The sequence below is a fragment of the Silene latifolia genome, chromosome Y, assembly GCF_048544455.1.
Source record: "Silene latifolia isolate original U9 population chromosome Y, ASM4854445v1, whole genome shotgun sequence".
In the NCBI taxonomy this organism is placed as follows: domain Eukaryota; kingdom Viridiplantae; phylum Streptophyta; class Magnoliopsida; order Caryophyllales; family Caryophyllaceae; genus Silene; species Silene latifolia.
In genome coordinates, this window is record NC_133538.1 from 6,271,788 (window position 1) to 6,343,876 (window position 72,089).

The 72,089-nt window shown below is 39.3% G+C and overlaps 1 protein-coding gene across 4 annotated transcripts; it reads right to left on the bottom strand.

The window, feature by feature from the left end:
- Positions 1-20,885: 20,885 nt before the first annotated feature.
- On the bottom strand, positions 20,886-37,552 carry LOC141633115 (paired amphipathic helix protein Sin3-like 3). 4 transcript variants are annotated; one of them, XM_074445594.1, is made up of 23 exons: positions 37,243-37,534; positions 31,382-31,552; positions 31,100-31,286; positions 30,911-31,009; positions 30,630-30,797; positions 29,905-30,002; positions 29,723-29,811; positions 28,750-28,886; positions 28,487-28,562; positions 28,375-28,404; positions 27,850-28,133; positions 27,611-27,765; positions 26,711-26,838; positions 26,366-26,620; positions 25,380-26,012; positions 24,820-24,908; positions 23,990-24,556; positions 23,527-23,627; positions 23,247-23,385; positions 23,012-23,164; positions 22,508-22,671; positions 22,067-22,178; positions 20,886-21,985 (listed from the first exon to the last, which is right to left on the bottom strand). In XM_074445594.1, exons 2-23 carry the CDS (start codon positions 31,534-31,536, stop codon positions 21,854-21,856), a joined length of 3,951 nt encoding a protein of 1,316 aa, XP_074301695.1. In that variant the 5' UTR covers positions 31,537-31,552; positions 37,243-37,534; the 3' UTR covers positions 20,886-21,853. The 4 variants fall into 4 exon arrangements, with proteins under 4 accessions (XP_074301695.1, XP_074301696.1, XP_074301694.1 ...); XM_074445595.1 differs by having other exon boundaries at positions 20,886-21,969; positions 22,067-22,181; positions 37,243-37,529; XM_074445593.1 differs by having other exon boundaries at positions 21,279-21,985; positions 22,067-22,181; positions 37,243-37,552.
- Positions 37,553-72,089: the final 34,537 nt, after the last annotated feature.

Below are 72,089 nucleotides of genomic sequence, written 5' to 3' on the forward strand. Positions count from 1 at the left end.
TCTCGTAAGTATTCCGACCTCCGTTCTCCTTTTCTCTTCAGTTTGCATTTCTTTCCCTGTTTTTGTTACAATGAGGACATTGTACGGTTTGGTTTGCGGAGGTATGCATCCATATCTATGTCTGCATGTTGTTTATTGCATTTCAGTTTGCACGTTTATTTATTTTCGCATGCAATGCTGCTTTAATTCAAAAAAATTCCATAAAAATTCAAAAAATTCACGTTTATTTTTGCATTTAGGTTGAGTCGAAACGTTGAACTTTTATGCTACTTTGAGTCCTTTTTACCCTTACCTTGCATATCCTTAACATTCTGTTGGCGTAGTAATGAGCATAATCTAGAGTTTTTGTTTCGAACTTATCTGAACGAATAGACTTGATTCTTATATTGGCAAGCTACATTTACATTCTAAGGTTTAGAGCTTGATAAACTGGTGACTTTCATGACCAGTTTCATATAGGATGTGGGTAGTACTCTCTATAAGGCATGTAACATCAAATTGCATAAACATGAATTCAGTCTAATTATTACCTGTATGCATTCGGTCTGTGGTTGATGACACTTGTTAGGAGAGGCAATTCCCTTTATCTCATTCTACCCATGAGCCCCACATAGCAAAATTGCCCATTTTGTCCCATATAGCTACAATCTATAATTCTGCCTACCCTAGCCGAGCTAGTAATAGTAGCCGTTGGGAATGTTCCATAGCAATATGGTTATATCTGGTTTGAGAAGTCGGTGGAAATGTCAAAGAGAATGAAAAAAAAAGGAATGAAAAGAAAAAGTTGTGAAAAAATTGAAAAAAAGAATATGAAAAAGGAAAGAAAGATTATGAAAAATCATGAGCTGAAAATTCTATATTGTGATTTTCACTCCCATGCTATATTTGTATCTTCTGGGGAGTTAACGATATTATGGTGGTTGGTGAGTTTGTGTGCTACATATTGGCACTGTTTTGTATTGCTATATTGAGTATGAAGTCGGGAAGTTTCAAAATTTGGATCCGTTGTTGCTAGCCTGGCTATTAACTCCATATCTCCAAATTCATTTTAGCCCCTTCTTACCCATTACCTCACTTACCCAAATGTAAGTCCTCGACATGTGTCTTGGTCATCAGTTGGTTGGATTGCATATGTACAGTTGTAGAGACTTTATTCATGTTAGACTCATGCATGTTCTTATAGGTCGAGTTAGGTGAGTGTCTATACTTCTTTCTATCTCTTACTTATACACTCACCATGTGCTTAATTTGTGTGATGAGCGACCCGTGAGAGTCCGATATTTATGAGTCTTGCAAGGTCGACGGTTCAGTAGTTTAAAGCATTGATTTAACTCGTTTGAACTTGCTTATTGCCACTTTGTTATTTATTGCACTAAATTGGTTTGGGTGGATAATTTGTAGCTGATGAGTTGGTCCCGTTCTGTTAGTTGTATTTAGTTGCATTTATAGTTTGCTTGGGGACAAGCAAAGGTTTGGTTTGGGGAGATTTGATGCGTGTATTTTATATAAGGTTTTTACCTTACTTTCACACGCATTTCTTTGTTATTTACGTGGCATCTAGCTACAAATGCCCCCAAATAGTCTACTTTGGTTTGTCTTGTATAAATTGCAGGTTCGAACCAGAAAGGAGCGAAATCAAGGCTGAACTTGTCCTAATATCATGTATTTTGGAGAACGAGGAGTCGGAGCTCGGAATCTGTCACTTAGGGATGCGTGAAATGGCTTCGGAAGGTGTCAAGGAGTCCACCCGTGCTTAAATAGCTCGATCGATCCATTTTGCTACTTACAATGGTCGATCGAATGCTTTATCCTCCGGAAATCACTCGATCGAGATAGCCATCCTCTGAAGTCTTCGATCGAGCACCATGTTTATTCGATCGAACTGTTTTTCGAGTTTTCTTCTCGATCGAGTGGTTTCATTCTACTCGATCGAGAACCTAGGTTATGCGGATCTTGAGTTTATTTCGAGAGGACCCTTTTGTAACTAGGAAAAATAAGTATGACGGGAGTCATGAGTCCCTCTCTTCCTTTTCTTCGACTTATCTTCTCTCTTCTCCCTCTTAGAAATTTATGCATGGAACGCTAATTCTCGATTAATCCTATCTTTGTAATCGGTATTCTCTACTCTTAATTCTTAATTGACTACTTGGTTTATTGCTTTCGTTCCTTTAATCTCTATTGTTGTTGTTTTCTTCTTAGACTACTACCATGTTGATTTCTTCTAGTTTATGTGTTGTTACGGTTTATTCGATAATTATGCATAGCTAATCTCCTTCGCTAAGACATAGGGGAGCCATGATTTTAAGGGAATTATGAATAGGTGATTAGAATCTGATGCAAACTAGATCTATGTTGTTAATCGCTGCTGATACCCGTCGTTGTGAGTACCAAAAATAAATTTATAATTTCCTATTAAGACTAACCTAGGCTAGTGGTAACAGGGTCGAACCACAAGGAGGCAGATGTAAATTCTAATTGATTTATATTCAGTCTAAGGTAACAATTGTGGGGGTTGAGTTGAGATGGTCTATAGCTAAGAACAAATAAAGATAATAAACTAAAAAGACGGTTTAACAGATAAAGAAGGGGTACTAGGATGATCGGTTCATTATAGCTTCGAAGAAACTAAGTCGATCGAGTCAACACAAGTGAGGCGGGAAATAAAGAGGTCCCCTCGGTCCACTCTTAACAAATAGCATCTTTCGATCTCGCTATAGGTCCCTAATATCACTAATACTAACTTTCGTTCTGAAAAGTGACTAACGGTCTAAACTATACCTATCTTTCGATCTTAGCACAGTTTAGTCGATTCAATTGATGGTCTAACAACTTTCCCTATCTTTCGATCTATTGGGTCAGTCACGGGAGGGTATCTAACTGGTCGCATGCATTCGATTCGTTAAATACAACATTAAAATCAATTAAAGCGAAATAAAGCTCACGAGGTCAGTCGATCGACCGGGTAGGGTGGTCGATCGACCAACACGCGGGTTCAGGCCGTGTTCAATCTAATGCCGCCTATGCTAAAACTCGCCTACATCCTAGCACAAACTATTTAGCTACTCATGCTAAGGGTAATAACAATAACGAAACTAATAAAGTGAACAAAGGAATTCATGCTAAAAACAGTAGGACAAACAATTAACATAAACAATGATAACGGTTGCGGGAATCTACTTAGCAATTCTAAACTATTGATAAAATAAAGATGAACTAGAATTAGGGCAGAAGAATACCGAATTGCAGAGGAAAGATTAGTTATTAAGAACCAAAAATCCAATGCTCAACAATCCCAAACCCTAACTATCTATCAAGAACCGTATGCAGAAACTTAATGAAAATTACTGAATAAAACTTAGGTAAAAACTTGGATGAAAACTGAAGGTTTCTAGGTTACGTTATATAGCAATTAACGTAACTTCTTATTTCCTAAACCTAGCATCATGGGCTTGCGCTTCCTCAGTCTTCTAATTCTCGTCTGAAATAGCAGTTGGGTCGATCGACTGGTAGGATGGTCGATCGATCGTCCTCGAAAAAACAGTAGAGCTTCGGAACCCGATAGTTGGTCGATCGACTAAAGGAGGTGGTTGATCGACTGGATGAGCTGCTACTTGCCTCTTATAAACTCGTGGATTTATCTTTTGGGTCTTGGATTGCGCACCAAGCTCGTTCCTTAAGTGATTCCTTTACGTCATTTGCAATGCAGGATACTCGGGGACGGATTTAGCTTGATTTTCCCGTTGAATTCTTCACATTTCTGCAATAATGTACAAAATACGGAAGTAGACAGAAATAGGGAGAAATGCAGCATAAACTACAAGAATGAGCTCTGAAATGCGTGTAAAATGGGATGTAAAACATCATATAAAAGACACGCATCAGCTGCATTTAATTGTTCTTGTCTACTTGAGTCGACGCAATTAGATAATTAACCTCGGTACACCCTGACCTGGATCGGAAGATTGGAAAAGGTAAGACCTGCAGTGAACATTAGGGCATTCTAATGAGGGCGGAAGCTAAGTTAGAACTGTTTTAGGGCGAATAGAGGACCGGAAGGACCTTTTCACTACCCTGTAGATCGAATTTGCACTGACCTAAGACCCTAGACTACATTTCTTAAGAATCATGGTGACCGACTGTCTTAGCTGTTTCTCTCTGCTTGATTTTTGTCAACTCTCTTCTTTGCTTTTCTCTACTCTATTCTCTCTTTTGACCTCCATAGATTAGAACAAACCTTCAAAACCCCCAAGAAATAGTTACTCAGACGGACTTAGTTTAGCAGGCATTTTCCCATCTCCCTGTGGAGAGCGACCCTACTTCCACTAGCTTCTATTAGTTGTTTTAGGTATTTATTTTTGGTACTAAAACGACGGTATCACTACACATGCTTAGTCTAATCCGATTCCGTGCCTCTCGACTTATAGAACGAATTAACAAACTTAATCAATGAATAAGGCCTTTAAATAAAGATTAAATATGACGATACAAACATGTGATAGAAGTAATTAGAAAAAATTATATCATCTTAGTTTATCATGTTACAAATACTTTTTATACATGGCTCCCTTCATTCCCTAGACAAAAGAAACTACTCTAACATAATGTAAATGTAAACTAAACTGATGACAATTGACATGGAAAACATAATGAAAATAGGAATAGAATTACCTTGAAATGGAAATGGAAATGGAAGAACAATACTTGTAATATAAATAACTTGTAAATGTAAATTGTTTTATAACTTGAAATGTAAATAGGAAATGTAAATAACATAAAGTAAATCTAAACTAAACTAAAATAAGAGCTAACCTAAACTAACTACTAAATTTAGAGAGAATTTCTATGTAAAAGTGTGTAGAAAGATAATGTCCAATGCTTGTGTCGAGGTTCCTTTATATAGGACTTGAGTGTATAACGTAAACAATTGAGAAACCCCGATCGGGGACACCTAACCCCGATCGGGGTTACCATTGCCTGGGTATTTTCTCTTTAATGCTTGATTAAATGTTATGTGAAATCCAAAGGTGCTCCTTAATTATTCTTAACTCTCTGGTTAATTGCATACTTAACATCCTAAGAGCATCTTCATGAGCATCCCATGTAGAATCCTAAGTTGAGCATTTTGTGGACTTGTAATTGGGCTTGATATTTCTTGATTTGTGTTGTGCATTTCTCAAATTAATCCACCACATTTGCTCATGCAAGTCAATGCTTTACTTCATTTTGGTCCATTCCTCTCTTCAACTTAGCTTTGTATCCTAGTGCTTGTAAATATGTGGAATTAAGCTCCTTAAAGCTTAAGTACCTACAAAATATGATAGAACATGCAAGTGCAACTAGAAATACAATATTAGCTCAAAATCACTAAGGTTAGTGCATAATGTCATACAAAATGGAGCTAAAATAAGGGGTAAAAATGTATATAATTTGGACTTATCAATAACCAATACATGAACCACACCCAACATATCATAATCATCCTCTTAATGATGTGATTACCACTAAACATGTTATAATGCAAATGCCCTAATCATGTAAGACTAACTATAACATCAACATAAACAACATCATATTATTGAAACCGAGTAGGATTAACCTACCTTTTTACAATCTTCTCAAGCTACTCGAATCCGGACCGAAATCGTCTCAAGGAACCGTCTCATCTTATAAAAATCACATGATAACTATCACAATACATCCTATACTAATATACACTACAAAGCCCCTTGTTTTTACCCCTTAATTACCCCTATTACACATACTAATTACTAATTAACTACCCATAACGAATTCCCCCAAAAGTTAGGGTTTAAAAGACTAGAAAAGGGTAGATCTTTACTTACTAGGTGAAGGAGATGAAGAGGAAGGTGGGAAATCTTCTAATCCAAGCTTGAATCCAAAGTAGTAGGTGTTTGTGAGGGTTTAGAGAGAAGGGAAAGAGTTTGGAGAGATAAGGAGGAAGGTGGAAATGATTTTAGGGTTAGGGAAGAAGAGGGTTTAAATCCCGTATTCTGAAAACAGCGTCACTCGACCGAGTGCTGAGTCCACTTGGTCGAGTGGTCTCACTCGGCCGAGTAGAACTTTACTCGGTCGAGTGGACTCACTCGGTCAAGTATACTCTTCACTCGACCGAGTGGACCCACTCGATCCGCTGCAACACCAGTTGGTCAAGTGTAAGGTTATCCTTCCCTCCCGAGTGATCTCTTATCGGTCTAAAGGTCCTCTCACGCGTCCCAAGGTCTAAGTACGGGTCCCACAAAGGCCGGGTATTATAATATTCCCTCCTTAAAATGAACTTCGTCCTCGAAGTTCGCCTCACCCTCACTTTTCTTTAACACTTTCTTACGTCTCATTCGTGACATGCCTCACTCCCAATCTCTTTCTCAAGCATTCACTCGTCTCTCTTGCTAGTGCTCACGCATAGTTCTTTACCTTACGTGCTCTTTTATGTTCTCATGCCCTTTCTTATTCCTAAATGTTACATTCACTCCCCCTAAGAGAGAACTTTGTCCCAATGTTCGCCACTCGATCTCTCGCAAGAAGGATTTTCTCATTCACTCGATCAAGGCTCATGGGTCCGAGTACAAGTCAAGCTCAACATTCATCCCCATTATCGTGGCTAAGGTCCAGTTGTATCTTGCATAGATTGTGACTCTAGGTATATGTGTATAACTCATGACTCCATATATAAGAATCGTAACGCGGTCGAGTACCCCGTCTACTGTGATTCACTTTCTTCCATATTCCTTAATTCCGACTAAATCATGTTGTGCATAAACCACGTAATCACGCATCATATCGTTCCACTCTAGTCGCCACGAGACTTGATCATGTATAAGACTCATAGAGAGTTTGGAGATGAAGAGGAAGGTGGGAAATATTCTAATGCAAGCTTGAATCCCAAGTAGTAGGTGTTTGTGAGGGTTTAGAGAGAAGGGAGAGAGTTTGGAGAGATAAGGAGGAAGGTGGAAATGATTTTAGGGTTAGGGAAGAAGAGGGTTTAAATCCCGTATTCTGAAAACAGCGTCACTCAACCGAGTGACGAGTCCACTCGGTCGAGTCGACTCACTCGGTCGAGTATACTCTTCACTCGATCGAGTGGACCCACTCGATCCGCTGCAACACCACTTGGTCAAGTGTAAGGTTATCCTTCCCTCCCGAGTGGTCTCTTATCGGTCTAAAGGTCCTCTCACGCGTCCCAAGGTCTAAGTACGGGTCCCACAAAGGCCGGGTATTACAAGGAGTCGGAAAGCCACGCTCGGTGGCGTAGAAATGCTTTCGACCGGATCGCTTTAGATTGGTCGGTTTCGTCTCGGTGAAGGTCTCGAAACGATGTAGAGATGTTCGGAATCGCCACCAAGCAATTATGGGATGCCTGGAAACCGTTCGAATCCACTTTATACCTCGGTCAATCAAGGCAAAAAGCGGTGCTTGACATAGGTACTAAAGATAAGGAATTGTCCCTCTTTAGATCATATCGCTAGAATGACTCTCGTTTGCCCTGTATAAGGTCGTCCACTATCCAAAGTTTCTGAGTAAGAGGTGAGGGTACGTATTGGGAAGCTCTTTAATCGAACATCCAATCTCGCCTACAGTAGTAGCCTCTACTGATCGATCATGGTTGGTTAAGTGAAAAATTTGATAAAACAGTTTAAATGCATGAATGCCCATCCACAAGTTTAAACCTAACATGCGAAAGTTTTCTAAGTCGGTTGTTTCTCCAAATATCAAGTAATTGATGTCGAGTTGGATTTAATGTTGAATTGTATGCAAGACAGAAATTAAACATCCATTTACTAAGTTAGGTTTATGGTGCTTAACATGATCCATTTGTCTTTAAAAAGGTGCTTTGGAGTGTAAAATGCAAACTCATCAATCTGATCCGTCCTGTATTCGGGTTAACCAAAGTCGAGATCGTCCTGGACAAGTGCTGGAAATGGGACAGAAGCATTGCTAGGCAGCCTATTGGGGTGCGAGCCATAAGGCGATACAAGGGAGCCTGCCCTGGTTTGAAATGTAGAAAACAGAGAGCCTATTTAGGCGCGAGTTAGGTGACGACCCAAAGGGGTGTATCCTGCTTGTCGAAAGTGTTTGTGAAATCATTTGTAAAAGGGTGTTAAAACCCGCTTTTGTTGGAAAGGTCGTTAAGACCGCTTTTGTGCTAATATGAAGAACGGGACTCAGAATAATTATCATTGTCTTGATAATATTCGATGTCGGGTCGGTTTTACAAACTTGACATGGATAGTTTTGTAAGAAAAGGATGTAAAAATACTTGATATGAAATAATTATGTTAAGTCCATTACTTTGTAAAAAAGTGTGAAAAAGATGCTTGATATGAACTAATTATATTAAGTTCATTGCTTTGTAATTAGTCAAAGTTTATCATCGTACTTGGGTTAAACCGACATGTTATGTAGAACCAAGGATGATTATTTATACATGACTAATATGGTGTTTTTGCAAATGTAAACAAATGAATAAGAGGGCTTTAAAATAGCCTAAAAATGTTAATTAACCAAATATTATCACCGAATCACGGATTAAACCGTCATGGTATAAGGAACAAAGGGTGAATATATACTTTATGGCTAAGAAATGATTGTAGTAAAAATGATTTGAAATATTTGAAATGGTAAAAACCGATTGCAATTAAGAAATGAAAATAGAGGAAAGACGAACTCAAACACATTTGAGTTCTGACCTGGGGTGCCATAAGAGGCGCGAGGCACCTAGTTGTGACAAGGAGTTTCTGCCTCAAATCAAAACCCGATTTTGGCTCGATCAATCCGTATTTTGGATCATGTTATGCATGTTTTATCATGTTAAAGTCATAAAAACAGATAAAAAGAACATGAAAGAAGAGGATTAATTACACCCTCATACTTACATGCTAGGTTGCTTGACGAGAAATCGACAAAATGTAAAATCTCGTGAGTCGGAAAACTCGATTTAAAACCGTTTTTGTAAAGTATGGAGTGTTGCTTTGCTTTAGTGATGGTGTAGTTGGTCGAAGTGGTATGTCAAGTGATTTAATGCACGATGACGGTACCAAACAATGTGTAAGGCTCGTATTTTCAATCGGTAGGTCGAAAATACGGGTCGTTTGTTGATTCGGGAAGTCGAGGTCTAGAATTTTAAGGGAGAAAATAGGGGGAAGATTATCGCGTACTTTCAAATGGTGGCATTTGAGGGGTATTTATAGAGGATTGTGTGGTGGTGTCCGTTTTGGGCGACGTGGCCATATAGGCTGCTTGAAGAGGCGCGAGCATGTCCGCGGGTCTTCGACCTGTCTTGTCACTATCACGCATATGAATTTGTGGTTTGTTCTATTCTAGGTTTTGTAGGACATGATTGTTGTACTTGAGCATCAAGTATACCGTGTATACTCAGCATGGAATCATTGTGGGGTTTGCTTTTTGTGTTTGACTCGGTTTGACTCGTTGTTGGAGTCGGGATTTTAAGTTTGAGTCGGTTTTTGGTCCGGTGTCGGTTTTGACTCTAGTTAATGTCATTGCGACCCAGTCGTCGTGCATAAAACACTCCAGGTATTTTTGAAATGTTTTGTTTTTGAAATCGTTTTTTGAGTTTTCCGACGCGTAGTTTATATAAACTGTCGATCAAACGTAGCGATTCCTAAGCATGTTGTAGTCCGATAATCATCGGGTGTTTGTTGGGGATTCAACAGATATCGGGCATCTACACTCGGCCTAGTGGTAACTCGCACTCGATTGAGTGTTCCCTTATGGCTTGCAAGTTTCAACTAGAAACAAAGAGTATTGTCCCTGCAACAAAAGAGAATGTTCGGGAGGACACCAGCTATTGGTGACTCGTCCCGAGTTAGATCACACGCCATCATACTTATCTTCTCTGATACGCTATTGCTACACTAGTGGCTACTCTTACTAGTAAACACTACTTTTTGGTAGAATGTGAATATATATTAATATTAAAAAAACGTGCCCCCATTACATACAAAATTTGAGTATCATACTATATATGCAGCCTACAAAATTTTCTTATCAAAAATTATCAGAATGCCTTAAAATAACCAGGGAGACTTATATTTGGACGGCCATGTCCTGCTTTGAAACTGAGCTTGAACTGAAGCTTTCACCTCCTTCATCACCTGATTAGGGGAATGAACAACCATATCTAGCCTGCAGAGATTTCTGACCCGCCAAATGTTGTATAAGACAGCCACCACTGCAGCAAAAACCAGATGCTTCTTGAGCAACGATCTGCATCTCCACTGAACACACCATTGCAGAATATCCTATGTAGGAAGTGAGACACTCAGCCACTGCCTTAATATATCCCAACACCATATGCTGAACTCACACTGATAGAACAAATGATAGTGATTCTCAGTATGCAAGGCACAAAGATCACAGACCCCCATCAATTGGTAAACCAAAGGCCCTCAATCTATCTTTAGTCAGAAGCCTCTCCTTAGCAAACAGCCAAGCAATGAAGGAATGCTTGGGTACATTAAGCCTATTCCATACCACAGGAGCCCATTGAGCTTTAGTCTGAGGACCCTGCAACCACCTATAACCAGCAGCCACAGTATACTGCCCATCACACCATTGATTCTGATTATAGCCAGGTTTAAAGATGTCCTTAACAGCACAAATCTTTCTCCATGTCCAACTTGATTGCAATGAAGGAACATAATCCTGCCAATTCCTACCTTTCATATACACATGATCCACCCACTTGATCCATAAATGATCACTTTTACAAGCGAGCCACCATGTATGTATACTTACCAATTAGAGCTTGATTCCATAATCTACAATTCACTATACCAAGACCACCAAATTTTTTCTCAGTGCAAAGTGCATCCCATGCCACAGATGGAGCTTTCCCATACTGATCACTACTACTCCAGAGGTAATTCCTACAAATTGCAGTGACCCTATCAAGAACTATAACAGGGATCACAAAAATTCGAGCCCAATAAACATGAAGTTGAGATAAGACAGACTGGATCAGCACCAGTCTCCCAGAATAGCTGAGCTTCTTTGCCCCCCAGCCCCTGAGTTTACTAACCACTTTCTAAACAAGTCTAGTACAATCTCCAATTGCCATACGTTTATAAGAAATGGGGATTCCTAGATACCTAAAGGGGAAGCTCCCCTCCTTGAACCCAGATATACTGAGTATATAATCAATCTCACCTTGAGGAATGCCATTGAAATAAATTTCAGATTTGTCACAATTCATTTCAAGCCCAGAAACAGAGGAGAAAGTTGCAAAAGCTCTCAACAACACTTTAATAGAAACCATGTCCCCCCCTACAGAACATGAGAAGGTCATCTGCAAAGCACAAATGACTAAGCTTCAAGGTTCTGCAGAGGGAATGATAATTGAATTCCAATTGCTCAGTGACCACCCTTAGGATCCTACTCAAATACTCCATGCAGATGGTAAAAATCAAGGGTGACATTGGATCACCTTGTCTAATCCCACGTTTCCCTTGAAAATACCCAAATGTAGACCCATTTAGTGAGAGAGTAAACCATGGGGAGGACACACACTTCATAATCCACTGTACCATCTTAGCAGGAAACTTTAAGGCCAATAACATCTTCTCAATGAACTGCCACTCTATGGAATCATACGCTTTTTTGAGGTCTATCTTCATAATGCACCTTGGAGAGCAAGATTTCCTATTGTAAAGCCGTACTAGATCTTGACAAATTAAGATATTATCAACTATCTCTCTGCCTTTGATAAAGGCACTCTGATTAGCACTAATGATCTCAGGGAGGATATTAGCCATTCTGTTACAAATAACTTTGGAAATAATCTTGTAGAGGACGTTACAACAGGCAATAGGCCTGAAGTCAGCCACACTCAGAGGTCTCTCTTTTTTGGGGATCAAAGTCAAGGTAGTAGAGTTCACTTGTTTTAGAAGCTCACCAGTAATAAAAAAACTCCTTGACAGCCTTAATGATATCTTTACCAACTGATGCGTGTCTTTTATATGATGTTTTACATCCCATTTTACTCGCATTTCAGAGCTCATTCTTGTAGTTTATGCTGCATTTCTCCCTATTTCCGTCTACTTCCGTATTTTGTACATTATTGCAGAAATGTGAAGAATCCAGCGGAAATCGAGCTAAATCCGTCCCCAAGTATCCTACATTGCATTTGACGTGAAGTATTCACCCGAGGAACGAGCTTGGTGCGCAATTCAAGGCCCAAAAGACAAGTCCACGAGTTTTAAGAAGTCAAGTAGCAGCTCAAGTGGTCGATCGACCATCACCCTCAGTCGATCGACCAATGTTCGGGTTCCAGAAGCTACTGTACACTGAGGACCAGTCGATCGACCACCTACCTCAGTCGATCGACCACAATGCTGTTCCAGACGTGAATTAAAAGACCGAGGAACTTGAAGCCCGTTAAGTTTAGGTTTTGGAATAATTGTTACGTACACTTTCTATATAACGTAACTGAGAATACCTAGTTTAGCATTCAGTCTTCATTCTGTTTTTTATCCAAGTTTCAACCTAAGTTTTATTCAGTAAATTTCATTAAGTTTCCGCATACGGTTCTTGATAGATAGTTAGGGTTTGGGATTGTTGAGCATTGGATTTTCGGTTCTTAATAACTAATCTTTCCTCTGCAATTCGGTATTCTTCTGCCCTAATTTTAGTTCATCTTTATTTTATCAATAGTTTAGAGTTGCTAGCTAGTTTCCCGCAACCAATTTCATTGTTTATGTTAATTGCTTTCTTTACCGTTTTAAGCATGAATTCAGTAGCTAATTTCATCGTCAATGTTATTATTTTCACCCTTAGCATGAGTAGCTAAATAATTTGTGCAAGGATGTAGGCGAATTGTAGCATAGGCGGCATTAGATTAGACACGGCCTGAACCCGCGTGTTGGTCGATCGACCACCTTGCCCGGTCGATCGACTGACCTCGTGAGGTACCTTTCGTTTTAATTGATTTTAATTGTTGTATTTAACGAATCGAATGCATGCGACCAGTTAGATACCCTTTTATGACTGACCCAATAGATCGAAAGATAGGGTAAGTTGTTAGACCATCAATTGAATCGACTAAACTGTGCTAAGATCGAAAGATAGGTATAGTTTAGACCGTTAGTCACTTTTCAGAACGGAAGTTAGTATTAGTGATATTAGGGACCTATAGCGAGATCGAAAGATGCTATTTGTTAAGAGTGGACCGAGAGGACCTCTTTATTTCCCGCCTCACCTGTGTTGACTCAGACCGACTTAGTTTTTGCCCGCCGAAGCTATAATGAACCGATCATCCTAGTACCCCTTTCTTTATCTGTTAAACCGTCTTTTTAGTTTATTATCTTTATTTGTTCTTAGCTATAGACCATCTCAACTCAACCCCCACAATTGTTACCTTAGACTAAATATAAATCAACTAGAATTTACATCTGCCTCCTTGTGGTTCGACCCTGTTACCACTAGCCTAGGTTAGTCTTAATAGGAATTATAAATATTATCTTTGGTACTCACAACGACGGGTATCACCAACAGTGGAATATGCATCCTTGTAAAACTGAGAAGTATAGCCATCAGGCCCTGGGGATTTGTTGGGAGGGATAGAACACAATGCCTCATAGATTTCAGCATCAGTCACATCCCTGGTTAACTCAGCAGCCTGTGCCTTAGTAACAGTCACCCCATGTCTCACAGTGGGAATATGAACATTACCAACCCACTTACTAGTCCCTAGGAGACTCTTGTAATAATCCTCAAAAGCCTTCTCAATACCAGCATTAGTATTCTGCAACACTCCATGTCCGTCCGCAGTACAAAAGACTCTATTCTGCAACCTCCTAGCTTTCAGAGTACTATGAAAATAGCTAGTATTCTCATCCCCCTCACTACACCAATGGGTCTTAGCTTTTTGGCTAAGGAAACTCACCCTAGCCTTATCCAACTCACGATAGGCTTCTGCAGCCACCTTCTCATTTTGTTGTAACAGAACATTGGAGGGATCTAGGTGTAACTGGGACTGAACATCATGTAGATGGATCGGGGCCACATTAGCGAGATCTCAATATTGGCAAAATGGCGATTCGAGCTTTCGGAGAGGTCGTTTTAACAACTTCAATTTCTTAACAACTTGGAACATGGTATGGCCTTCAATCTGAGAATCCCATACCTGTTTAACCACATCTCCAAAAGTAGGCTCACTCCCCCACATATTGAAGTACTTAAAGCTCCCTCTCTTCCTTATAACCTCGGGCCACGAGTGATAGTGCAAGGGCAATGGTCAAATAAACCCTCGGGATGGAACATAGTATGAGTCTCGGGAACCGATCGAGCCATTCATCATTCACCGAACTCTATCAATTCTACTTCAGACCTTATCCCCAACCTCATGCTTGTTATTCCAGGTGAAGAAAGCCCCATGGGCAGAATATCCATCAAACCACAGTCCGCAATACAATTACAGAAAATCCCCTCAACTCAGCATTAGTGACCTCAGACCCAATTCTCTCATTCATAGCAAGAACATTGTTAAAATCTCCCATGACTACCCAGGGACCATCAACAATAGCAGTCATATTAGACAGAGACTCCCAAAGGGGTATCCTCTCAGCAATTCTGTTAAACCCATAAACCATAGATAACCACCAATGCACCCCAGTAGGAAGGAAAGTCACTCTAGTATGAATGACTTGAGCTTCATTACTGATGACCTCTACCTTATAGTTCATAGCATCCCAAACAATCCAAATCCTACCACCTTCATGACTGCAAATATTAGTTACTAACGACCAATTAGCACTCAATCCATTATGGACCTTATTTATAGAGTTTATTCTTACCCTAGTTTCTAAGATACCAAATAGACCTACATTATTGAGATGCAGAAACCTTCTAACATCAGTCTGCTTATTACTACTATTAAACCCTCTAACATTCCAAAACCCAATGCTACCCATTCTCTAACAGAGGCAAGCCATCAACCACTTCACTTTCACTGACCTCTCTAACATGAATAGAACGTTCCAAGACTTCCAGGAAGGTCCTCCTGCCACTGCTCACACTTATCCCACCCTGCCGAGTTAGTTGAGTAATGATTCCTGAAGGAGAGAAGGAAGGATGAAATGAGAAAGGCATTGGAGTAACAAAGGCACCAACCCCTTCAACAGGACCCTCCCCACTCCTAGTCATCTTCACTCTAGACTGTTCTGGACCAGCACCAGCCCCTGCAGCAACTGGCACTATGGCTTGAACAGTAGCAACTGGCTGTGGAATAGGAGCAGTAGTCTTCTTTGGGACCCAGGTCTTCCTACCACGCACAGGCCCCTTAGTCTGTTTGTCCTTACTTCTGCAATCACGAGAGAAATGACCCAAACCTTTACACTCAGTACAGATGGTAGGTCTCCATTCATAGTGAACAATCTGCCTATGCTTAACATCCAATTCATCCATAAACTCAATAACTTCAGGCAAATCATCCCCCACTTTAACCTCAACCATGATACGAGCATATCCAAGGAAAGTCTTCAGCTGTGTATTACTATCACACCTGATACGAGTCCCAACCAGACTAGCAATTTTCCCCAGAATTTCAGAGGGAGCCCATAAAATCTAATCCAAATTGGAACCATATCAACTGCCTCCCTTATAAGTTTCGACTCCGGTAACCATTCCTTGACAACAACCGGCTTATTATCAAAGAAAACCGGTCCAGCTTGCAATACTCTCATTTTCATGGCTTCAGTTTTAAACCGCACCAGAAAAATACCATTAAAATGAAAAGCAATCTTCTATATTTCAGTATATCCCCAGATACGTTTAACAAAACCATCTAAGACCTTAAAAGGAGGATTCGCTCCAAGGACATAACAATATACAGCTGTTGACCAATACTCTAATTCGTCTTTAACATCAGAGTCTGTTAGCTGAAGCCCACTTACCCTAGATGATGAAGGCGACTCCGAGATTTGCCCACTACTGCGTCCAGGGACCTCCACCCAATCCTCATCAGATTCTTCTTCTAGTATCGATTCCATCACCTCACTTAGATTGTAAGGACGAAGAATCGATACTGGCTCCTCAGTATCTGCATCCGAAACTCCCAAATCAGGAGGATTCAAAGGCAAAACACGAAATTGAGATCCAGAATTTTGATTATTATTATTAGTAGTAGTATTCGATGAATTATTATTATTATTATTATTAAGTGAATTTTTTGTGTTTTTTGTATTATTAGATGATATTATCCTTACTAATCTACTAGATTTAGGGTAGTTTTTCTTTTGTTTAGCCATTGTTAATCGCAGAAATCGTAACCTAAATCGCTTCTCTCTCTATTCATTCTCTCTCTTCCGTCTACTAATCTTCCGTCTACTAGTAAACACTACTAGATTGCACTCTAACAATAACCACTAGCAATTCCAAACACATATACGATACTACTATGCCACGTAACGGAGCTAATGTCCTTCACACAAGGACACGTAAAACCACCCCCAAAGCACGTTATACACATCAATACTTACATCCAACTTTAACATGTTAACATACATCACATCATAAATGATCATACCATGCAAAAAACTTATCAACTTGCTATAACACGCATGTAATTAAATCACATTCCACATAGCGTTTCCCATACTTATAACCACCCCCTTAGTGTACTGGTTAAGACAATAGAATCTAGATTTGAAATGAGGGCACCTACTCATCCAAAGCCGACCTCCTATTGTACTCACACTGGGTTCATTTTATTAGACACTCCTAGGTTCATTTTGGTTCATTGGTTTAGGTTCCAAAATCGTCGCTCTGATACGACTTTGTAACACCCCCTTCTTACCCGGCCAAGGTAATCGGGATATTTCATCATCTCGGTTTCCTGGGCTATGAACGGGAACTACAATTAAGTAACATTTTACATATAAATGACATGCTTAATGAGTTACATACTAATAAATGAATAACAAGTGTCAACTATACATTATACAATTCAACTATCATCTATGTTGTCTAACATCTGCCTATGCAACTCGACTCAAAGTGTCCGTAGCTCGTCCCGTCTCCCGCAAGGTACCAAAATCAAACTTATACTCTAACTGCTCCCCATATGATCGGAAATATCATATGGATCAACATAGGCCACCCCGGAAATAGGTGACAATTTACACACAACCAACACACGTTAGTTCAATAATACAAGTACTTAAGACACGACATAAGGATGTAAATATGCAACATGTTAAAGAAATGCACAAGACACGACTCTACATCCACCACAACACCGCAACCACCACACCGGTACCAGGGACACACCCACGGTACCAACAACCCGGTGATGGCACCGCAGTAACGCCGACCAAACAGCCGGACTGCAGTCCGTAAAACAGGTACTTGGGACACCCCCGTGGTACGGGCGCTAACCGGGCCCCTGCCAGGCGTCGTGACACCACACGAGCCCCTCCATAACTTAAGTCATTAACGTGCACGTCCCTCATGGAGTGGGAAGCTCCAAGAGGTGATCCAAGCGTAAGACGGTCTCCCAACCGCCTTACGTCTCCTCAACAACCGTATATCACCACCAGAACTCCACCGACAACCTCCAACATCCACCACAAACATGTATATCACATTATGCACACAATTGTCAAGCATAAAGCCTTCACATGAATTACGATTACCAAACATGCTTCATGATGCAATTTCCCCATTAACATATTATAATGCAATCCCAATGACCACATTAGACCAACACCAATGACCCCTTTATCATGTCATGACGGAATCCACGCAATGATGACACCAACAACAATTATCCACTAATCATGTTATAATGCAATCTAATACCATGTATGACCAACAACAAGAAGAATGACATATATAAACACATGAACAACATTCATATTATCAAAATCGAGTGGGAAAAACCTACCTTTTAGCATACTCTGTAAGCTACTCAAACACAAGCAAGGATCTGTCTCCTAAAATCGTCTCATCCTACATAATTTACATAATAACCATCACAATACATTCTAACCTCTTTTATTATACAAAACCCCTTATTATTACTCTTTAATTAATCACATTACTAATAATAATTACTAATTAACAATTCCCATGAAATCCCCCAAATTCTAGAGTTTTGGTCAGCATAAAAATGAAAGGAAAAGGATAAGCAATTACTTACAAATGTAAATAAATGAGAAAGTGTGGAGCCTTGACACAAGGTCTTGAATGGATAAGGTGGTTGGAGGATTTTTAGAGGATTTGGGTGGTTTGGAAATCGTAGGAGGTGTTTTAGGATTTCACAAATGGAGAAGAAGCTGAAAATAGAGTATATAAAGTAAGGCCCAACACACGGAGCCCACACACAAGTTTTTGAGTCTGGAGACGTACACTCGATCGAGTGTACTAAGGCACTCGGTCGAGTGCACTAGCTACTCGGCCGAGTGACACCTAGACAGAACATGGGTTAAACCCAGAAGACACTCGGTCGAGTACTCTACTGTACTCGGCTGACTGCACAGCTTAGAAAATCAGGGGTATTACAGAAGCATTCTAGGGCGATTAGCGATCCGAAAGGACCTTATCATTACCCTTTAGACTGATAATTGAGACTGATTTATGACCTTACCTTTGACCAATAATTATCCATGCTGAACCGACAAACCAGTCCCTTCTCCCTATTCTTACACTCTTATTTACATCCTTGTTCTTTTATTTATTTGCATTAGTTTATAATTCAAATCAACAAACAGAAAATTGTTACCTAGACAGACTTTTAGTTAGCAAACAGGACACTTTAGTCTCCCCATAGATACGTTCCCGACTTCCCTAGGTATATTAGTTAGAGATTAGCTGGTTATCTTTGATAGGTGCACGATAGCCTATCAGTGGGTGCTACCTTGGTGCTATTTAGGAATCGAAGTGATAGGAGACAACTTCGAAAGTAGAATACTTGAAGTAGGCAATACTCTTGGAGACTAGGAGGATTCTAGTCATTCTACCCTAGATAGCTAATGTTAAGAAGTATTAAAACATCAACCATTTATGGGATTGTCGTTAGCGTATAGTCGTCCAGTTGCCATTGAGGTGTCCGTCCATGGCATGTTTTGTCTGGGTGAGTATGGGATGGGTATATGCACATATAAAAACATGAGCCTGGATCAACTTTTTTACCTTTCAGATATCTTAGGAGGCGGACATAACGTGTTTATGATCCTCTCAGCCGACCTTCCTTCGGAGTGTGTGGACATGTTGAAAAAATGATCAGTGTTCGTGCATTCCTCGTTGTTGTCGATCTAAGCATTGGGCTCTTTACAAAATGGATGTCCATAATGCTTTTTTTTACAGGGAGATCTCAAAGAAGACGTTTAGATAAAGATCCGACCCGAGTTCACGATTGACAAGCCAGGCCAGGGGATGTGTGTCGTTGTGCAAGTCATTGTGTGGACTTACAAGCCAGGAGATGTGTTTTCACCTTTGGTCATAGGTTTTCAACCTTGAATTATACCTCAAACTTTGTATTAGATGAGATAAGACGACGACTCCCCCTCATTCTAGGCATGGATTGAGAGAATGCTTATTATGTTTTTTTTTCGTTTTCATTTACTTTAGTAAAGTCAAGAATTTTAGTTTTCTTATATTTTAATCATGGAAGTAATATACGATGTATATGAAATAATGTTACTTTTGTTTTTTTGAAAAAATATGTCATCTCTTCAATAAACCTTTTCAGACAGTTTGGCTCACCGGCTCACACAGGCCAAGACCACATACAACTTTTTTTTTTTTTTTTTTGAAAAGGAAATTATATTAAATCAATTTCCGCCAATGCAATAATAGCATTTTGGATTGGAAATGGCGCTTACTGGAGGTTGGGGGCAGTTGGTGGTTGAAAGTGATGCCAAGGTGGTAATTGATGCAGCGGTCTCGGGGTCTTTAGCTAGAACCCCATTTGGTCTTTGTGTTAGGGATATATGTAGTCGCGCCCATTTGTTATCTAGGTGTAAGTTTTCTCATGTCAAGCGAGAAGGGAATACAGTAACTCACCATGTCGCTAGGTTACTTAGCCAAATTATTAAAGTAATTTCTTTACTTTTTCACTTGTTCAAAACCCGTAAACTCGGTAATTGTTTATGTAAAAAATCATCGCACGCTCATGTACCCATATTATAATGAGATCCAACTCATTTAGAACTTGGTTCAATCTCGACTACAGTCTGAGGTGCACAACTTTTCGTTGGCGAAGTCGCAAACAGAAATCCACTCTCTTTTTTTTAGTTTTAGTGGGACATTTCATTCAATTAAGTCTTAAACAGGAAAATGATATGGTTATTAAAAAGAAAATTTCAACGTGTCAAAGTTGATTATCCAACACCGACACTTCTACGCATTAGGTAAAACGTCTAACCCGAAATACAACTTTCAAATTAGAACATGAATAGCGGATGTTTGTCAAAGGGACGATTAAGTTTGAGTAATTAATCTCGTTGATGTAAAACATAGTAACGAAAATGGAGTGAAAAAATGAGTTAACTTTCTCTTTCCAGTGTGTGTGTGTGTGAAGTATTCGCTTTTGGGAAAGATTCACTTGTATCGCATGACCACGGTGGGCTGGTGTGGGGGGAGGAGATGAGGGTGGTCGGCGCTGGCCCATAGGGCTGTGCATCGGTCCAGACCAGACCAAAACCAGAATGGGAAAAAATGGAGGACCGGAGACTGGACCGGGATATAAAATTTTATTAGCACTCTCACAGTCTCACATACATTGATTGATAGGCCCTCAAAGCCACAGATGGAGCAATTTTAATAAGTTTCCTACTCAAATCTGTTGCCATTTCAAAACGACAACCAAATATCCGATTATTATAATAAAACGACAGACTTCCAGAGTAAAAGCTAGAGAATTTTCCCACTAAATTCTAAAATCCATTCAAATTTACAAGCGATGTCCTCTTGAAAATACTGAAACAAATAATACACATGATGCTTAAATACAAGCTATTTACCAAAACTGAGTAGGAAAGTAATTGGACGTAGACACGTGGTGGTCATCTGGCCCTAAGGAGCGGTGGTCGTCGCCAGTTGGTAGCGCCTGACTACGGTGGGCTGGTGTGGAGGGAGGGGAAGAGGGTGGTCGAGGCTGGCCCGTAGGGCTGTGAACCGGTCCGGTCCAGACCAGACCAGAACTGGAATGGGAAAATATGGTTGACCAGAGACTGGACCGGGAGTAAATTTCTATTACCTCTCACATATACATTGATACGCTCTCAAAGCCACGGATGGAGCAATTTTAACAAGTCTGTTACTCAAGTCTGTTGCCATTTCAAAACAACCAAATATCCGATTATAATAAAAAGGACAGACCTCCAGAGTAAAAGCTTGAGAATTTTCCCACTAAATTCTAAAATCCATTCAAAATTAGCGTTAACCAATAAAGGGATTGGAACACTATTGAGTGGATCAAAATTGGCAAGTGTAAATGAAATGAACTGATATTACAACTATTTACAAATATTGCTTCAACTGTTAGAAAGCTCACCTTATTTGGTCGGAAGGCAAGGAATTAAGCGATACCGGATATTTGAACAGCAGCCCAAGAACCTCTTCTTTTCCCAACTTGGTGTTCCTATACTGTTCACAAAGACTTGATTATTCCCTTTCATGCAACACTGAACTTGGCATCGCCATGGAGTCGATGGCAAGACCACTGCGTGATACGTCATTCAGCATGCCAAAAACGGGAATAATCATTTGAGCTGAAAAAGCAGCCTCCAATCCTCCGATTTGTTTGCTTCTAGAAGCCATATTAAAATAAAGTTATGGGAGTAATACTATGGATCTACGACCCTGCAAGCAACCTCTGTTATCGTTCTAATCTTTGAGAAGAGTCATTCAATGACTTGACCGGGTCATGACATGCATCAGTCACATGCAATCTTCTCGATTTTCTTCTCCTCCGGCACAAGAAATCTTCGGTATCTAATACATAAGACACCTACCACATGACAAATTACCATGTGCAATCAAAAAAGGACAACCTTCTCAAAATGTCTATCTCTTCCAATGATCAAAGTACCTTGGACGAAGTGCACGCTATCTTGCACTCTAGACCATTCACAATTTGGAGCCCCTGCATTGCCTCTGAGGCGCCTGAGATTTCCTCTCCACTTCCATACTTCCGTTTATTCCTGCTACAGTTATATCCCACTTCAGTTAAATCCCACTGGCTCAAAGCAAGTGCAGCAGCAACAATAACATAGCCCCAGCCTCGGCTCGGGATTGGATGTATAGAACCCTAGAGAGGTGGTTGTTATTGATGACCCATAATGAAAATTTCTCGAGAATTGATGGATAACGTACAATTCACAATAAACATAAGCGCACCAATTTATGAGCCACTCCACTACATTCCATCACAATACGTAATCAAAAAACAGTGAATCCTTAAGACTGCGAAGGAGATGGTTAACATTACAGACCAAATATTACATAGTTGTGTAGTGGAAACATTAGATACCTCCTCAAAAAAATGCCAGGCTTCTCTTTCTTGTCTGGGACAGCTGAGAGGAAGTCTTCATGTAGGTAAGCTGAAAAGTTTGGGTCCATCGCAACAGCTGTCGATTCTGGCTTATCTTGACATTTTTCCATTAATTGGATGGACAAGCGAGTAGGTGAAGATGACTGCAGATAAAACCAAAATAAGTGAACATATGGGGAGATTGCAGACTGCAACATATCTAATCATAAAACACAAAAACATCAATACCCCAACGACTCAAACGGCTCCGACAGATGGCAGGGTATTGGAGTTCTTACCCCACGGTTGTTGACACAGATAGGCCCACATGAACCATATTGAAAATTGTGTCGAGAATAGAATAAAATGATTGCTAATAAAAAGAAGTGTGGCAAGTTTAGTTAGCTTTTTGCTTTATTCCATCATGAAAGACTATTGAGTCTTTAGCTCCATGTGAAATGGAAACAACCAAAATTAACAAAGAAAGCATAGATGCTGACATACACATTCAACACGATAGATGTTCTCATCATGGACGATAACACGAGCATTTTCATGATAGACAATATCTAAGAATCTTTCAGGTTTCCTTAATCTCTCGTATGCGTATAGCTGAAGAAGTTTGTTGTCGACATCATCTGAGGCTAATATTTGAAGCTGAGGCAGATTAAAACATCAGAAATTAGTTGTATTAAATGAAGAATGTAACAGATTAAAAAGTGAGAGAACCAACACGGACCTGCTTCACAAGCTTATATATAAGCTTATCCAATGTAAAAAGAAGATATGATTGAGTACCAACAATAGCCCAGCATTCATCCTCAAATTTAGTGTTGTCAGACGAGCCATCAACCAAACTATATAGAGCATTCATGAACCTGTAAAGAATCAAAAGGAATTTTACTTAAGTTTTAAATAAAATTACGATCATTGAAGATCAGCTAATATAGTTATTCATCACTACGACCAGATAGAACTACGATCATCGGCTAAATAAAAAGTTCCAATATTGGACAGACCTTGAATACAGGTCAGATGGAGCAGTATCACTTGAGGATTTCCATTTCTTGTCCGCTGTTGATGAATTAATCTTTGCCGACTGTATTCTTTCATACAAAGTCTAGCCAAAAAAGGTAATGTGGGATGAAAATGGCTGTATAAGAATAGCTAGGTACTTCTTCTGTCTCGCAATAAGATTCACACTCATCTTGGAACAAAAGTTAAAAGGAATATTGACGAGGGGTATGCAGGTGGGCCCAGGATAGTAACAAGGACTGTTGAAGTGGGAACGAAATGAGTGACATTTATTGCAAAATTTATTGTAAAGTAACGATGAAGAGAACTCAGGTGGGCACAAGTGAGGATTTCTTGCTAAATTTATGTCTTCTAAGAACAACACTGCCCAGACAATACCTAAAGATGAATGAAGTGTGAACCTTATTGTGAGACGGACCAAATGACCAATGAAAAACCAATTCTTACTTGATGTTGTCTAAACAGAACATAGAAGGAGTCATTTCCATAGAAGATACGGGAACCTTTTGCTCTTTCATTCAACGGTGCAGGTGCGTGTTTTGCAAGGGGCTTTGAAGTTTGCAAAAAACGTTCTGAAAGTGGAAGCAATGATCCATCTCCCTCTTCTTCCACATTGGTCATTCCTTCAGCCTCTCCCTCGCTTTCAGCCTTATTGTCATCATGTTCAGGGGAGCCATCATCCCCATCACCAGACTCACTACCAGAAACATCCCCATTTTCTGAAGCATTCTCACTCTCTTCCGATGACCTATGAGCGCTCTCCTCACCTTCATCATCTGCATGATGTAAGGTGCCTCTCTGTCTTCTCAGATTTGGGCCATTTGTCGAACTGTCGTTCGTTTTATTGGCAAGCTCGGCAAAGTTATCTTCTTCGAAATCTCCATTTGGAGATAGCTCGCCCTCTTCTCTTTCAGCTCTGGCATGTCCATTAGAGTCTTGACAATATCTTATGTTTTTACTGGCTTCTGTGACACCCCCATTTGACATTGCAACTGCTCTTGTAGAATCAGCAGGCTACAGGATAAGAAAACAAGACTAAATGTTCAACTGAACGAAGACAAGAGCTCACTAGTCACATTGTTGAATCACCAAAGCAAAATAGTAGCCGTGTGCCTTTGACAAATAATATATGGAGGCAAGGTTGATAGAAACAGCATAACTTTCAACAACATCCTCTACTGTTTACACAAAGCCGCTCTAGGAAAGGCATCTAATATCACAAGTGGACCCCTATCATCTTTGTTTAAACATACTAGAAGTATTTGTTAACAACATACCTCCAATGAAGGCGCATTTCTACCATTTGATCTTTCACGGCCGCTACTATCAGCTGGATTCCCAGATCTAAATGGCATTGAACCAAGACCTGGACAAAAAGTAAGAAAATTCTCAGCCAGAACAATAGTAGATTAAGACAAAGCGAAACTAAGATCATAAAAGTTAAATAAAATTATCCATGTTCCTTTTACTTTTAAAACTTTCCTAGACTATTTAACTTGTTCTTGTTTAGATTTTACAGCACAGTATCCTTGGGCCCAATGGTAACCCACCTTGACTGCAAGTGTAGGACGCAACACGGCGTCGAGAGTCAGACACTACGAGATCTTGGAAATTTTCATGGTTTTGGCCTAAAATAAAGTGTCAAAGTGTCCGGACACACGACACACAGGCTAAGTGAAAAATTGAAGTAACATAGCGTGAGCACTAAAACGGATTCTTAGATATGCATTTCATTGTGCCAAAGCACGAAAGCAGAGTGGGTAGAATATTTTCTCAATCTGGTTGTCAATTAGCTGAAGTCATATTGTCGTTTATTGAGGGGAATTAAAAACCAGACCTGATGTGTTGTCATTGTTTCTTCCATGAAGTTGCTCAGCTCCAGAGGTAGGAGACACGTTAGAACTGATCAACTGTTCGTTAGAAGGGCTTGGTTTGATAAGACCAGATATTTGACCAACCATGGTGCCATTATTTTGAGACCTAATTTGAAGCAGGGCACTATTACTGGCATCAGGACATCCATCTTTAGCAAGATTAACGTAACTTGATTGTTCGGGGGGGCTAGATTCATCTCCGTTTCTTGAAGCATGGGAGTGCTTGTGAGTAGTAGCACGGCTACTAGGACTTCCATTGCTATCACCAGTAGCAAGACCATCAATTTTATCCATCTCATTCTTCACCCTCAAAACATCCTCGGAGTCCTCTATTCCCTGATCCCGAGTTGGCACACCAAGCATGTGTTCTAGGAATGTAGTCCATATTTTCATCACTTTATCCAGTTGATCTGCTGTGCAGACCTCTCCACAGGAATATTTCATCAGCTGATATAAATCTTCATGAATCTCTGTATCAAGATACTCAAATTCCATATGGGCATTAATTGGCTGTCTATTTCCTGCAGCAACAGCAAGGAGTGCATCATCTTCTTTGCACTTCTGCTCACTGAGTTCTTTAAGCTCGGCCAATAAAGCTGCAATAAGAGCAACCACAAAAATAAGTCTCTAAAAAAAGTAGGGTTTCAGGGGCATTGGGGAATTTGGTAGATTGCGTACATGAGCTTCGGGTAGAATTAGTAGATACTACTAAACAAGACATTGGTTAGCCACATGATGTTCATCACAGTAGCAAGATGCTCAAGTTGTGATATGTTAATATCAAATAGAACACAGCTCACTGTGAGAAATAAGTTGTCAGATCTCTGATTCTAAATGACATACTATGCATATGACCAAAACATCAGTATCACAGGACTGATAAGCAATAGACCCTTGTGCCAAAGGTACAGGATCATAGTTTTCCAAGTTATGCAATGACAATGATTACCTTTTGTGCTTAAGCTCTTAGTATCCTGCTGTTTAAAGTAGAAGCTACGGTGATCAAGTGATTTGTGATAATTTTTTGCATATATTTCAGCCCACACTTTATTGAAATCAGCACGGCATCTGGCCCACTCCTCTTGTTTCTGTTTCAAACGAGTTAGTATAACAGGCAAAGCAAGAGTTGCATTCTTCTTTAATACATCCATGACATCAAGACCATGGTCACCATACAACCGCTCAATGCACCTCATATTTATAGCTGTTGGCAGAAAAGAAGTATGTCAACATTATGTCACAATCAAAATATTATCATTCAGACAACTTTATGGAAATTCCAATCAAAATTTACCAGTAAAATGCTCGTCTATTCGGATTGGATTTTCAGCTTTAATTTTGTTATCGTTGATTTTTCCCAAGAGCTCTTCCACGCGTTTAATTGTAACATTGACGGACTCCAGCAACATGTCTAGTTCGAACCTGAGTGAAATCAATGGATAAGTAATAGCATGTCGATTGAGCACTAATACATAATGTTTGTTTAATTTTGCATAAGAGCTGCTGTTAATTATAATGCTCCAAGAAAAGATTTACGAGTTCCACAAGGAAGATCATTAGTTGGCCCTTTTTTGTGTAAGTGGGCTTCAGGGTTTTAGTTGTAATAGAGGCGAACTTCAACACAGGGACGTATACTAATCGATGATAAACCATAGCTATTTCAAGCAAGATGATACAGAGAGTACAACAATGGTCTGTTACACCGTATATTATTCAGTTACTTGACACTGCAAAAAATAAAAAACAAAGCCTTAATCCTAAAGTCGGCTAACATAGATCCCGTTTTCACTGTCAATACGAGGTCAAAACAAAGAGGGATAAACCAATAAGTTATGTAAGTAGAGTGTGAATGGAGTAAAACAGAGAGGCGTAAACATGTGGAGAACATTTTGAGAGAGGATTAAAGAAAGACTTGACCAGAAAAACAAAACAAAAAAAGTGCAAAGAAAAAAAGACAGAAAAATACTAAATGAGAGACAATGACGTTTAGATGCAGAACTAAATGAGAAAAAACTTGGAAAGAAAACAAAAGAAAAGGAAAAAAACTCAAATAATAACAGACACAATGAATTCAAACGCTCTCGTCCACATGGATTATCTCTCCACTCCGCTCCCATTGCCATATTTTCGCATGTGGCCACACAAAAACCATAAAGGCAGAAATGCAAAGCAACAAACAATGCGACATATCAACCTGTCATCTTCACAACGAAATAGGCTCTCCTCGTATTGATTTTTTCGCATGTGCTTAAAAGAGTAGTCTTCACTCCCAGAGGTTACAGAAACCCAGTGGTCGTTCAGTACTTCTATTCCCAGATCAGTCCTTTGACTCGCCACAGGAATCGGATACTGCACATATGCATACAATAAAACTACTGAAAAGGATAAATAACCATGGCACTTATGAGAGAAATATAAAAGAGAGATCCATACATTCATAGGAAGAAATCGATAACTAGGTGTGCAGCGCTCACAGTTGGAAAGGTCAAGCTCTTGAATAGGTTTTCCTATATACTTATCTTTGCTCGAGTTTGAAGATATTCTGAGATTTGCGACCTCTTTACTCACATAACCACTTCTATCTATCCGGTCCCTTTCCTTACAGTCATGATTTCTATCTCTGACTTCTCTTCCATGTTCTTTATCTCTCTCTTTATCCTCAGCCTTCACATATTTTGAAGGACCATCACTCCAGGAGATTTCCGGCCACAAAGATTCTGGAAGGAAGTGAAAAATTGATACTTTGATTATATTGGCAAAACTAAAGACTACTTCATATTAACTGCACCTCAGCCTACCAGATTCACAAGAGGTCAGAAAAATACTAAAAAATTAAATCAAGCAATGAACAGCAAGTAGTGTTGGCAACCACCAGCAGGTAACAGCAATAGACAGTACAGTTGAATAACCAATCGAACACAATAAGTAGATAGTAAACGGAAGAGGCAAAATGCATACTTTTGCTCATCACACTGCCAAGGAAGCCATCTGTAAAACACCACAACTGTCGTCAGACGCAAACCTTACAAGTGTAGAAAATTAGCTAGTAGGAGAAAGGTTCCAAATTTACCAGTTTTTTCACAATATGTCAGAAACACATCAAATGCTTCCATTAATTCAGGATATTTTCCAAGTATATCACGTACCTGAGACAAAGTAGAGAAACAATAGTACTACTAACGATGCAATACCCTAGTACTCAAGAACATCTAAGAAAATTTACAGAGGCCTTAAAAAACTTCAAGCTGTTTTTTTATACGGTTTTGCAGGACATGAAGAAGTGAAAATGGCTTGAGTACAATGACAGTTAAGTTCAGATTGTAAAATTCGTACCAGAGAATGTAGTTCTTGTTTAGTGATTATTTCTCTGCTATACATATGAAGGCATTTCAAAAATTCTTGATAATCATCAGGATTATGCAATCTGCCCTTGACTTTTTCGCAGAATGCAAACTCTTGGCTGTACATAGCTGCAATAAGATTCCCTATTTGAGGATCTCGAAAATAAATTTAAATGAAACATGGAAAATACTGGTAGTAATAAGTAATAACCTGTAGAAAAATAGAACAATGGTGATATACCGCTTCTCAAACTAACTAAACCCTATTATGAGTTCCTCTGTAATGCTATGCAGGTAGCTTACATAATGAAAATCAAAAACATAGTAAAGCAAAAGAGCACTTAGCATTAGGGATATCACTGGGGCGGGGCAAGGGTCAAGAACTAGAGCCATATCGGTTCCATATCCCCGCTATCTAATTAATAACTGTATCCACTATTTATTTACTAAATATCTAAATCATAACAAACTCATAGTAGTTTTGATTTTTCAAAAGGTAAAATTTACAATACAGCCATGATAATATTAACTATCTTGATAGATGGGTAAAGTGATATGAAGCAGCTACAACAGAAAGTCTACTCAGGCCCCACCAACCATGAAATGATGGGAGGTATAATGTTTAATCCCCGTACCCGTCCTACTTGCCAAAATAGTAAAATACTACTCATATCCGCTTCAACAGGGAAAACTAAGTGGGGTTACCCACTTTGACCCCGCAGAGGCATTCCTACTTAGCAACCCCGGACCATGGTTCTTTTTTTCCATGTGGAGGTCCGTTAGGAAAAAACTAATGCAAACAGAGCAGCTATAAGAAATTATTTTCACATGGTTAAATAGAAGAATTATGTGAGCAAACAGTCAGCCACACACGCACACACATTATGCAGCACTAGAAGTGAAGGACCACAAGATCAAACATTCACATGACTACACAAGCGTTCAAAGTAAAGTTAGGAGCATACTTTTCAGACCATTCTTATCATCAGAAGTACCAGACACTCCCCAAGGACCATATTTTTCAGCAGCATGGTCAGCAACAGAGCCTTCACCCCTGTAAGCAGATAACATCTATTAGAACATTGGTTGTCAGCTCAATCTCAATGACACTGTTTGTAATACAGTTTCCACCAATCTGTTCAATAACCTGTCTTTATCTTTATCTAGCCGCCTCCTCTGCTCCCTTTCAACTTTTAATTTATCGTTTTCAGCATCAGATCCATCAATGGTGAATTCCTGATCCTTCTGCAAAAGCCAAATTGAAAGAACATAATCAGGAGGATAAAAAAAAGCCTCAACTCTCCTATATACGGTCATACGGTAAGACGAGCCCAGTAAAGTGTGGCCCAAGAAAAGATAATACTTGTATTTATGGAGCCTTAAATTTTATTTCGACAACTTGATATTTTATCAGGACGGACCAGCCTACTTAAATGTGTCCGTTCCAATCATAAAATACCAGGTTATCAAAATAAATTTAAAACCTCAATTATTACTATTTTTTTAGTTTGGGCTTATTATAATTGGGCAAGTCTCATGGCAAGACGAACCTATATAACAATTTGTAAAAAACAAGCTGTAAAACGTAGATGAAATACCAGATCAATATGCATTGGTTTTGTTGTAGGCATGGTCGGGGAGCCTTATATTTTATTTTGACAGCATGAAATTTTATCATGACGGACCGGCCTACTTAAATGATTCAGTTCCAATCATAAAATACCAGGTTATCAAAACAAAATTTAAAACTCAATTATTACTATTTTTTTAGATTGGGCTTATTATAGATGGGCAAGTCTCATGGTAAGACTACCCTATGTAACAATTTGTAAAACAAACAAGTTGTAAAATGTAGAATCCACTATGAAATACCCGATCATTATGCATTGGTCTTGTTGTAGGCATGGCCGAGTTCCTGTCCCCGAACATAGCATTCCTAACTGATGGAGCATGCTGACTAGCAGCTGTCGCTGAGGTATCTGGAAGAAAATGGGTGAACTCTTCAAGGAGATCTTGATGGTCCTGAAAGAGTAAAGCTACCTGCACATAGTATAAAATATTTGTAGTTTCTGCTAAACCAACAAGACCACAATACCCTTCCATTCCCTTCTTTCTATAAGTTAAATGAGTAGTAGGAAGCCAATTTAACATACCTCCTGGTAGACCTCACTGATGGTCTTGTTTTCTTTCCTATACATATTCAAAATATCAAGAAATGACTTGTAAACGCGGTCATCACCATGAAATCGCAACTGCAGCAGGAGGTGTATGATCAGTTAAGTTAAACATCTATAAAACAATAACATGATACAAAGTATTGAATTCGAAGATCAAAAGGATACCTTAATTTTATTAACAAAATTAATTGCTTCTTCAAACTCAACTGGCTTCTTCGTTAGAGGTTGCTCATCCTCAGGTGGAAGGGTAATTTCGAACCCCTTGGGCAAAAAGGTATTGAATCCCAGTATCAAGTTCCGGTGCCCTTTGAACAATTCTTTAACCCTTGCTATGACACCAGTCGTGTCAATTCTATTCAACAAAAAACGTGATTGATAAGTTACACATGCTGCATGATAGGATAACAAGTGTTTTGACACATTACAGAGGTTCAACAATGATCAAACCTTTGAGCTTTAAAATCCTTCATAACTTCAAGAAATTCGTCATATTTCTCCTTCTTGTCGGAGAACATTTCCTTCACTGCCTTCAGATACGCTAAGGCATCATTAGTAGTTAACCTCTGCATGCTGCCCTGAGTGCTAACCCCACCACCTACCATCTGTGATTATCTAGGTCTTTGTCCCGGAAATTAAGCAAGTTCCATCAGTGGAGAACATTCACATTTCGATGAACCGCATTACATTTTATACACAGATATCCAAGTTGATTAACATCTTATCTATGTAACTTAGCAGATAAGGAAACTAATTTTTCCCAATCCACAGCCTACAGAAAAGGGAAAGATAACATAAAAATAACATTTTTCCTAAAAGATACTGCGAACTACCGATTGCAACGAAATGAATAATACAAATCCCCTAGCAGCACTTAACCAAGAACAGCAACTGAGCATCAAAACTGATACCAAAATGAATGTGCATATGTGTTAGCATAATATCCCGATCATATCTTGGATATTTTGCCATATCGTAAATATTCTGCCAAGTCGTAAATATCTCGGTTTAGGAATTTTATTGTTTCTGTTCATATACTCCTTCCTGTTTTATAGGATTTGATTAGCTTGTGATTAGTTGTATTTCCTAGTTTATAGCAACCTCTCCTTGTATAAATTGAGGGCTCATACGATTGAATAAAGACACAGAAACTTCCACAAGTCTTCTTCTCTACTTCTTAGTTCTATTTTACTATATGGTATCGTAAGCAGGTTTTTTTTTCTTGCGATCGTTTCCTTTCATTTTTTTTCTCTTTTTCTTTTTGTTGATCCTCTACAATGGGTGATGATAAATCAACTCAGAGTGGGGGGAGCGGCACTAGCCACAACATCAACCCTATTTATGCTATCTCGAATCAGGATGGTACGGGAGCACGAATCACTCATGTCCTTCTCATAGGTTCCAAAAACTATGCCGAATGGGCAAAAGGATTCAGGGTGGCGTTGGGGGCTAAGCGCAAACTTGGGTTCATTGATGGAACTCTCAAGCACAAGCCTTCTGATCCCAAAGAATGGGACGATTGGACGGCTGTGAATTATACGGTTATCGCGTGGATTTTTAATAATATAGAACCACGTGTGCGCTCGACAATTTCCTATCGAGAAATTGCCTTTGATCTCTGGGAAGATATTCGTTTGCGGTTCTCTGTGGCAAACGACATCAAACTCTATCAAATTCAAAATGATCTTGCCGCTTGTAAGCAGCAACCCGGTGAGTCTGTCATGGATTATTTTGGCCGTATTAAAATGTTTTGGGAAGACATCAATGATTATGATGCCTTACCTACTTGTGAATGTTGTTCTAAATGTGATTTGCAAGGAGTAATTCGTAAGCGTAGGGATATTGAACAAGTGCGCGGATTTTTAATGGGTCTTGACCCGGTGTATGCTACTGTTCGCTCTCGTATACTCGGCACCTCACCGTTGCCTGATATACATGTCATATACTCACGCATCGCTCAGGAAGAAGAAGTTCGTGCTGTAGCTCAGTCTCGTGTGGATGCTGCCACTCAAATGGCGTGTGCAGTAAGTGGTAAGAATTCACAGGCTAAACCCGAGGGGGGATCCCGTCCTCGGTTTAAGTGCACAAATTGCAATAAAGACGGACATACTGTTAGTCGCTGCTGGGAGAAGATTGGGTTTCCGGTTGGTCATCCTCGCCATGTCGCGAAAACAAGGGATCCTTCTCCCTCCACCTCTGCCAAAACTAATGCTATCCTCGGTGAGACCCCAGTTGTTGCTAATATGGTTCGTTTGACTGGTACGCTTCCTTTCACGTGGATAATTGACACGGGTGCTTCCACACACGTGTGTTATAATGAAAACTTATTTGAGTCGCTTGTCACTATTGCGCCTATCAATATTGGATTACCCAATGGTACAAAATTGACAGCCACTAAGGCCGGGACTATCAAGAATAATGATCAATTATTTCTGTATAATGTCTTATTCGTCCCGTCTTTCAAGTGCAATCTTCTTTCAGTCTCACAATTGTTATCCACGAAGGAACTCTGTATTAAATTCGCTAATTCTCAATGCTTGATACAGGACCATGCCTTGACGACGATTGGAGTGGGTAATCTTTCAGAGGGGCTTTTCTACCTGACAATGATGGAGTCTAGTCGTGTTAATGCTGTAACTGGGCAGGACAGTGACGAGTTGTGGCATCAACGATTGGGGCATCCTTCATCTCAGGTTATGAAGCACATTCCCTCTATTTCCAGTTTTCATTCTGATTTTTCGACTTGTGATATTTGTTTTAGAGCAAAACAGACTCGTACTCCTTTTCCGTTGAGTGATAATAAAGCTGAATGTTTATTTGATTTAATTCATTGCGACGTTTGGGGACCGTATCAACCTAATCGTGCTTGTGGCTCTCGTTTTTTCCTCTCAATAGTTGACGATTTTTCGAGATGTGTGTGGGTTTATTTAATGAAAACAAAGGACGAAGTCCCTACCCTTATGCGGAATTTTTTCTCCTTAATTAATCGACAATTTAATTGTAATGTGAAAATTGTCCGGAGTGATAATGGGACGGAGTTTCGGGGGCTTCTTCCTTATTTTCGGGAAACTGGTATCATTTTTCAAACATCAATGGTTAAAACACCCCAACAAAATGCTCGGGTAGAACGAAAACATAGACATATCCTCAATGTAGCTCGAGCTCTACGATTTCAGAGTTCGTTACCCATTGAGTTTTGGGGGGAGTGTGTATTGACAGCCGCACATTTAATTAATCGTACTCCTACTCGGATTTTGCATAATAAAACCCCATTCGAATTATTGTTTGGTAAACTCCCTGATATGAGTCTAATTCGGGTTTTCGGATGTTTATGTTATGCGAAAAATATTTATGCGCGCGATAAGTTTGCTTCCCGAAGTCGTAAGTGTATTTTTATTGGCTATCCTTTTGGGAAGAAAGGTTGGCATTTATATGATCTCGAGTCGGGTGATTATTTTCAGTCCCGAGATGTTCACTTTATTGAGGACCAGTTTCCATTTGCCACTCCCGACCTTAGCTCTGAGTCTGACAGCGACGGTTTTGTTGAGTCTGTTGTTCCTACTGTCGAAGATGGTATGCAGCCACAAGACCCACAGCTCGGGTCTGATTCTGCTCAAAATCAGCAGTTGACGGTTACTGAAACAGAGCAGTCAGGTGAGGTTTCTTCTGATCAATCAGATAATTCCATTCCAACTAATGACATACCTCCTGCTCAGAATACAGCTCGAAGTGATGGTAGTGGTAATGAATCCACTGATATTTTTGTTGAGGCACACCCGGATAATCTTGATGCAAATACCACAGAAGACATGGGTCGAGGTAAGAGACCTAAATTTGATAATTCCCGCTATAAAGATTTTGTACGGTGGGATAAGGTGGCTGAACACATTAACACGACTCCTGCTCCGTCAAGCCCTTCACCCTCGCCAACGCTCGTCACAGGTACTCCGTATCCCATTGCTAATTATATTACTTGTCACAATTTTTCGTCTGCCCATAAACATTTTCTTGCAGCCATTACTAATGATACGGAACCAAGTTCTTTCAAAGAGGCTATCCGGGATCCGAAATGGAAACAGGCCATGGAAGAAGAAATTGCTGCTTTAGAAGCAAACAATACATGGTCTGTTGTGGAATTGCCGTCCCATAAAACTGCCATTGGATGTATGTGGGTTTACAAAATAAAGCGCAAATCGGATGGGACGGTTGAACGATATAAAGCAAGACTACTTGTTTTTGGTAACCATCAGCAAGAAGGCATTGATTTTGCTGAAACTTTTGCTCCTACGGTGAAAATGGTAACAGTCCGCGCTTTCCTTACTATAGCTGCTATCAATAATTGGGAATTGCACCAAATGGATGTTCAAAACGCTTTCCTTCACGGGGATTTAGAGGAGGAGGAGGTGTACATGCGACTTCCACTTGGGTTCGGTCATGGGCTGCGTGGAAAGGTGTGTCGCCTTCATAAATCTTTGTACGGTCTTCGTCAATCACCGCGTTGCTGGTATGCTAAACTTGCCACTGCTTTATGTGACTACGGTTTTTCTCATAGTCCGTGTGATCATTCGTTGTTTGTTTATCGCAAGAACAATATTGTCATTAATATTCTCGTTTATGTTGATGACTTAGTAATTGCTGGAAATAATAGTGTTGCCATTCAAGAGTTTAAAAATTATCTAAGTCAATGTTTCCGTATGAAGGACTTGGGTAAGCTAAAATATTTTCTGGGGCTTGAGGTGGCACGTAATTTCAGTGGTATTTTTCTCTGTCAGCGAAAATATACTCTTGATTTATTGGCAGAAACCGGGCTCCTCGGATCAAAACCGGCCTCTGTTCCTATGGAAGAAAAGCATGAGCTAGCTTTACATATTGAGCCATTATTTTCTGAACCCACGAAGTATCGTCGTTTAGTCGGCAAGTTAATTTATCTCACGCTTACTCGTCCGGAGATTACCTATTCGGTTCATATTCTTTCACAGTTTATGCAAGCACCTTCTCAAGCACATTGGGATGCGGTTATACGAGTTATTCGTTATCTCAAAGGAAATCCCGGGCAGGGTATTTTATTACGTGCTAATGCATCTATGATCCTCGAGGCCTACTGTGACGCCGATTATGATAGCTGCCCTATTACTCGCCGCTCTTTGTCCGCATATTTTGTGTCTCTTGGAGGTTCTCCCATCTCTTGGAAAACCAAGAAGCAGGCCACTGTATCTCGCTCTACTGCCGAATCTGAATACCGTGCCATGGCTTCCGCTACTTGTGAAATTCTTTGGTTGAAAGGTTTGCTTCGGAGTTTGGGGTTTGAGCATCCTTCTCCTGTAATGCTTCACTGTGATAACAAGGCGGCTATTCACATCTCTAATAATCCCGTTTTTCATGAACGAACGAAACATATCGAAATTGACTGTTATTTTGTTCGTGATGAGGTTCTACGGGGTACTATTACGCCATCTCATGTACCTACTTCCACTCAACTTGCGGATATCCTAACCAAGGCTCTTGGCCGTTCTCAGTTTCACCGCTGCTTGTTGGGCAAGTTGGGCATTGCTAACCCCCATGCTCCAACTCTTGAGGGGGGGTGTTAGCATAATATCCCGATCATATCTTGGATATTTTGCCATATCGTAAATATTCTGCCAAGTCGTAAATATCTCGGTTTAGGAATTTTATTGTTTCTGTTCATATACTCCTTCCTGTTTTATAGGATTTGATTAGCTTGTGATTAGTTGTATTTCCTAGTTTATAGCAACCTCTCCTTGTATAAATTGAGGGCTCATACGATTGAATAAAGACACAGAAACTTCCACAAGTCTTCTTCTCTACTTCTTAGTTCTATTTTACTATAATATGCTAAACCGAAACGTATTTCGAATAAAACCAACAACAGACATGAGGCTGTTTAAGTTAACACCTCTTTTTCTCACTAAATAATTAAGCAAATTTGTAATCAATTCTCTCAAACAACAAATCAAAGCTCTAATATTTTGCACTGTTTCTTTAATTTACTTTTTAATCACCAGAACGATAATCAAAATAATTTGAAGCAAGTGCAACAAAATAACAACGAAAAAAAAACCAGAAGAAAAAAAAAAACTGAAACTGAAACTGAAATTGAAAACCAAAGTAGATCTAAGCAAATGAAAGAAAAGCAAAAAGAGCTTAAATTAGAACACAGATAGCAGATCATACAGATGATAAAATTGCATAACTTGAAAAGCAAACCTTAATCATTCCTAACCAACATAATTAACAAATCAATACTTTAAATACACAAATTACAAATAAAAAAAAGATCGGTGTAAACTTACAGTTGTGTATAATTTTGATGCGAAGACAAGAGTCACAATCTAGTTTCTGATAATCAGTTGTTTCTGAAGAAATAACAAAATATAAAAAGAAGAAATAAGAAAACAAAGTAGAGTAAGATTAGTTGATGAAGGTGTTAAGAAAAACCATAATAATGATGATTAAGAGAAGAGATTAGATTAAGAGGAGGAGGAAGGAGGAGTTTATCTGGTTTATAGAGAAGAGGGAAACTTAGAGAGAGAGAGAGAGAGAGAGAAAGATGAGGGAAGAGGGAATTTTGAACATATGGAAGGGAAATTAACTAATTTTCGTACAATTCTTATACCATACACCCAGGGTATATCATAAACCCAGGTAACAAAATAAAATAAATAAAATTAAAAGATAAAAATTCACTCACATAATTAAGCAGTTAACAACGCTTACTATAAAATCCCTTCTTCTCCCCTTTCATACCTAGATCTTTCATACTTCCAAAAAGAATAATGCATAAAATTTTATTTTATTTTTCATTCAAACCTATTAGTTTTGTATTCTTAGATTTGTATTTTGATTGATAATCTTCTAACTCGTAAGTGTATTAATTGAATGAATTTTTATATTTTGTCGCTTATTATTCATGGTTAGTTTTGTGATCTTAAGAGTGTGATTCATCATATAGCAGTATCATATTCACTTTTAATTTAGTGAATATGATTGTGTAATTTGATGAATATGTATTATGGAATGTCATATTCAAAATGTGACACTATTATATTTACTTTGAGTTCAGTGAATATGATAGTGTAATTTGATGAATATGTATTATGTATCTCATATTCACAATCCCCCTACTACTAAGAGAATAAAAATTCTCAAAAGTTTTCCCTCCAAACTCCACCTACTTATATAAGGAAAGAAATAAATTTTTTCCATTAAACTATAATCTTTTTATTAAAGCATGATTTTTTTTATTAAATTCTAAATTATAATTATATAATGTTTTAATCAAAATAAAATAAAAGGAGTATAAAATTATAAAATATGGAATTGTTAATTTTTCTTCGAAAATGACTTAATACATACTTAAACTATATAAAACAATAAAATAATATTATTAGCTACGTGAAAAACTCATTAAGATAATTTAAGCAAAGTTATAAAATAAAATCATTAATTTTATGTTAAAAAAAAATCATGACATACTACGTTTTTTTTTCTCATATTAAAATAAATTAGGTGAAATATAAAAATTTGAAGGTATAAAATTTGGAATGAATCCTCCTATATACTAAGAGAATAAAATTCTCCAAAGTTTTCCTCCAAAAGGTATCATGCTAAATAAGAAAATAAAAATACTTCTTTCTTTAAATTATTATCACTTCATCAAAATATAACCTTTTAATCAAATAATAATATTTTCTTTGAAAATCTAAATTATAATATTTTAATTAAAGAAGATAAATTCACTATAATTTTATAAATTATAAATTTCTAAATTTTTGTTATGTATTATTATATATGAGAGAATGACTTGACACATTTTGTATAAAACAAAATATTAAACTGATATAATTAGCTTAATCACAAAAAAATAAAAAATTATTAAAATAATTTGAGAAAATTTATTATTTGTAATCATTAGTTTTTTATTAAAGAAAAAAATCATTAAACATATTTTATAACTTTACTAAATTCTCTTGATTAGTTCATAGTTCATTTTTTTCTCATATCGAAATACAATGAGGTATATGAAAAATATGAAAAATTAATAATGTATCAATTTAAAATATTTAAATAATAACTAAAAGTAAAACCTCTATATATACCACAAATGTGCGGGATTTATACTATTAAATACCAATAGTATAATTGTTACATTCTCTAATATCCCTATCTAAAAAAACCGCGCATTTGCGCGGGATCTATACTAGTATGACATTATCATATTCACTTTGAACTCAGTGAATACGATAGTATAATTTGATGAATATGAGAGATTTAATGTCATATTCACTCAATGACCCTATTATATTCATTTTGATTTCGGTGAATATGGTGGTTTAATTTAATGATTACGAACTACTAACTTCGCAAATTTAAGTACGACTAGATGAAACTATAAATTTGATGAATTTGATATGATTTTTTAAAATTGATAAGTTGAGTAATTTGGAAAAAAAAAAGAAACGTAGAATAAGTAGTGGATAGTTATTCATGTACTGAGTAGTTAACTATTTTTTTTTATTTTCTTTTTTTTATAACTCCTATGGGAGTATCATACTCCCTACTTCTGGGAGTAGGATATAATTTGCCTAACTAATAAGCCTATGCTCTTTCTAATTTCTAATTTGTAATTTTGTAATTTGGAATTTATAATGTTAGGAATTTGTGCCTTGAATTTGTGTCGAAGACGATTAAATTAAGACAGAAACAAAGTTAAGCAAGTAGCTCTTTGCGGGTCGAAACCGACGCTTGAAAACTAATTGAGGTGCTTGTGTGCGTGCTTTAGTTTCCTAGTGTTTTTCGTTTATGTTTGGAAAGGGTGGGTCCCTCCACCTTTCCTAATATAATATAATTTGGTCTTCGTCAGTTTTATGCGAGGTACTTCGCTACTTTGTTTCTCGCGGGTTTCGGTTGTATTAGGAAATTAATTATATTAATTACTTAATAATTTCCTATTGGTTTATTTCTTTATTTAGTCTAGATATTTTATCTTGGGTGGAATAAGTATATAAAGACCCAAATTTTATTCTAGGTTAAATTAAAAGAGAGATTTGAGAGCACAATATAAAGAGGGTCGATTTGTGAGGTTCCTTCAAGAAGAAAACTCGGTTTGTTAAGACTCTATTATTGGTGTTCGTCTGTCTTTGAAGATCGAAGGAGTTTGTTCAGATCTTGGTAGGCCTCAAGATTATTTGTCCTTCGTCTTATTGGGGTAGTCTCTTTTGTTCCTTTGAGACTACTATATTTGTTGGTAGAATAGGGTATACTTTTGGCTCATATTGAGCGCGTGTGTGCCGGTCTCTTCTGCTGTACTATTTTCTCCACTATAGTGAAATTTGATCTCCTCGCGGGGTGGACGTAGCCGATTATTTTACCTTTGGTGAACCACGTAAATCTTTGTGTCAACTTTATTTACATTCGTTATTTATTGTTCTTATCGCCTTATCAATTAACTTGTTTGGGTAACGGACGCCTCCGTTACAACAATTGGCACCGAGCTAAGGTTACGATTTGGGATGCGCTTCGCGTTAGTTGTCTTTTAGGCGTTATTTGGGTTTCTTGATTTTCTGGTGAAAAGATGTCGGGAACGAATGTTTTGAATGTTGATAAGTTCACCGGGAGAAATAGTTTTGGGCTATGGCGATTAAAGATGAGAGCTTTGCTTAGGCAATGAAGCGTGGTCTCATATCTCAAAGGCAAAGTCGGCGAGTAGTTCGTCGATGCGGCAAAGAAAGACAAAGAAAGACAGATGCAGAGGTAGCCTTGGAGGAGAAGGCTCATTCTTTAATTCTGTTATGTTTATCGATGATGTTATGGTTGAGGTTGCGGAGGAAACTGCTATAGGTTTGTGGTTGAAATTGGAATCTTTGTATATGACAAAGACTCTAACCAACAAGTTGCTTCTTAAGCAACGTTTGTTTGGTCTTCGTATGCAAGAAGGTACGTCTCTCAAGGACCATCTAGACCGTCTTAACTCTATTTTACTTGATTTACGTAATTTAGATGTTAAGGTAGATGATGAGGATCTTTGCCTTAATTTTGTTAGTTTCTTTGCCAAATTCGTTTGAGACTTTTGTGGAGTCGTTTGTTGTTGGTAAAGATTCTTTGACCCTAGAGGAAGTGAGGTCGGCGCTTCACACTAGGGATTTGCGCCGAGTAGCGTCGGGTGGTGTTGTAGACGGTAGTCTGTAGGGCTTGTTGTGAATTCGGAGGGTTCTAGTAAGGGTAAAGCCAAGTCTAAGGGTCCTCGTAAGAATGTCCGCAATTCTGCGCAAAGAACCAGGTCATTGGAAAAATCGGTGTCCTAAGTTGAAGGAAGTGGTGTTTCTAACATTGCACAAAAGGTTGCTAAATACGATTCTGAGGAAGATTATGCTCTCGTTGTTGATGTTGTTCCACGTTCTTCGGATAGTTGGATTTTGGATACGGGATGCGTTTATCATATGTGTCCTTTTAGGGAATGGTTTACTTCTTATGAAGCTTCACATGGGGCTAATGTTGCTATGGGTGACGGGTCTATTTGTGAGGTGCTTGGAGTTGGTACTATTCGGGTTAGGACATGTGATGGTGTTGTTATCTTTCTAGAAGGTGTTAGGCATGTTCCACGTTTGAAGAGAAATCTTGTATCACTTGGAATGTTAGTTGATCGGGGCTACGGTTTTCAAGGTGATAGTGGATCGTTGTGCGTTGGTAAGGGTTCTTCATTACTTGGAGGGTGTTAAGGAAGGAACTATTTATGTCCTTCAAGGCACTTTGTCTTTGATTGGAGCATCGTAATCATTCTTCTGTCTCTCTCGAGTCTAAGTTGGGGCATATGCAACTTGGATATGTGAATGATACTTTGAAGCACATCCAATTTGGGTCACTTGGGTCACTTGGTGATATTCTGGATAATTCGGGTTTGGATAGCTTTAGTGAGAATGGTAGTGTTGACGATAAGGTGGAGTCTATTCCGTGCACAGGTCAAGCTACGGGGTTCTCAAGACAAGCTATCTACTTTTGTCTCTGCGCCTCAATGAGGCGGTCTGCGCCCCAAGAGGTGGGGCGGTTTGGGGCTCCAGGTGGAGCTGTTGTGGCTCTTGAAAGAGAGCCGTTTGGGACCTCATAAGAGGTCATTTGGAACTTCGACGGGAGTTTATTCTTTGGAGCTTTTGGGTTGGACTATCTTGTCTAACAATTTGTACCTTTGATGGAGGTAATTTGTGCTCGCTTAGAATATTGTTTTTTGTTTTGGTTTCGACTTGAGTTTTGTTGCCTTGGTGTAGGCATTTTTGTGGTGGTCATGACACCTAGTATACTCAAGTGAGACATTTGTTTTGTTCGTGGCATTTGTGTTCTTTTTTTGGGACAGTTTGGTACGACGGTACATTTGGCCATGTAGTTTGGAGGAGATTTTGTTTTGGGATCACGTGTGTGTTGTTTTGGTACACCGTTCCATCATAGTGACATTTGGGTATCTCATATATTTGTGTTGGCGTTTGGTAGCTTTTGTCCTCTTCGGAGTTTGCTACATTTGGCCTTCCTATTGGTATGAAGATATGTTGGGTACTTAGTACAATTGGTAGTTTTCAGCTTACTACATTGGGTACTTCGTATATTGGTCACATTTGTTGCACACTTGGTTCGTTTGTCCGTTTTGGGAGTTGTGTTCAAGTCAGTGGAAACTATCGTGACAGATAGTGACTTGTGGATCGACTCTATTGAAGCTGATTTGGGGTTTGGTTCTTGATTGGGTTCGTGTTTGAATAATTCAAGTCAAGGTGGAGATTTGTTAGGAATTTGTGCCTTGAATTTGTGTCGAAGACGATTAAATTAAGACAGAAACAAAGTTAAGCAAGTAGCTCTTTGCGGGTCGAAGTCTGACGCCAGAAACTAATTGAGGTGCTTGTGTGCGTGCTTTAGTTTCCTAGTGTTTTTCGTTTATGTTTGGAAAGGGTGGGTCCCTCCACCTTTCCTAATATAATATAATTTGGTCTTCGTCAGTTTTATGCGAGGTACTTCGCTACTTTGTTTCTCGCGGGTTTCGGTTGTATTAGGAAATTAATTATATTAATTACTTAATAATTTCCTATTGGTTTATTTCTTTATTTAGTCTAGATATTTTATCTTGGGTGGAATAAGTATATAAAGACCCAAATTTTATTCTAGGTTAAATTAAAAGAGAGAGATTTGAGAGCACAATAAAGAGGGTCGATTTGTGAGGTTCCTTCCGAAGAAGAAAACTCAGTTTGTTCCGGGCTCTATTATTGGTGTTCGTCTGTCTTTGAAGATCGAAGGAGTTTGTTCAGATCTTGGTAGGCCTCAAGATTATTTGTCCTTCGTCTTATTGGGGTAGTCTCTTTTGTTCCTTTGAGACTACTATATTTGTTGGTAGAATAGGGTATACTTTTGGCTCATATTGAGCGCGTGTGTACCGGTCTACTGCTGTACTATTTTCTCCACTATAGTGAAATTTGATCTCCTCGCAGGTGGACGTGCTTGATTATTTTACTGGTGAACCACGTAAATCTTTGTGTCAACTTTATTTACATTCGTTATTTATTGTTCTTATCGCCTTATCAATTAACTGTTTGGGTAACGGGACGCCTCCGTTACAACATATAACTTATAAGTTGTGAGGTGTGTGTAAATATTACGAAGTACACAAATTCTCTATGACGGACAAAATTCGTCACAAGTTTGTGACATGCGATAGAAAGTAGGTGGGAGGAATAAGTGGGAGAGAGTTGTGGGAGGTCACAAGTAGTCACTCTCGATCTCCACCCGATTATAGCCCGCATCTTTCGCTTCCTTCAACTCGACTGGCACTCCATTCACCTTCGCCATCTTCACATCCCATGAGCCCTCCATTTGCACCACCACTTCCCGCATTACTTTCCCTGTGTCGTCCCGACAAACTACACTAAACCCATGCTTACTTGAGTGACTTTTATTTTTAACATTTCCATGGAAATCGCATATGCTTAGTTTTTCTTTTGGATTATAAAAACAAAAAATTTGATGAAGAGGCGAGCTTAAATGGTTATTTAATTGCGCATATTTAGTCCCCTAATTTTTGGATTATGAAAGCATGAAAGAATGGATTTGGAATCCAAGGAGAAGAGGCAGTTAATGTATTATACAACTGGTTGTATATACAACTTATTCAATTTGTTGAACTTTGTTATAAAGTTATCGAGCTATACTAACAAAATTATTTAGCTATGATACAAAGTTATTGAGCTTAACAGAATAATTATTAAGCTCAATAACTTTGTAAAATAGCTCAATAACTTGTAAAATAGCTCAACAACTTTGTGTAAAAGCTCAACAACTTTGAGACGGTTGTACAATACTACTATACAACTGGTTGTAGGATAGTATTTGTGGGAGAAGATGTGGGTATGGAATTCCAATGACCCCAACCAAATACTAGAATCACTCAAATCTATTCCATTCCATTTCAACCCCCCAATCAAACACCTCCTTAGAGTATTCGAGGAGGCTTCACTAATTTTTCTTAGATTTTATGTTACGTAGTATTCAATTTTGAAGTAATATGTGAATGATTATAGTCCATTTCGGTGAAAGAGAACTTGATTTTCACTTTAACTTGTGGTCACAATTGCAAAGTATCCATACGTAATCTTGTAGTTAAAGTCCATTGTTGATGGAGAGTGGAGACGATAAGACAATATGAGTTTAATCTACAGTTGAGCATATCTTATACTCCTTCCTATTCAGCCTATACTTCCCCTTTTCATTATAATACTCCTCACATATATTAGAGAAAGGGGAACTATAGGCTGAATAGGATTGAGTATCTTTTATATATATATATATATATATATATATATATATATATATATATATATATATATATATATATATATATATAGGGTTGGGGTCAAAGTGCGAACTAAAACTAAAGTGCGGTCTAACGTATTTAACTACTCGAATACACAGTATAATACTACCACATACACATATTAATACTTCCAGATACACATCGTATAACTACTAGATACACATGTATCCCGCGTAGTAATACCATGTGTATCCGGACGATATTTTTGTGTATCTAGGTGGTATTTTGCGTATCCACCACCGCCATGCCCTACCACCACCGCCACAACACTAGCCTCCGTGGACAGCCCCAATCACTGCCCCCACCACCATCACCCCCACCACCGCCAGCACCAATGCAACCACCACGACCAATGACGTGCGCACCACCGCCACAATGACCGCACCATCAGCAGCACCGACGACCACTACGAACAGCCCTACGACACCAGATCTTCGGCGGAGACCTCTTTTCAACGACCTTCTCCCACGCGAATCCTATTACCGTCGATGGCCCATCCCACGCCTTCCTCGTCGCAACACACCTCCACACAACACATCTCATCCGCACTGACATGACATATCTGGCCGCGACTATTCACCATCAGCTCAAGTCGCGCACCTCCACTATCACTGACAACAACACTTGAACCCACGACCGCCACCACCAAGCCATTGTCGTCAACAACCAATTAATTAATAGTTAGATCTACAAAAAATGACAAGAAAATCGAAAAAGTAATACTTCAGGTGCTCTTGACTATACATTCCGATAACTTAGCCGGCGTAATTCAGGTGGTCGATGTGGTCGTGCCGGTGTAGTTCTGGTCACGGCGTATGGTGGTGAACGAGTAAGAGGCAGAAGAATATTAAAGGGATGAACTCCATAAGTGAGATTAAAGACAATGGGATAGTGCTGGATTGACTCGTCGGGAAAGGTAGTGACGGTCGGAGCTCCGGCGACGAGCAAAGGTGAGCCACGAGAGAAAAGAAACAATCAATTAGAATGGGAATGTTACGGGTACTTGGGGTTGGAATGTTGTTGGATAACAAAAGTGGGATAGCGCGTGTGTTTATTCTCAGGTCCATAAGTCAGTTCGTAAGTTCGTACCGAACTTTCAGTTCGCACGAGATCCTATTTCTATATATATATATATATATATATATATATATATATATATATATATATATATATATATATATATATATATATATATATATAAAAAGCAAGGTTGAAACGTTGTGGATGCGCCACGTGTCTTATACAGCCTTAATGACAAGCATTAATTACAGCTAATCATTTAATATGAACATAATAAATGTTGTATAAATCTCAGCAAAATATTAACGTAGTTGCTCATTCATGTACGGGACGGATTTACTTATTCATGTACTTTTTTTCATTAGTTTTCCATTGCATACCCTTTACCTAGAAAAACAAGAAAAAAACCCTCTCTAATTCTCTCCCTCATGAAATTAATCAAATTTATCAAATCCGTCAAATTACAATTATGGATGCTAATTCTCATATCAATCAAGTAATAATTTTAATTCGTAATTTTATTATTTATTTTATATCAAATTACGGAACTGATTTCGACTAACTAAATTAGGGTTTGTGTAAACAGTCGCCGGCGTCGGGGTGAGGGAAGGCGGCCGTCGCCGGCGTTTGGGTTAGGCACGTCGTCCGTCGCCAGTTGTGGCGGTGACGCTGGTGGCAGGGTATGGGGTAGAGAGGGTATCCGTTGTTTTGCATACTGACGCTTGTGACGGTGTTGGCCGGTGTTTGGATAAAAGAAGGCGGCCGCCGGGGAGTGAAGAGGTGGTGGGTGGGCCGCCGACAGTGGTGTCGGGGTTGCTGCCGGGTGGTGGTGGCTAGGGTGTGTTATGGGGGGGGACATTGCTGCTTTACGTGTTTTGTGATTGTTTCACTTTTTTTTTCTTTTTTTTGTCAGATTGTTTCTGATTTGTTTCTTTCACTTTTTTTTTTCTTTTTTTTGTTAATTGTTTTGTATTTTTTTTCACTATTTTCTTTATTTTATTTCAGGACTCGGAATTAGAGTCCGATGAGTATGAGGAATTTCCTGCAAAAATGATAGATACTGGACACATTTTCAATCTCGGAAAAAATTTCAATAATTACGATGAATTGATAGCAGAAGTTAGAAAAATTGGACTTTTGCATGATATACACGTGCGACTAGATACTTATCACCCACAGCGTTGGCTTAAGTGTGACAAGTCTGGACTGTATCAATTTCGAGGGAATTTTGACGTTCCCTCCACGAAGTCGTATACGGGGACTAAAAAATGTTGGTGCCCTTTCAAACTCAAGGCGGTTGGACAAGTTGACGGCACATAGAGGTTAGATGTACATAATGGATTTCACAACAACTTCATTGGAGTAAAGGATAATGTTTTGACTGCTGAGGCGAAGGAGTTGATTTTGTCCATGACAGCAAGTAAAATTTCGGTGGCTAATATACTAATTGAGTTGAGAAAGAAGGATATAAATGTCACTTCCAAACAAGTGTACAATATTCGTGCAAGAGAGAAAAAAAAATCTAGAGGTGATCGCACAACTGCTGAACAATTGCTTAAACTTGCTGATGACCATGGATATCGAACTTTTCATGAGACAATTCCTGGGAAAAAAAAAGGTACGAGAGTGCTGACAAATGTTCTATTTATACATCCCGATTCAGTCAAGCTTTTGAAACTTTACCCATTTGTAATTATTGCCGATACTACTTACAACACTAACGTGTATAAGATGCCATTGCTATAAGTTATAGGTGTTACACCAGTTGGTAAAAACTTCTCTATGTTCTTTGCACTCTTGAAAAACGAGCAAGAAACATCATATGACTGGGCTCCAAAATGTATGAGGGAAGTAGTAGGATCAGATGACAATACGATTTTTTTGACCGATTGTGAGGTAGCTTTGATTAATGCTATCAAGAATAACTTTCCAAATGCTAAGCACTTATTATGTAGACGTCACATAGAGAAAGATGTCAAAGCTTGGGTAAAAAAAAGTAGGATACAAAATTCAGGTTCAGTAGGTGAAACATTTGCAAAAGGGATGTGGACACGAATGGTAAGATCTACAAGTGAGAAACAATTTCTCGAAAATGAGGAGAAGATATACAAGAGGTACAAATTTGTTCCAGGTCTGAAACAATATTTAAAAAACACATGGATCAACAAATATAAAGAGAATTTTGTATCAGCTTGGACCGACAAAGTATTGCACTTTGGCAATGTCACTACAAACAGGTACGACTGTTAATTGATTTACTTAATATGCATTTTTAATTGATTTCGTGATTATTGGTACCTTATTTATATTCTTGATGGCGAAAGGGTTGAGGGTGCACATGCGTCACTTAAACGCTTGCTAAGAACTTCTGTTGGTAGACTCGACAATGTATTTGAAACAATTCATCATGCTGTGAACCTTCAATATCACAACATAAAAGAGGAGTTTGCAAGTTCTTTGACTATTCGTCTTCATATTACTCAAGCTATGTCTGTTTATCAAAGATGAACTCATAATGTGACTCACAACGCGATTAAAATTCTTGATGATGCACTAAAAGAGGTAAAGTGTAATGATTATGCATTGAAGACAACTCATGGTCTACCTTGTGCATGCGAGATTATTGATTTAGTCAATACAGGTACGACTGTCAATTGATATTTGTTATTTTTGTTGTTAGTAATATTACTATTTAAATATTTTTTTTGTAAATTGGACAGATAAGTGTATTGAACTTGATTCTATTCACCAATTTTGGAAGACTTTTTGCATTGCTACTGAGGATAAAAACAATGGGAATGAAAAGTATACTAGAGAACTTCAAGAAAAAATAGATTACGTAGGCTTGCAGATGATGTCTTATCTGTAATACTCCGTATTTATGAGTCTCGGGGTACTCTATCGAGTAGGCCTTACTCTGTCGAGTAAGGGTGAGTTGCGTTTTAAAATAGTTTCTGACCACATTGGGTACTCGATCGAGTAACTAGGATACTCGATCGAGTAAGGGGGCACTCGATCGAGTACCTTAGCTACTCGATCGAGTAAGCCGAGGTTTACTGAGGGAGTTATTTCTCGGGTTTTGTTAATTATGCGATTAAGGTATATAATCTTTTCCGTCATCATTCTAAACACTTTTCAAAACCTAAATTACTGTCAAAGAGAGAAAGCAAGTACGTTCATCCCTTTAATCGCATTGTTAGCAAATCCCGGAGTTTGGAAGGTCGGTTTTCATCGTTTGTTATACCGTTGAGATCCTTGCGTCGAGGGTAAGATCTATGTACCCTTTTACTTTTTTTTCCTTTAAGTTGGTTAAACCCTAATATGGGGATTTGGGGGTTTTTGTGTAGATTATGATTTGGTAGTGTTTATATGTTGTATGATAGGAGGAGGTTTTGTAGAAGAGGCTTTTTGATACAGCTGTAGAGACCGTCTGATAGTTGTGCTTTCCAGGTAGGATTTCCTACTCAGTATTAGTCCCATAATGGGATGATTGTTGATATGTTGAGATTGATTGTTTAATATCGTAATTGTATTGTGACGACTGTGATTGTGATTGTGATTGTTTGTCTCTGGTTCTCGAGATGCGTTCTCGGCTGAGTGGAGTCACTTGCGGGAGTGGCTTCACGCCCTAGTTTCGCCTCATGTGGAACCCGCCACAAGAGGGATGTGCACATTAATGGACAGGGTTATCGCTCGGTATGATGAGCGGGGCTTAGGTGGGAATGGCTGCGGTCTCCCACTGGCAGGGCTGGTCCAGTGGACAGTCGGTGATTGAGATTGATGGGATTGGTGTGATTGTGTGTGTGTGACGGTTAAGCTGTCTGTTTATCTTACTGTTGATATATATAAGTTGTGTGATTAGTACTGACCCCGGTTGTTGTTTTGTAAAACATGCGGTGATCCATTCGGGGATGGTGAACAGTAATTGAGCAGGTTTGAGTTGAGTAATGGGATAGCTGGGATGTGCCACCGTCTGACGATAGAAGTCTTCCGCTGTAGTTTTATTAGTTTTATAACTTTTCAGTTAACTCAGTAGACAGTTGGTTTGAGAACTTGTACCCGTATTTTGGGATTTGGTTTCAGTTGTACTTTTCACTAAAGTTATATCATTTAATATATATATAAAACTGGGTTGAAGCGTTGTGGATGCGCCACGTGTCAACCCAGCATTAAATACAAGTATTAATTACAACGGAATATTAAATATAAACATAATAAATACTACGTAAATCTCAGCAAAGTATTAATTAAAGTTTAATAAATGTATTATAAAATTACAAACTACAATTTCGATAATTTGATATATAAAATTTGGTCATTAAGATAATCCGCCGGCTACATAGAATTGTATCTTTCCAAGCTATATATTCAAAGTAAACAAAAGATTATGTTCAATGGATATATTCCAAGTATTTCATCACATTGAGAATTTCGGAGTATTGAAAAGGTCTTATTAAAATATTAATATCAACATCTCTATAAATTGTCCATATTCGATGTTCAACGCATACCTCCTTTATCGATGCGTACAATAAATATATACAGTAGAATTCTTTTGCTCACACATTCAGTCCGCCATTTGTTTCTTCTTGATACTTTTACAAGACAATTTGCAAAGAAATAAAATGTACAGAGTAAGCTTTTTCCAATTGTTCCTCTGTAATTTTTCTTTTGCTTCCTATAAGAAATTATCTCCTTAAAATTTTGAAGTTTGGAAACTGAAGCTCAATCAATCAGATTATGGGTTTGGATGAGTTGAAAAGTCTCAAATTTATACGTACAAATCCTTAGTTGGACAAAGAAATCGGCTCCAACCGCTTCACTACTAGAAAATTAAAAGTGCTTCAAAGAGTCACTTATCTGCCCTATTACAAATCAAAATGAATCCTCTTTATTTCCTCTCATAAAACATTACTATATTATATATTCAATTCCATTCATTTACCTTTTTATTTCCAAATAAATGTGTACAACCATTCATTTACCTTTTTATTTCCAAGTAAATGTACAACCATCCGATTGAGTCCATATTTAATCCGGAGAGTACTTGGAGGATGCACAAAAAGAGAAAATGACACCATTTTGTTTTCAAATATTTTTATCTTCAAAATTAGTTTTATCTTGAACTGTTTTGGTCATTGTTTTCATTTTAAAAGAATATATTGTAATTATCAAATGGAAAAGTGTTGAAGTGAGGAATCACATGAAAGAAAGAAATATCGGAAATGAAGAAAAACGAGAAATGTATTATCGGATATGACAAATAATCAGTAGTTTGATTATTTTATAGTATAAAGTTTGTTGTGACTTAGAAGAGATATACATATAAGTTTTGCATGTTTTTTATAGTGTAAAGTATCGATGACAACTTGCGAAGTTTACCGTCAACGACAAACAGTGATACGCCAAGTTGATGAATGGTGCTACTAACAAACATAGCCCTACTCATAATAGCCATAATTAGCCATATTGACGAACATTGATATATAAACTGTGAACTAGCTGATGTAACAAATCTTAAATACAAAAATAAAATTTCAATTTGTGTGTTACGAGTAATTACAAGATACAATCTCATTATTAACTCACTGCATAATGAGCCAAGTAGCTCAGCAACACGTAAATTTACTAAAAAGTGGGTGCTATAGTAAATTTATTTAAGAGCATTTTTGTAACTAAAAGTAGGAAACGATGCCGCAAGTAATAAAACAAGTGTGAATCACTTTTAAAGATACAATGAATATACTTATTAGTTACTTATTATGAAAATAAGTACGTTATTAAAGCGCCACTTTGGGTCACACCTAACGATAAAATGGTCGCGAAAAAATACATGAAAAAGTATGGAATCGTGCTCTCAATAACTTACACAGAGGCTGTATCTCCTAAGTTTTGTTTTTGCGTAGGATAACACAAGGTTCGTTTTAGAATCATACATAACTAGCTACTGCATATTACGGAGTACTTATAAATAATATTGTATGTATTATAATTGAAAATATTTTGAAATTAAACTTAAAAACTAAAATTTTAAAAATGTTACTATTTTTTTATAAGTAAATTTTAAATCCCATCTTCAATTATCCTTTTTTCCTTCAATTTATATAATAATAAAGTATACAAATTGTTCGCGCGAAGCATTATTGTGGACGTGTCACGTGTCCTATACAGTCTTAATGACAAGCATTAATTACAGCTAGTCATTTAATATGAACCTAATAAATGTTGTATAAATCTCAGCAAAATATTAATTATTGTTTAATAAATTTTATTATAATATTATACTCCCTCCGTACCACACCAAAGGTAACACTTACTATAAACGAACGTACCACACCAAAGGTAACATTCCTTATTTGGCCCACAACATTACCAAATTATCCTTATACCCATTTGATATTTACACAAAATGTCATTACATACCCCACCTACCAACCCACAATTACATACCCCATCTATTTTTTCCCTCTTTACCTTTACTTTTTTTACATTTTCTTAAATACTTCATTTTTCTCTACGTTACCTTTGGTGTGGTATGGAGGGAGTATTAAATAATTACGGGAATTTGATTCTAAATTTATTAAAAGAATATTTTGAAAGAAGTTCTAAAATGTAAATAATAACGTTCATTGCGAAAAATGCTTTCAATTGAGTATAATTTTCATTATATTTATTGAAATATTTTGAAATGTAGAGATGATTAAATTGAGTGTCCCACAATGTTTTACGTTTACGTAAAAAAAACATTTTGAGAAAGTTATAAAATTTAGACCATTAACTCCATTAAGAAAAATATATTTGGAATATAATTTTGTACGAGACAGTGATCGCGAATGCATTTGAATAATAAAAACAAAAGTAATGATTATTAAGTAATACAATATAATTTTATAAACGATATAAAAAAGTAGAGAACACATTACATTTTTTTTAATATCTTCAATTAAATATGTATATGTCAAGTATAAATATTGATTATGACTAACTAAATATTACTTTTTTTTTTGAAATAACCCCAAAAGCGGGATTAAACTAAATATTACTTTTAGTTAATTATATGTTATATTTTAAATACTTTGAAGTTAAACCTCAAAGATTATTATTTGTGAAAGTTCAATTTATTTTATTTACAAGTAAAAACTCTTAAACATCATTATATATAATTGTTTAAAAAAAATAAAAGGTGCAAATTTCTTATAGATATGTTTGACACATAGCACATGCAAGACACAACAACCCAAAATATTTGTTCCGGGTGTAATTCCAGAGCAGATTTGTTACCACGTAAGCTTGTAGAATGATGACTTTGCTTGAATCTTCCTGTAACACCCCCATACTCCAAGTGCCTTACCAGGACCACTCAGGTATAAGGATGCTACCATCTCGGTTGCCCGAGGCATGATAATCATAAGACAATGAAGAAACATACTTTATTAAATAAGTTTAAGTGATTACATTACAAAACCAACTGTAAGCAAAATACAACTGTTCTCAAACTATAAACCAACTGAAAGGAACTGTTCTAATAAACACAAATGAAGACTAAAGACTACGATATGTGATGACTCCATCCCACTAGACCCCACGCGTATCCAAGATATACCGCCTAAATAATCGCTCACCACCCCCGAATGGATCACCACAGTTTTTAAAACATTTAAACGGGTCGCACTAATCACACAATTAATATACATGTCACAATAAGATAAGCGAGACACTTAACCATCACACACACACACACCATCACACCAATCCCAACAATCTCAATCACCGACATCCACTTTGGACTAGCCTCGCCCGGGGGGACCGCAATGCCGTTCCCACCTAAGCCCCGCTCATCATACCGAGCGATAACCCTGTCCATTAATGTGCACATCCCCTTCCATGGCGGGTTCCATGAAGGGCAAAACTAGGGCGTGAAGCCACTCCCGCAAGTGACTCCACTCGGTAGAGAACGCATCTCGAGAACCGAGAACAATCAATCACAATCACAATCACAATCACAAAATGTAGTCAATACAATTACTATATCAAACAATCAATCTCAACACATCAACAATCATCCCATTATGGGACTAATACCGAGTAGGAAATCCTACCGGAAAGCAACACAATCATCGACGATCTAGCAAATTGTCTCAAAAACCTCTCCTTTACAAATCCTTCTCCTATCACATAATCACATAATCACAATCTAACCTTAACAAATCATAAAAACCCCCAATCCCAAAATTAGGGTTTAACCAAATCAAAGGAAAGACAATAAAAGGGTACATAGATCTTACCCTCGACGCAAGGAACTCAACGGTATAAACAACGACAAGAACTCGGCCGTCCGAACTCCGGAATTGCTAAGAATGCGATTAAGAAGATGAACTTGTTTGCTTTCTCTCTTAAACAGAAATTTAGGTTTTGGAAAAGTGATTTGGAAACAATGACTAAGTGTTTTATATTTAATCGCATTATTAACAAAACCCGACAAAACGACCCCAGAAACCTGGCTACTCGATCGAGTAGCTAAGGTACTCGATCGAGTGCCCCCTTACTCGATCGAGTACCCTAGTTACTCGATCGAGTACCCAACAGTCGAAACTATTTTATTTCGCAAAACTCCCTTACTCGACAGAGTAAGGCCTACTCGATAGAGTACCCCAAGACTCATAAATACGGAGTATTACAGTCTTCCCTCCTTAAAAAGAACTTCGTCCCCGAAGTTCAACCCATACATGAAAACAAACATACTAACTCGATCAAGACACAACAACGTGACTAAGAACTCAAAACAAAACTCCAACCCAAACATGAACTCGTAACACCAACTCCACTAACTATTCCTACCTCCACAACATGGCTCACGATATCGTATCCACTCCATTATATCTCTCTCAACACTAACTCCATACACTACCAAAATACTCATAACATCAAACGGAATGTTACATTCTACCACCCTTAAAAGGAACTTCGTCCTCGAAGTTTACTCACACTCATAATCTCATCATCCAACTGTCAACACTAGTGAAATATTTTCACACTCCTAAACATCACGCTACTACAAGCACGGCCATGGCCTTTTAACAACATCAACCACAATATATACAACTCTACTTCGAATTATACTACGACATGCACTTCGAATTATACTACGACATGCACAATCATCAAATTCTCTTTTATCGCATCCTACTCCTCTTGAGATAAATGTTACGTCCTCGTAACTCACTAACACTATATCCTTAGTTATATCTTCTCATTATTTCATCACCATCACATGTCATAGATAACCGCCTATAAACCCAACACTCACCATTCCTATATCCAAGGCTCCCATACATAAACATTTCTCATACCTCAACTCATTCGTCACACCATCTAACCTATACCTCAAAATCTTTATCTTAACCCAAAACTTCAACTTTTCCACATTACCGCAACATGACATACCTCTCTATATAAAGCACCTATCTCCCAAACGCATAACTCACGATCCACACTCGTTACGTACACTCACACTAGATCCTCCAGTTCTTTCCTTCATTACCGCAAGACTCATACATAACCTAATATGACACTAACTCCCCCAACACCCTACACTCACTATCCCAACAAAAGATTATGAACCACCTGACTTTCGTAGATCATTACCACACATGTTCTACGGACCACTTGTCATTACCATGTCTACTAAAGCCTTATCTAGAACAAGATCAAAATTACTGTAACAACCTCTCACAACCGTGTCCCATCAATAGAACATCACTATACCATGACAACCATGAAAACATATACGACTCTATTTCATATCATACTATACCCTCATTCCCAACTTAACCTGGTAAAGAAAACATCAATAAACAAGACAACTGTCTATCTGCAGAAACTGAAACTCGCAGGGAGCAACATCAAACAAAACAACAAACTATGAATAATTGGTATGCACTTTCGAAACTCGAATCATAATCATCCCGCCTTCTCCACCACAGCCGGTGAAGATATCACAACACCGCCACCAACAGCCACACCGTAGTGCGAAAATACCCGCATCACAACATTATGTACCGTGCCCGGATCACCACCCGAGGCACCACAACCACACCGATAGACATCACAACTGCATACGATTCCCATGAACATTGACTGAGCATAACTTCTCAGACAAGAAAACTTACTCAAATCCACTTTATTAAATCACCACGCAACATATTATATGGATAAACAGATAAGCATCTCATGAACATCATCTCTACCATTTCACGGAATACACATGTGTTATTAATACACATAAAATTATAACTAGCCATGTCAAATTAATCAAGTTATTACCTTTTTGGATATTATTCAATTGAATTACCGTGTCCAACCTATATATTACAGAACATTCATAAAACAACTTTATAATTATCATACCATACCACTTCTTGTGAGGTCAGAACCTCACACAAACATTTACACATATCATAGACCCGTAATCACAACCAACTAGTCAATCCTGATCACGTAAGTTACCACTCAACATAGGTTACCTGTCGCCCGAGCTTAACTCGTATACACCTTATAACATATTCTCCCTTTCGCATATCCATCACCCTCTGCCAAATGTAGCCACACCATTAATACTCAACTACTAACAACCGCCTCATATAACCACATCTTATACTCTTTCATAACTGTACTTACCAATCTGGTCTCTGCAAAATCAACCTCTTTAGAATTGTTACCTTTCTAATATACCATTACCCTTAACCACTAGTCACAAACCATAACACTACCGCTGTCCGGGCATCAAACCTCTTACACTCATCTCTAAACATCACGATTTGTTTCCTATCTTTGGTTGACATCCCAAATAACGAACATCCAATCCATTAACAAAATTACCTCAACATTCTTTCCAATACTATCCTTAATTGTAGTATCATCTAACTCTCCACCAAAAATCTCGTATTGTGCAAATACTCCACCAACTTCATACTCCCTTAATTCCTCGAAACTCATGATTAATCATGTTGTCCTGAAATTTCTGTATAACTATTAACTTACTTACCCTTGATAGTATCATACATCTCGATTTCCTTACTTTATGTCACATAACTCCTATGAACTTTTTCTCAACTTACTTTTATCCTTCTTTTCTCGTTATGCTCAAAAATACCATTAATAGCTCAGCTCCTTATTACTTTTATCTAACTCTTTAGTGCTCCGATTATCTTTTCATTGCTCCAAAACTCAAATCCCATTATTTCATATCGATATCATCTCACTCTTTCTTACCATAAATATTATCTTATTATGCCATTAATCACCCTTGCCTCTAGTTTATCCATAAAATCAACGTTCACTGTTCTAACAATTGCATCTCCTTTGTACCTCTCTAGAAATCAGAATTCCTTTTGTACCATTAATTGCCCAAGGAAATCACACAGTAGTTTCGTCTCTTAATAAACCAAATCTCCCAAATCCACCTCGCGACATGTCTCCACAAAGTTCACTATATATTACTCTTCTCAGCCCTGTAGATACCCGTATCCGTCGATATTGGAATTTATAGAGAACCCGACAAATACCCGATGATGATAGGACACATGTATTCTTTAGTTGTCATGGTCATTATTTGGAGCTCGTTTTACGAGGTAGAATGGGCGTCGTCGATGAAGTATTTTATTAATTTAAATGATATTTAAATTAATGTTTTTTTAAAGGGAATTCATTTTATTATTTTTAAATGATATTTAATTTAATGTTTTTTAGTGAGTTCATTTTGTTAATTTGAATGATATTTAAATTATGGTTTTTTAGGTAAATTCAATTTATTTTATTTTATTTTGAATTTATTTTCCCAAGTTTATTTTATTGAAAATAAAATAAATAATTGATTTGAAAAATCATTTTATGAGTATACTTGATTTGAAAAGTCATTTATTTTAATTTATTAATTGATTTGAAAAATCGATTTTAAAAGCGAAGAACTCGTTTTTAACCGTGTGTTTTGAGCTCGATTTTAGCTCGGTTTTTAAGCCCGTTTCCTTTGCGAATTAGCACGAATCTCGAGTACATTAATCCACCTAGACCAATACCCATCAACCCATGTTCGAACCCCCTCACAAGCAGCCCAAATTCTCGTCCCAAACCCCTCACAAGCAGCCCGCAACCCAATCCCGTATGCCCTGTTTTGCAGCTCAATTCGCGAGCCCAAACCCGCTCCAAACACTACCAAGACCCGTACCCATTAACCCTAACCCATACCCTAGTATCCTACCCATATTATCCTAGCTTAATCACCAAGAAAACCCCCCTCAAACCCTCACAAAAATCGATGGACAGCAGCCATCCGTGAGCTAGCCCGATTTGCCTCCCCTCTCTTTTAACCTATTTTAACTCCTTATAAATACCACCCCTTCACCATACATTCATTCCTCTAAGTCCTCCATACATCCAAGCATCACATACAAGCTTTAAACCTCAGAAACAAACCCTAAACATCCTTCAAAAACCCTAAACAAAACCGACATACAAACTGAAACTGTTTGTGTGTCCTCTTCGAAAACCCTTTCGTTCCTCCATGAAAACTCCATAAAAATTCGAGTTTCTTGTTCCTAATTAACCACATAACATCCATCTACACATTAGACAAAGATTTACGAGCCAAATTGCCCTTGAGAGTACACGAGATCCCTCGAAAAACAGAGTGAAATAACACTGCTTTTGCGATTTACTCTTGTCTGTCCAGTTCTGTTTGTGCTCGTTTTTCGTGCCCAATAACCCAAAACGAGCAGGGGTTGCTTTAAGATCCTTGTTCTCCTCTCTTTCTAGTTTCCAAAACATCTTTCGAATCGAATTTTCGTCGTGAAACGAGGGAGATATCACTGTTTTAAAATCGCTGTCCAGAAACTTTCCAAAACCCGTGTTTGCTTTGTTCTTCGTCGACGACGGCCTCTCGAGATAAAATCTACCATCGATTACGACCCAAGACGGTGTCAACGATACATGTAGGTTGAGGGTGCATCAAATCCCCTTCTCTTTTCTCTTTTTATTTCGTTTTTGTATGCCTTTTTTATTGTCTTTTTTTGTTTGTTTTTTCGCTTGTTTATCGATTGTTTTAAATTAACTATGAAACTTAGTCCGAGTATGAGTTAAAGTACCACTATGAACACCCGCGTTGACTTGAGATGGGAAAAGAAACCGCTACATCTGTCGGTCGTACACCCCCGTCTCATTTACATATCCTCGTGTTCAAGGTAGGGCATAAATAAAACAATTATCTAACTTTGTTCTTCGTTTTCGACCCCCTTTTGTTTCGGCCAAATCGATAGACCCTAGGACCCGTTGCATGTTAGTTTAACCTCTGATTGTTAACCTATGACGTATTTAGATGACTTTGATTTAATTTAATAACCTAATTAGACACGATAGGTGGCTTCGACGTAAGTTATAAAATCAATCGACGATTCTGTAAATAATTGAATGCATCTCTCTCTTTCACCTAATTTCTCGCTAGTATAAGAGTGCGTGATTAGCACCTTCTTATTGACACTCGATGAGTTAAATTAATTAGCGAATTTGACCTAATTAGATCCTTTAGGCCGTGTGAATGCACCCTCGTGCGACAATCAATCAACGTCGTTTTTTTACTCGTTGTCTAACTTGTTTCTTATCCCCTTTCGCAATCACTCGATCTAATCAATGAATCTAACTTAGGAACTAGGTTGGCCTTGTCTTGGCCGTGAGGGTGGCCGTTGGTTTGGGCCGTGGGGTGGCCGTTTTATTTACCTTTCTCGTTTTGTTTTTATACCGTTTGTTTCCTCGTTGTTTCATTGTTTGTAATTTATCGTTTGTTATCGAGTTGTATTTTTTTTCAAGTTAGCTTTCTTTTATTGAGTCAAAACCTTTTCAAAAACCTTGGTCTTGTTTGGTTAGACGGTTGTTCCCCAATGCTTGTAGGAGCGTAGTAAACCGCATGTTGTCGAAAGCAACATGGCCCGGTTTATGCTAATGTATGCTTTGGTGCGTAGCCCTATGTCTAATTCGATGAGATTAAGTGAGAGCGCGCGACACGAGGAGTGACCCAAGGCCGTGTGTCCTGTATGCCGAGAGTCACCTCCCCCTTGTGCACGGTTTTCAAGGCCCAATGGCCGTGTGTTTTGTGTCGTGTTTTGAGTTGTATGTAGCAATTGTAATTAGATCGAGTTGTAATTTATTTATCGTTGTGTCGGCATGAAATGCCTGGTTTGTAATAGGTAGATCCCAACGGCTCCCCCATTCCCCCTTAAGCCTTGTTTGTTTGCTTTACATGTTGTTAGATTAATCAACCCACATGCTAAATTACAACTTTGACAAAGTTAGTTTAGTTGCATCTAAAACGACATAGAAATTGTTGTCACATGATAGGGTTAAAACAACGTTTGCATATCATACATCGTAGTAGCTATGACCTTGTTTGAAATCCGACACTTGACTTAGTAGAGGCCGTTATTGACGGGCGGGGTTGGGTGTCCTTATGGGCTTCCCAACACGTACCCTCACCCCTTACTCAAGATCTATGGTTTGTGGATCCGTCTAAATACCATTGGATTACGAGAGTCATTCAAATCGAGTGATATAGGGTACAAGTCTTTATCTTTAATCACTCGTAGTCGATTGGCTTTATGCTTTTCGATGAAAGGTGTAAAGTTGACTTGAACGGTTCCAAGTTCCCAAAAAACTTGGTGGCGACTCTAATTGGTCTTAATTCGATTCGAAAGAACCTCGAGTCGATTATGCCTAGTGTGGATCCAGCGGACGCAGCCTCCCGAGGGCCTTGTCCACGATTTGGCGACTCACCGGGGAAAAGAGGACTAGTTACACTGTGTTTCTAGGGTCTTTTCCTCCGAGGTGAAACTTGAAAAGAAAGTGTTGGAAAGTAAAACATTACTCATAGTGCTACGATTCATGCATAAACCCTTAAGGACTTGCCCGGGCCGTCCCAGCGTTTCTTCGTGATGCGTGGGGGGCGACGTCCCACTATGCCAGGAAGCTGCACATTGCTCGCTTCCACTTCGCCTCACGTGGTTCTTGAGGGTGGGGACGATCTTCTAGGTACTTTACCTTAAGACACCTCGCTCTATTAGACCGCAAAAGGATGGAGGGCATAGACCTTCTTATAGAAGACTTGCCGAGACTTAGAGATGTCTAGGAGCATACATCCTTATAACATGAGAATGACAATGTGCAATGTGTTTTTCCGAGTCTTGTTTTTCGAAAATTCCCATGTCCTTTTCAAAACCGAACTTTTGAACAACTTACTTTCAAACTAGCATGGTTTTAAAAACGCGGAATGCTGCCCAAATAGGACTAGAATTTTCGGCCCAAATTGAGCTTTTATAGCCGGCATGCTGCCCATTTCAAATCTCATTTTCAAATCAATCCTTCGTTTTTCAAAATCAATCCAAAATGTTTCTCGAACCTCAACCAAGCATGAAATGCATCAAGTCGTGTCCGGGTCTTGGCCGTGTTAGGCTAGACGTTTTTTCCATTCCAAGAGTCTAGAACACGACCTTGTTAGGTCACCCAAGCTCACCTCTTGGGCCTTGAGTCATGTTGGTCGACCTTTTGGTCTAGGATAGCCCACAAAACACGTCCAAGCTAGGCCCTTATGGACGTTTCACACGAACCCATGGGCTATGTTAGCCCAATCACGGGTTCAGTCACACCAAGGTCCATTTAGAATCGAGTTATGACAGTTTGAGTCATGTCGTTTTGTCGAGTCTAAAATGAACCGATGTCTAAATCAAACCGTGAGTCGAACCTTTGGTTAATCAATCTCAAGTCGAGTCTTTGTTTGAGTCAAGTTGGGGTCGTGTCCTTAAGTGTGCAGGGGCTCTTACTTTAAATATTGACTCAGTACGGGGTTTTCATGTAGAAAGGCCGCCAAAAACCCGACGTCAAGCAATGGAAGATGCTATCAACAAACTCACGGAGGCCGTGAACCTCATGATGACCCGAATGGATGTGATCGAGTCTAAGCTGGTTGAAGATTCCTCTTAATCTACCCCACCTCTGACTGATTTGGAGAAACGGTTCAAGTTCATCGAGGACCGTTTGAAGCTCTCCCAGGGGAAGAACATCCACTATGAGAATGCTAGGGCCTATGCCCCAGTTCAAGACAAGTTGCCCACGAACATGGTACTCACTGACATCCCGAAGTTCAAGGGCACCGAAGATCCAGTCCACCATGTTAAGGCCTATAAAGGGTACTTAGCACTGAAGGGAGTACCTGCTGATATGCTCTCTGAAATTTTTGCCCAATCTCTGGGAGAACACCCGAAGGCGTGGTTCTACAATCTTGACCTTAAGAACTTCCCCACTTTCGAAGATATTACGGTGGAGTTACGTAAGCACTATCTTGACAATGTTGAGATTCAAACCAACATAAGAACTTTGGAGGTTATGACACAAAAGGAGAAAGAGGGCTTTACTGAGTTCCTCGCAAGATGGCGCTGAAAGCGTGAAGTTGGCTAAGAAGCCGATGAAGTTGAAATGGTAGATAAGTTCGTGAAGAATTTACGACCTGTTTATCGTAATGCTCTGAAATACCAAAATTTTGGTTCTTTCAAAGAATTGATAAGGATCGGGATAAAGGTAGAGGACGATGTCCGAATTCTTTGCCAGCCGAGAAGCCAAAGGGATACCAAGGGGCTTCATCATCTAAAGCAAAAGCACCCGCAGCGGCCCACTTTGTTGAAACCGTCAATCTCTTAGATGGACAATAAAAAAAGGCCTCCGCGCCAAGCTCCGAGGGTATTCACCGATATCGGGTGCACTTACGCCTATGCTCTCCAAAGGCTCATGGTCCAAGGAAAATTGAAGCCCATTGGTCCAACTCCGGACCCTCCCCGCCGATCAACAAGGCAAATGGTATAAACCGAATGCCTCTCATGCCTTTCATCAAGGGAAGGGACACGATACCGAAAGGTGCTTTAGACTAAAGCACGAAATTCAAGATATGATTGAGAACAGAACGCTCCCAATCCCGGCCATAAAGCCTAACAACGTCACCAATCCGTTTGGCGACCACACTAACTTTGTCTCTCACCAAGATAGTGTCGATTACTCTCACTTGATTCGCCCATGTCGTCTGAAAGGGGTTTTCGTCGGAAGAATATTCGTGGATTGCTCCAAATTCCTACCAAGCTCGAGAAACGAGATTACATTCGGGGATTTTGTTGTCGATTGTACTCCTTACATACTCCGCAGCGGCAATGAAATCAATGGCGTTTGGGCCGATGACGAGGATGATGTTTACCTCGTCAAAGGTGCGACAATTCCTCACACCCAAGAAGAAATCTTAAAGGTGAGGCAAGATGCCCTAGAGTCAAACCATTTGACTAGATCCGGACGCCCATATCGTGTGGAGAAAGCTAAGGATACCCCGAGTAAGGCACCTCAAAAGGAGCCGGCAGTGGTCGAAGTTCTTGGTGAAGGGTCGACCTCCGAGGCTTCCCTCATCAAGCAACTCCAAAAGACTAAGGCCGACGTATCTATCTGGCAACTTATCTTGAGCTCTTTCGAGCATCGTCAAGCTTTGTTGCAAGCTTTGATGAACATGACCGTGTCGTCAAATACTACTCCTGCGGATATGGTCACCCACATCGCCCGAGAATCGGCCTCGATTACCAACGGTGTGACATTCTCCGACGAAGATCTGCCGCCGTTCGGGCCTCGACATAACCTCGCCCTCTATATTGCTACCGTGTGTCTCAACAAGCATATCCCTATGACCTTGGTTGACGACGATCACCTGTCAACGTACTCCCTCCGAAAACGGCGCATATTCTGGCTTGGAGAAGAATGACTTCATCCCCACTACGCAGCATACGCCGGGCATTCGATGGCACCGTGCGTCGAGTGAGTGGACTCGTCGACCTAGTAGTAGCAGACCGGGCAAGTGGAAAAGAAAATAAGCTGCCAAGTGATTGACATATGCTCATCCTTCAACTTATTGTTGGGAAGGCCCCGGATCCATGCCGAAGGCCGTAACATCAACGCTGCATCGAAAAATCAAGGTCCCACTCAATGGCAAGACCGTCACCATTGACGCCACGCCAATTACTGTGGCAGGAGGAGACATTACTTCTGAAGTAAGGGTCGAAGCTACTAATGACGCATGTGGTTTCGAGATTGTCAACATGATCGAGCTGAACTCCGAAAATATGGATCTATATACGGGAAGTCATGTCTGCGAGGTGATTCTCAAAACTGGGAAGTACTTCGGTTTCTCATTATATCCTAGAAAGGAGGAGGCTTTCGAGTTGAAACCACCCGTAGCCAAAGGAGTAACCTTCGGGCTTGGATATGAGCCCACTGAGAAAGATCTACGGGAAAAGAGGGGAAGAACGATCGAAGATCGAGGTATTAAAATGGGACCGTATCACCTAACTCTAAACGGTTACTTCGTGAGAGCTGGGGAAGAACTCCCTTGCATGGACTTCCCCGAACCTATCTTTGACCCAAAGAAGAACCTTATGGTCCCGGGAATCGAAGTATTCCAAGACCGCTACTACATCCCCGAAGACATTCCGACCGTGATGCCGAGAAACCAAGTGGATCCAATGAATGACGAGAAAGCCTTGGGTCTCCTTTTCGGTGAAGAAAAGAAATCACCAACACCAAACGAAGATTTGGTAAGCATGATCCTGAGAAGCGAGCGGTTCGACCCATCTACCCTCATCACCGATGTGGATCCTCTTAGGACCAACACGGGATGGCGGAAAACAATCAAGTGGACTGACAACAAAGGACTTCTTTTCAAGTTGACAACGGGAGAAGGAGAGATGTTCAAGCCAAATGATGTTACCGATTCTGAGTCTGAGTCTGAGTCGGAGTCTGAGTCTGAGATAGGTCCTAAGATCGAGTCTAAGGAGTCAGGTGTTGAAAATACCCCTCCCCTAGCTTTCCCTTCCTATGCACCTTTTCCTAATGGTGGTATTCCGGGGCCTGTCCCGAATACCCCTATCTCGCCACTGAGTTCTGATCAGTTGGCTCAAATGTTAGCGCATTTCGCGCAATTTCAAATCAATAATAATATGAACCAGTTTGCTTACGACTTGTCTTACTTACATTGCAATTCAAACTTTGAAAATGATTGTTTTAATAATGACATTGGGACTGAGGTCGAGGATGAACAGTTGGTCGAAGACGAAGAAGAAGAAGAAATGGAACCACCTCTACAGTTGATAAAAGGGTTGGAAGAGTACGAACAGAAAACTTCGATCATCGAAGATACCGAAACTATCAATGTAGGTACAACCTTAGAACCACAGGAGCTTAAAATAGGAACTACTTTAAGTTCTACCGAAAGACAGGGGTTCATTGATTTGTTGCATGAGTTCAAAGATGTTTTCGCATGGTCCTATAAAGACATGCCGGGCATTGATAGGGAAATTGCGAGCACGGATCCCAATCAAGCCGGGTATAAGCCGATCAAGCGAAGCTACGCAAAATGCACACTGATTGGTCTTTGAAGGTCAAAGAAGAAATCGACAAGCAACTCAAAGTCGGGTTCATCAAAGTGTCGAATACTCGACCGGGTGGCTAACGTCGTTCCAGTACCAAAGAAAGATGGTAAAGTTCGGGTTTGTGTTGACTTCCTGATTTAAACAAGGCAAGTCCGAAGGACGATTTCCCATTACCTCACATCGACATCCTGGTGGACAACACGGCAAAACACGCGTTACTATCCTTTATGGATGGATACGCCGGTTATAATCGATCAAGATGGCGGTAGAAGATATGCATAAGATCAAGCGTTGAACGCAATGGGAACCTATTGCTACACAAAGAATGCCTTTTGGGTTGATAAACGCAGGGGCTACATACCAGAGGACCGCGACAACATTGTTACATGATTTGATGCACAAGGAAGTCGAGGTTTATGTCAACGACATGATTGTCAAGTCAAAGGAGCGTGATGGCCACCTTGGTACGTTACGCAAATTCTTCGAGCGACTGCGCAAGTATAACATGAGGTTGAATCCACAAAAATGCGCATTCGGAGTCACATCCGGCAAACTGTTGGGTCACATCGTTAGCCACCGTGGCATCGAGGTGGACCCATCAAAAATAAAGGCTATAATGGAAATGCCTCACCCAAAAACCGAGAAGGAAATTCGAGGTTTCCTGGGAAGAATCCAATATATAAGTCGGTTCGTGGCAAGGCTAACTATGATATGCGAACCAATTTTCAAGAAATTGAAGGTCGGGGAACACGTCGTATGGGATGATCACTGTCAAGCTGCGTTCGATAAGATCAAAGAAATACTATCTTCCCCTCCCGTGCTCAGCCCACCAACGGCTGGGTTACCACTTTTGTTGTATCTTACAGTCACGGATACTGCAATGGGGGCAATGCTGGCGCAGACAGTCGATAAAGAGGAAAGAGCAATTTACTACATTAGTAAAAAGTTCTTGGAGTATGAAATCAAGTATACTCAACTCGAAAAGACATGTTTGGCTTTAGTATGGGCGACGAAGAAGTTACGGCACTACATGCTCAGTCATAGTGTCTGCATCCACTCGAAGATGGACCCGATCAAATACTTGTTTGAAAAACCGCCTACGAATTAACAGGTGTCAAGATGGACTTTAATGCTTTCCGAGTTCGACCTTAAATATGTACCGCTAAAAGTGATAAAGGGAAGGGCGGTTGCGAGACTTCTGGCGGATAACCCGATAGAAGAAACTGAGGTTGTGGATACATGGTCGTTTCCCGACGAAGATATCGTTCACATAGACAATGATACGTGGGACCTCTATTTCGATGGAGCATCGAACTATAGGGGATACGGGATAGGAGTTCTACTCATTTCGCCAGAAGGTGAACATGTTCCTATTTCGATCAAGTTGGACTTTAACGTCACTAATAACGCGGCTGAATATGAAGCATGCCTACTCGGTTTGCACAGTGCTCTCGAGTTAGGTATCAAAAAGCTTGTAGTACATGGGGACTCGTCATTAGTGATCAATCAAGTGGCCGGGACGTGGAAAACCCGAAGTGATAGCTTGGCTCCGTACCAAGCAAAAATCGAAGAACTAGAAAAGTTGTTCGCCGATGTCAAGTACGTGCACCTCCCCGAGATGAAAACCAGTTGCGGATGCACTATCAAAGCTAGTTTGCTCGATCAACATACCCGATCATATGGATACTATGCCGATATTTGTCGAACGAAGATCATCACCCGCCTATGTTAATGTAATCGGAGACACAGAAGAAACCGAGGCCGAACCTTGGTATCATGCTATTCTGAAATTTAAAGAATCAGGAGAGTATCCACCCGACATGGATAACCGCGGAAAGCGCGCTATTCGAATGCTAGCCGCTCAGTTCGTTAGAACCAATGACGGACAATTGTACAAGAAGACTGCGCAGAACATCCTTCGCGATGCATAGACTCACCAATCATGAAAAGAGTCATGGAAGAAGTCCATGACGGAGAGTGTGGCCCACACATGAACGCCCATATGCTTTGGTTCGTAAAATCATGAGATTAGGGTATTATTGGACCACGATGGAGACAGATTGTCGCCAATATGTCAAACATTGCCATAATTGCCAAATCTTCGCAAACATACAAAGATGTGCCACCGTCATCATTATATACTCGACATCACCATGGCCTTTCTCAACATGGGGAATCGACATTATCGGAAAGGTCAACCCATCTGGAACAGGTGGGCATTGCTTCATATTAGTCGCCATCGATTACTTCACGAAGTGGGTGGAAGTGAAATCGTACAAGGTTTTACAAGCAAAGCAGGTAGCAAAGTTCATTCAGAATGAAATCATTTGCAGATATGGGGTGCCGCATGAGCTCATTAGCGATCATGGCACTCACTTCCAGGTTGAAACTAGTAATACTTGAAAAAAGTATAAAATCAAACACCACAAGTCGTCACCGTATCGACCTCAAACAAATGGTGCGGTGGAATCCGCCAATAAGACAATCACCGTGATCCTCGGAAGATGACCGACAATTATCGCGAATGGCCGGAAAAGATACCGTTCGCACTATGGGGATACGAACGTCTATTCGCACAAAATGCATCGGAGCAACTCCGTTCTATCTAACGTATGGGATGGAGGCGGTTCAGCCTATCGAATTAGAGGTACCTTCTTTAAGGATCCTGTTAGAAAGTCGTCCTCAAGCCGACTCGCTACAAGCCAGTGTACGATTCCTTGGTCATGCTCGACGAGCGACGGTTAAATGCATTACACCATGTTCAACTCTATCGAGAAAAAGGATACAAAGGGCATTTAACAAAAAGGTGAAACCTCGAGGAATAAAGGATGGGGATTTGGTCCTAAAGTCTCATGCGCTTTACTACCAATCGACCCGAGGGGAAAATTCAAGCCAAATTGGGCCGGTCCTTACCCGTAAAGAAGATATTATCGGGAGGCGCGATCGGACTAACAGATCTAGATGGAAATGACTTTGCGAATCCGACGAATTTGGATCAATCAAGAAATACTATCCGTAGAACTCATTCTCAATGTCGTAAAATAAAATTTTGAATTGCGAGGTGCTCGTGAGCGAGTCTAGGCCGCGCACTTTGCTTCGCCGCTTTTGCGCGTTATAAATCGATGATTGTAGCGCGTTTGTTTTGTGGAACTACGAGCTCGGTTTGATTCTGTTGATAACAGATACGTAGGCAACTCTTTAAAAGAGTACAACCGACCCTTCCTTGAATAAAATGAAATTTTATGCGTAAAACTGGAATTTTTAATAGATAGTAAGTCTTATTAAAGATCGGGCGATGCCCATTGCATCCTTCAAAAGAAAAAAAAAAGAAAAACAGCTAGCAACAAATAATAAGTAGTATTATCAAATAATATATTTGGAGTCGAAGGCTCCTACATCTTCGTTTTCCCTTTGCCTTTTGGGTCACGTGACCGAGGCTCCGAGGGGGGGGGTAGTTGCGTTCTGTCTAGCGCGCTTCTTAGGAGGAATCGTCATTCCTCCCGAGGGCCCAACCTATCTTTTACACTCAAGCGAGGACCAAGCCTCCCTTCTAAGGTCCGAGCTCGAGTGTGCCTTTGAACCCAACCGTTTCCACACACACTGTCGCCCGTGAGTCGGTCTTAGGAGTCTTCTCGGTCTTAGCTTCGTGTCCGATGCGGGCGAAAGATCGTTAACAAAGAAGTCGCGATCGCTTCGCTTTTGTCATAATATTTGATGTCGACAAGCTCATCCTTCCGACACAAGTCCTTACCTGATTCGGTCTTCTCTTTAAGCCATTTAGTATAAGACGGGGATACCCGTAGTCCGAGGGCGCGCAGATACGTACCAAAGACGTCTTTGGTGCCACCTTTTGAGCCAATCATCACATATAGAGGAATTCACTCTCTTGCTCGTCCCGCAATGTTGACCTCACACTTGGGAATTATTTGTTCGGCCCATCCGACGCAGACGCGGTCGGGGTAAATGTGAATAGACCTCTCTAACCCCGAGGCTGCAAACGTCCTGGTCTTGTCATCTTCCTAAGGATAGTAAAGGATTTGAGGCGAAGCCAAGGCAGGAACCAAAAAGAGGGCGACATTCCCCTCCCGTCGTTTGTTTCGCCAATATGCAAGGTCGTTTTGATGCCCGTCTTCATACCGCTTGCACGCATAGTCGGCCATACGGGCGAGATACGAGCTGGGCTCACGCGGAGGGGCAAAGAGCCAAAATCTCTCGCAAAGCCACACCTGAAAAAAAAAAAGAGAAAAAAAAAGAAAACATGAAAAAGACGAAAAAAAAAAAGAAAAAAAAAAAAAAAAAAAAAAAAACGAAAAAAAAAAGAAAAAAAAACGTGACAAAAAAGACGAAAGAAAAAAAAAAAAAAAAAAAAAAAAAAACGGAATTGTGGCGGGAATCGTGGCGAAATCTGACAAAAAAATCGTGGCGAGAATACTGACAAAATTGTGGCGGAATGCGGCAAAAAATCGTGACAAAATCGTGGCGGGAATGCAACAAAAACGTGGCAAGAATTGTGATAAAGGAAAATTAATCAAGGATGCGAAATCGGAGAATAGATTTTGTTACCTCGCAATAGACGGGAGCATCCCGACCAATCGATACCGAGTTCATTTCCTTAGCATCTAAACCCCTGAGAGTTTCAAAGAAGAATAATCCGGGAAGGGTTATGTCCCGTCTCCATCTGAGACACAATGGACAAAAGCTTCGCTTGTCCTACACAAGTTGTCTGTTCATTCTACCTTCAAGACATAGAGGTGAAGCATGATCAATCCAAAGGCCCCGCGGCAATACGGTTGTGATAATGAAAGTCTTTGTTTCGCAAGATACAAAATTTCCGATGGATAGCAAAGAGGTTGACTTCGTCACCGCAAACTATCCCCTCGGACTCCGTCTGGAAAGGCCAAGGCAGTCTAGATATGTTCCACGCCACCCCGAATGAAATTTAGGTATAGCCGTATGGCCTCGCATCCCATCCTCCCGGGCGAGAAAACTCTTCGGGTAAAGGGCGGATCTCCCCCTCAGGAAAAGCAAAGACATGGTTCGGGGATCCCAATAGCTAAGGCGGTGTTCCAACAACGCAGGTTGAAGGGGATCTCGCGTAAGGGAAGTAATTGCGCCGGTGAGCGGTCTTTAATTCTTGTCTCTGCGCGCCCGTGAAGTCTGTCTGCCACGCTCGCATAGCACTCGCTAGATTATTCATAATGATTTATGTTATTTGGAAGAAAGCATAATAAATTTGGCAATCTGACTCTTCCTTATATATAGAAAGTATAAGGGAAGGAAGCATCTAGGATGACACCCCTAGGATGCCGTTTTTTTGAGCCGTGTGGGCCTTGGGTCGCGCGCCTCTTAGGCCCGCCCCAGTCCACACCAATCTTTGGCACGATGCATCGGGTTTTCGCACATCTATCGCGTTTTGGGAGCGCCGGAACGCAGGATTTACTTTTTCTACCCTCGACAAGTCCATATTTGAATTAAAGCCCGTGCACACTTACGGTTTATTTTCTTTTTGTTTTGCGGTGAGTGGCTACGCCCGCGTTGTTTACCGGTCGTATAGAATGTCGGAGTTGCATTTCATGCTCACCCATCAAGGTTCAAACTTTCAAAATTTCAAAAACTTTTTGGGTCGACGACCCAAAGATCCAAGTGTTTCATTTCAAATTCAAAATTTGGGTCGATGACCCGGTCTTTCAAATTCAATTTTCGGGTCGATGACCCAAATCACTCAAAATTTTCAAATTCAATTTTCAGGTCGATGGCCCAATTATTCAAAATTATCAAATTCAACTTTCGGGTCGATGACCCAAGATTTCAAAATGATCCAATTTCAAGATCGATGATCCAAATGTGCTTATGTGATGATTATTGCTCGTACATTTTCTATGTTTCAATTTTAGCAGGATATGCTTCAATCGGGGCTCTAAAGTCTTCGACTTTAGAGCCATTAAATCGGGGCTCTGAAGCCGTTGGCTCCAGAGACCATTATCAAGATGTAAAGGATGACATCCACCAAGAATTCAATTCAATACAAGAGTATGAAATGGAAGAATTCCGTAGTTGAAAGCAAATGATGAAAGTGGCGGCAACCTCCTTGGAAAGTCCCGTCCCATTCGGACAAGCGCCCAAAGAGATGATAAATTTTGGGCAAATGTCAGCAGATGATGAATTTTGGACAAAGGCCAGCAGATGATAAACTTTGGGCATGTGTCGCGATTCTTAAACTACGACGCGGTTTGATTCCGTCATAAACGGATACGTAGGCACCTAAGGATAAGGCTCAACCCACCATTTATGCAACTTATGGGTCGATGACCAACGAAGATAATTCGACGCAACAGAAGGAAGAGTCATTCCCCGACGAAGTTTCAGGTATGATCTCTTCTTATGGCTGGCGAGCTTATATACGCAAGTCTAATGGACTATAAACGACCCGCAGAATCCTCAGGTCGAAAGGGACCTGGGGTATACTTTGACTTTCGCCTTGTCCAAGCCTCAGTCAAAGTGGGGGCTCTGTAGATACCCGTATCCGTCGATATTGGAATTTATAGAGAACCCGACAAATACCCGATGATGATAGGACACATGTATTCTTTAGTTGTCATGGTCATTATTTGGAGCTCGTTTTACGAGGTAGAATGGGCGTCGTCGATGAAGTATTTTATTAATTTAAATGATATTTAAATTAATGTTTTTTTAAAGGGAATTCATTTTATTATTTTTAAATGATATTTAATTTAATGTTTTTTAGTGAGTTCATTTTGTTAATTTGAATGATATTTAAATTATGGTT

What these genes read in the sequence shown, in the direction of transcription:
- LOC141633115 (XM_074445593.1), bottom strand. Translation starts at nt 31,536, where the DNA reads ATGGTAGGTGGTGGGGTTAGCACTCAGGGCAGCATGCAGAGGTTAACT. An exon ending in TGGCAGTGTGATGAGCAAAA is followed by an intron (nt 28,134 to 28,374) that starts GTATGCATTTTG and finishes ACTTCCTTCCAG; the next exon opens with AATCTTTGTGGCCGGAAATC. An exon ending in AATAGACGAGCATTTTACTG is followed by an intron (nt 26,621 to 26,710) that starts GTAAATTTTGAT and finishes TTCTGCCAACAG; the next exon opens with CTATAAATATGAGGTGCATT.